Source organism: Cetorhinus maximus, chromosome X, assembly GCF_964194155.1.
Source record: "Cetorhinus maximus chromosome X, sCetMax3.hap1.1, whole genome shotgun sequence".
NCBI classification, from domain to species: Eukaryota; Metazoa; Chordata; class Chondrichthyes; order Lamniformes; family Cetorhinidae; genus Cetorhinus; species Cetorhinus maximus.
Window position 1 is genome coordinate 45,273 of NC_135917.1, and position 71,372 is coordinate 116,644.

Below are 71,372 nucleotides of genomic sequence, written 5' to 3' on the forward strand. Positions count from 1 at the left end.
CGGTGGACAAAGTATTGGAATCAATTCGGAGAGACAGGATAAACTGTCACTGGGAAAGGCACAGATCGATCAGGGATAATCGGCATGGTTTTGTTAGGGGAAGATCGTGTCTTACTAACTTAATCAGATTTTTTGAGGCACTAACAGGGAGGATTGATGAGGGTAGTGCATGGATTTTAGTCTACAGGGATTTCAGTAAGGCATTTGACAAGGTCCCACATGGCAGACTGGTCAGAGAAGTAAAAGCCCATGGGATACAGGGGAATGTGGCGAGTTGGATCCAAAATTGGCTCAGTGACAGGAAACACAGGGTAATGGTCGATGGATGTCTTTGCGAGTGGAAAACTGTTTCCATTGGTGTTCCACAGGGCTCAGCGTTGGGGCCCTTGCTGTTTGTTGTATTTATTAATGATTTGGATTTAAATGTGGGAGACATGATTGGGAAATTTGCAGATGACACAAAAATTGGCCCAGTAGTTGATAGTGAAGCTGTTGTCTCCAGAATGATATCAATGGTTGGGTTGAGCAGGCGGAGAAGTGGCAGATGGAATTCAATCCAGAGAAATGTGAGGTCATGCATGTGGGGAGGGCAAACAAAGGGAATATTCAATAAATGGGGGGATATTGAGAGGGGTTGAGGAAGTGAGAGACCTTGGAGTGCATGTCCACAGGCCCCTGAAGGTGACAGGTCAGGTGGATAAGGTGGCAAAGAAAGGAATGCTTTCCTTTATTGGATGAGGTATTGAATACAAAAGCAGGGGGTGTAATGATGGAACTGTATAAAACGCTGGTTAGGCCACAGCTGTAATTTTGCGTGCAGTCCTGGTCGCCACATTGCAGGAAGGATACAATTGTTCTGGAGAGGGTACAGAGGAGATTTACAAGAATGTTGCCAGGGCTGGAAAATTGCAGCTATGGGGAAAGATTGGATAGGTGGGGGTTGTTTTCCTTGGAACAGAGGAGGCTGAGGGGGTGACCTGATTGAGGTGTACGAGATTATGAGGGGCCTAGATAGGGTAGACAGAAAAGATTTGTTTCCCCTAGCTGAGGTTGATGAGGGCACCTGATAGAGGTTTATAAGATTGTGAGGGGCGTAGATAGGGTGGATAGGAAGGCACTTTTTCCATTAGTAGCGGGGTCAATAACCAGGGGGGCATAGATTTAAGGTAAGAGGTAGAAGACTAAGAGGGGAGTTGAGGAGAAATCTTTTTCACCCAGAGGTTGGTGGGAGTCTGGAACTCACTACCCGAAAGGGTGGTGGAGTCAGAAACTCTCATAACATTTAAGTATTTAGATATTCACTTGCATTGCCATAGCCTCCAGGGCTTACGGACCAAGCGCTGGAAAATGGGATTAGTATTGTCAAATCTTTGTTGGCCGGTGTAGACACGATGGGCCAAATGGTCTCCTTCTGTGCTGTAAACATCTATGAGTCTGAGGGGTCAAATGCCAGGGGGGCACAGATTTAAGGTGATTGGTGGAAGGATTGGAGGGACCCTTGAGGAAAAATCTTTTCACCCAGAGGGTGGTGGGTGTCTGGTATTCGCTGTCAGGTTTGGTGGTGGAGGCAGAAACCCTCAACTCATTTAAAAAGGTACCTGGATCTGCACCTGAAGTGCTGTAACCTGCAAGGCTACGGACCGGAAGGTGGGATTAGAATGGGCGGCCGGGTTTTTAAGAAAGTTTTTGTGTGTACTGGAGGTCCTCATGGCGCTGTGGGTAGTGACCCTACAGCTGAGCCAGGAGCTCTGGGTTCCAGCCCCATCCTTGTGATTAACGGTCAAAGATGGTGTGTGTTCATAACATAGCCAAGCAACTTGGAGCATCAACTTGTTAATCCTCCTAACAGGCCCCTCAATGGCGGGCGGTAAGAGTGGGAGAGATTCCTGGTCAGTCGTGTGATAGAACTTATTTTTTAAAAATATCCATTCATGTGATGTGGGCATCGCTGGCTCGGCCAGCATTTATTGCCCATCCCTAATTGCCCCTTGTTCAGGGGGCATTTCAGAGTCAACCACATAGCTGTGGGTCTGGAGTCACGTGTAGGGCCAGACCGGGATAAGGACGGCAGATTTCCCTCCCCTAAAGGGGACGTTAGTGAACCAGACGGGTTTTTACCACAATCGACAACGGTTTCATGGTCATCATCAGACTTTTAATTACAGATATTTATTGAATTCAAATTTCACCATCTGCTGTGGTCCCAGAGCATTGGACTGTTAAATAAACTCGAATCTTTGGCCTGCAGGATTGCGGCCAATCTGAGTGACTGGCATAACACATGACCTCCTGATCGATAAACAAATTGGCACCCAGAGACTTCCGGTTTTATAAGGTCTTTCGCAATGCCTTACAGGTCAGTGAAATGCTTTAGAAATGTCGTTGGTTTTGTAATGTAGGGAATAGGTGTTGCCGACCCTGATTCAATGTATTCCTGGAGGCTTCATCGCAGGACTTGCCCCCAGGCTTGGGCCATTAGTCGGCCAGCTCACCCATCGCTGTGCTCACTGCCTTTTCCTACGCCAATTGGAAAGCGAAAAAGACCCATTACCCGATTGGATGAATCTTGACTGTCAGCCAAACAGCCTTTGTTCTGAGATAAAAGCAAAAGTACAGCAAGATGCTGGAAGTCGGAGATAAAAACAAAACGCTGAAAAAGTTCAGCAGGTCTGGCAGTGCCAGTGGAGAGAGAGAGAGAGAGACAGGGTTAATGTTTCCAATCCGTGTGACTCTTTGTCAGAGCTCTGAAGAAGAGTCACAGAGACTCGAAACGTTAAACTCTCCCTCTCTCCACAAAACCCTGCCAAAGCCACCGAGTTTTTCCAGCATTTTCTGTTTTTATTTCGACCTATTTTCTCCGCCCCACCCCACAAATTTTCAACATGTTTGTATCTGGTAAAGGGAAACGTTCAAACTTTTTTTTTTAAATAAAAAAACTTTCTATCTTTTTTTAATGTCCCGGTGATTTATTTTCTCCGGGGTTGCACACCTGGAGATTGATCTTCAATTCCTGGGTCGGTCCTGGAGGGTTGGTGGCCCTGCGAGGCGGCCGATCTTTACGCACAGCAGGATCCCGCTGCCTCAGTGGATGTGCGCCTCCGACACCCAGAAAAGGCCGACACCGACTTTTAAGCGTCTCTGTAAAACTCCCGCCCCGCGCACCCCACCCCCCAACTGCTTTCAACCCTCGGCAATTATGTTAACACTTGAAATACGAAGGTGACAATGTGGTGTTTTACTCCTGATTTAATTTATTTTGAACTGATGTGTCAGAAACCCGTCACTCCTTTCAATAGTCCACGATGCGGCGGAATGACCCGACCATGGGAGAGATGGCAGCCCAGTCGCTGTACCTCCTGTACTCCCTCAGCTCCAGCAGGTACTGCCTCCCTCTGTAGTTGGGCAGCTCGTAGAAGACCCAGGCTCCGTCCAGCACGTTGCAGGAGTAGATCTCACGGTGCCGGAAGCGATCGTAGACGTTGGGGCAGTCGTCGGTGAATTCCATCATCTGACCCCCAAACTCTGGTCTCTCGTAGACCCTTATCCTGTAGAAGCCCCCGGTTGGCTGTGGGTTGGATAGAATACAAGTAGAGAGTACAGGAGAGCGTGGGCAGAAGGCAGTGTCGCACTAGTCGGCCGAGCAGAGAGGGCAAGCGTTGGGGAGGGAGAGCTATTCAGCTGATGAAGAGGGTCGAGACACAGCAGACGTCCTGGGGTGCAGGTGGGTAGCCACTCAGCCCCTGAGCCAGGAACTCCGGTGTTCGAGTCCTGCCCCCAGCGCTTAATGGTCAAGGAAGGCGTGTCCATGACGTGGCCAAACAGCTGTAAATCCTTCCAACGCTCGCCGATAGCAGGCGGTAAGAGTGGGAGAGATTCCCGGCCAGCTGTGTGACACACGGAGAAGGGGAGCTTCCCCCATCACTGCCTGCAGCATATGCGAAAGTGTACATTGCCACAGCCCCTTGGACTGCTTGGTGGGGAGCGGGCTGGGGTTGAATGGACGGCTGGTGTGGATCGGAGTGGTGCCAACAGCACAGGACGGGCACAGAACTCAAGACAATCACACAACTTAGGGGCACCTAAGGGACATGGACGGTGAAAGTCTGAGGTTCACCCTCTACCATCCTAGTAGTCACCTGGCGCAATGATATTGCTGTTATTGCATAATCTTAGTGACCAATCTCCATCAATGGTGCTACAGTGAAATATTATCCATGTTCAGTAGGCAAGGTTCTTAAAGATTCTTATCTTTATAGATAAGGTATATTTATCTTTATAAATATTTATAGTTATAGGCTTCTTTATAGATTCTTAGCACACGGGACAATCTCATTGTGCACTCTTGTATGAACAGGAAATCTCAGAAATACCAATCGATCTTTACTGGCATGACACACAAGGAGTCAAGATCTTTTCGGGTGAAAGGGACTGGAGGATGGGAGAAAATTGGGGTAATTATTGTACACAGACAAACCCCTCTTAAAGTCAAACATTGCCTTTTCCATTTTAATACACTTTGATTGATATTCTTTATGGTCAGATAGCAAAGGCTGATGGCACTTTGGGTGGTGGAGCTGTATCACCGGACATGGGCTGCAGCACCACCACTGGCAGGAGGGTGGAACTGCAGCGTGACACGTTTACATAAGCAGTCCCCATTCTGAACGCGCGCAATGGAAACGGTTGACACAAAAGCAGGGCAAAAGCAGGAGAAGAAGAAATGAGGGTTTGTCGGCAGGGGGCGGGTGCAAACATAAGATTTTTGATACATTACTGAGACTGACCTGGCGGACCATGCGACAAGACCTGACGTTGTCGTTGAAGCCCATCCAACGGTGGTAATCTGGGTACTCCCCCCTCCTTAAGACGTACATGTATCCCAGGTAGTTGGGGCGCTCGTAGATCACCCAGACGCCACTCTCCACGCGGATGGAGCGGCAGCAGCTGAAGTAAGTCTGCAAGTCCGGGGTGTCACTGGTACATTCAAAGTGACGACCTTGGAAGTCTCTGTCCTCGTAGAAAATGATCTGTAATGGAAGATAAGCAACATTCCAACGAGGAACTCTTTCCAAATGACCTGCTTCCCATTATTTTCCCTCCCTGCGCACCTGCGTATATTCCCCCAATGTTTCTCCCTCTCAAGGGGCAATTAGGGATGGACAATAAATGCTGGCCTGGCCAGCGACGCCCATTAGTTTGTCTAGGATACAGGAATGAGCTTGACCATTAGTGCTTCAAACCAGCACCTTAATCTCATCTGAATCTTAAATGCTGCAGGCGCTAGACACCTGGTAAAAAGAGAAAATGCTGGATATGTTCAGCTGGTCAGGCAGCCTCTCTAGAAACAGGGTTAGCATTTCAGGTTCGTGACATACTGTCAGAAACGGAAAAGTGAAGAGACGTAACGGGCTTTAGGCAAGTTCAGAGATAGGGATAAAAGCAAAACTACTGCAGATGCTGGAAATCGGAAACAAAAACAGAAAATGCTGGAAAAACTCAGTAGCTCTGGCAGTATCTGCAGAGAGAGAAAAAGTTAATGTTTCGAGTCCATGTGACTCTTCTTCGGCGCAAAGATAGGGATATAGGGGTTAGGTGGCGGGGGGAAAGAGCTGGAAAAGAAGATCTAATAGGCTATGTGGAAGGTAGCAGTGATCTAAATGACAAAAGGGATGATTGTGCAGGGATGAGTGCGGCTCCCACAGCAGTTAAGAAGCTCGACACCATCCAGGACAAAGCAGCCCCGCTCGATGGGGCACCCCATCCACCAACATTCACTCCCTCCACCACCACCGACGCACAGGGGCAGCAGTGTGTGTACCATCTACAAGATGCACTGCAGCAACTCACTAGGGCTCCTTCGACAGCGCCGCCCAAACCCACAACCTCTACCATCTAGAAGGACGAGGGCAGCAGACCCATGGGGAACACCACCACCTGCAAGTTCCCCTCCCGAGCCACTCACCATCCCGACTTGGGAATATATCGGCCGTTCCTTCACTGTCGGTGGGTCAAAATCCTGGAACTCCCTCCCTAACAGCGCCGTGGGTGTACCTACACCACACGGACAAAATGCTGGAACTCCCTCCCTAACAGCGCCGTGGGTGTACCTACACCACACGGACAAAATCCTGGAACTCCCTCCCTAACAGCGCCGTGGGTGTACCTACACCACACGGACAAAATCCTGGAACTCCCTCCCTAACAGCGCCGTGGGTGTACCTACACCACACGGACAAAATCCTGGAACTCCCTCCCTAACAGCGCCGTGGGTGTACCTACACCACACGGGGACTGCAACGGTTCAAGAAGGCGGCTCACCCCCCCCCCCCACCTTCTCAAGGGGCAATTAGGGATGGGCAACGGACGCTGGCTCTGCTGGAGACACTTGTATATTCAGAATGATTGTTTTTTTACAGGAAGGGGGTTACTCTGCGCAGTATGGACCCCTCCCGCCTTCAATTCGAACAGGTTACCTCGAGCCCGATGAGGAACAAGTACCAACACAGAAGGAACTTGCATTTCTACAGAGCCAGTGAAATATTTTTGAAGTGCGTAATGTGGGGGGTCGGGGGGGGGGAAACGCAGCTGCCGGTCCACGCACTGCAAGATCCCACAAGCCGCAGCCGGATCACGAACGGGCGATCTGCTTTTAGTGATGTTGATTTGAGGGGCCCTAGGACATTGGGGATAACTCCGCTGGTGTTCCTTCAACCTCGAGCTGTGGACCTTTCCCAATCACCTGAGAGGGTGGACGGTGGTGGGGTGGGGGTTGATGGGGGTGGGGGGGTGTTGGGGGGCCTCACCCCAGAGCCAGCACCTCTGACAGTGCTACACTCTCTCAGCGCTGCACTGGGAGTGTCACACCCTCCTGAAACAGAGGTGAGAAAGCTACCCACTTACCTTCCCCATCTTCCTTGTGACCAGGCGACACTTGCACTGCTACCTGCTCGTTGGCTGTGGTTTGATCTGAATATTGCTGCTGTATTTATACCCAGTATGATGAATTACGCAGAGAAGGCTTTATTGTCTGCAATTAAACACATCAGCAGAACACGCTGTTGTTCTGTTTTGTTGAGCTATTTGATTTCTATATAGATCTTTTGTTTTGCCTTTTTTTTTTAATCCCCGTCATCGAACGTCCATCGCTTCTAGAGTCATCACTTTTTAAAAATCATTTGTATGCAGTTATATTTCAACCTTATAGCTGGGCTGGCATCGCTGAAGGTTCGTTGCTTGCCTTTCACATTTCAGAGAACTGTCCATTAGAGGCCATTCGGCCCATCGTGTCCGTGCTAGCTCTTATGAATGAGCTGTCCCCACTTTCCCCTCTGGCTTTTACCCCTTCCCCCCCCCCACCTCTCGCTGTGCAAAGTATTTCTCAAGGCCATTTTGTGCATTAATTATACTGACTGTGTTTTGAAACAGTTTGCACCAGAGATGACCACATCAGCCCACGTTATTTTATTTAAAATTCGTTTAACGGGATGTGGGTGTCGCTGTCTGGGCCAGTGTTTATTGTCCATCCCTAATTGCCCCTTGACAAGGTGGGGGGTGAGCCGCCTTCTTGAACCGCTGCAGTCCCCGGGTGGTGTAGGTACACCCACGGCGCTGTTAGGGAGGGAGTTCCAGGATTTTGTCCATGTGGTGTAAGTACACCCACAGCGCTGTTAGGGAGGGAGTTCCAGGATTTTGTCCGTGTGGTGTAAGTACACCCACAGCGCTGTTAGGGAGAGAGTTCCAGGATTTTGACCCGGCGACAGTGAAGGAACGGCCGATATATTCCCAAGTCGGGATGGTGAGTGGCTCGGGAGGGGAACTTGCAGGTGGTGGTGTTCCCCATGTGTCTGCTGCCCTTGTCCTTCTAGATGGTAGAGGTCGTGGGTTTGGAAGGTGCTGTAGAAGGAGCCTTGGTGAGTTCCAATCTTGCCATTGGTACTTAGACACCTTTTTCCTTCATGGGATGTGGGCATCGCTGGCTGGGCTGGCATTTGTTGCCTATCCCTAACTGCCCCCATGGTCATTTCAGAGGGGCAGGTAAGAGTCAACCACGTCACTGTGTGTGGGTGTGGGTCTGGAGTTAGACCGGGTAAGGACAGCAGATTTCCCTTCCCTAAAGGGGCATTAGTGAACCAGACAGGTGATGCTTTATATTCCAGACTTGTTAATGTTGATTTGAAATTCCACCAACTGCTGTGTAGCTCAGTGACAGTACCATGATTTAGCTCAGTGACAGTACCATGATTTAGCTCAATGACAGTACCATAATTTAGCTCAGTGTAGCTCAGTGACAGTACCATGATTTATTCGTTCATGGGATGTGGATGTCACTGCCTAGGCCAGCTATTTATTGCCCATCCCAAACTGCCCCTTGTTCAGAGGGCATTTAAGAGTCAACCACATCATTGTTGTGAGTCTGGAGTCATGTGTAGGCCAGACTGGGTAAAGACGGCAGATTTCCTTCCCTAAAGGGGACATTAGTGAACCAGATGGGTTTTTACAACAATCGACAATGGTTTCACAAGTCATCATCAGATTTTTATGGTGGGATTCGAACCCAGGTCCCCAGAGCATTACCCCGGATCTCTGGAATACTAGTCCAGTGATAATACCGCTACCCATCACCTCCCCACTGATGCCAGTATTTCCCCTTTACAATGTAGGGAAGGGTAGCAGCTAATTTTAACACAGTGAGATCCCACCAACAGCAATGAGATAGAAATGAACATGCCATAACAAATCTGAGCGTATTTATTTTGAAAGCACATATTCACATTTTACATCAGAAAATGGCCAATCACATTGAACAGAGAGTGGAATGATGACGATGGGGCCTTTGAAGATTACAGCAAGCCAACCAAACAAAAGGACCCCTCACAAGGTGTCACTGGATGAGGATCTGAAGATCGGCCCCTGTGTGATTTCGCTGCTCACCTTCCTGCCTCCAACACGACGGGGTGTGAAGACCGATCCTACATGAGGAGGAATTTCTTCTCCCCAAGGGTGGGTCAGTCTGTGGAATTCTCTGCCCCTCCCCCAGAGAGCAGTGGAGGCCGGGTCAGTGAATATATCCGAGGCTGAGTTAGACAGATTTCTGATCAGCAAAGGGAGTCGAGGGTTATTGGGTGGGGGGGCGGGGAACAGGCAGGAAAGTGGAGGTGGGATCACAACTAGATCAGCCACAATCCTGATGAATGGGGGAGCAGGCTCGAGGGGCTGAATGGCCTACCGCTGCTCCCGAGTTCGATGTTCCGATGACCTACTGAAACCCCAACTCAGGCCAGTTGACACAGCAGGATCAGCTCAGTGACATATCGGGCAGTGCAATGATTACAGCCACCAGAGAGAGCTCCAAAGCACTTTTAAGAACTGGTAAAAATATGTATTTTTAAGAAAGAACCAAGGTCAAACCTTCAAGGACATGTTTAGCCTGAGAAAAAAGCACTCAAACGGCAGTCCTTGTCCATTTGATTTGCTCAGTTTGTGCTACAATATGAAGGATTCTTTAATATGCCTGAATGTGGGTTTTAATTCGCCGTTTTTGGCGTGGGAAATTGAAAGGCACAAACAAATAAAATCGAACCAATGAATGTGTTGGCTGAGACCGAAGGGTTTTTTTTCCCCCCCCCACCCCTCCCATCTTGATTGTTACGAAGAGGGATTTGTTATGAAAGATCGGTGGGCTGATTTCTCCATCTCTACATGGTCATCGCGTCAAGTGTTACCCGGCCCTCAACCAGCACTAGTCTTCAGTGTGTTGTGATGGCAAAACTAACAAGGTCCGGTGATCTTTAGCTCGATCCATCTCGCCATCTGGTCCCCATTCATCACAACACTCAAGATTAGATACTCAGTGGGAGGAGGTATGCCCTAGGATTGTGAGGGGAAGGAGATGAAGGTAAAGTAACTCCACATTGTTCGTAAACTTGCCCAAACATCTGGAGTCAAGGTCACACCAGCAGCTCCCATCTGGGATGGCGGTTAAAACCCTTCAAATCGAAGGGGGGAAGTGAAAGCAGCAAAGGGGGTTATATAGTGAGCTACAACCACTGAAAGGACACATAGAGCTGGAGCTGTCTGTCATCCAAAGATAGCCTCACAATATTTTACAGCAATGATGAATAAAAATCAATCAAACGCATTAGAATTGAAAGCGATGCTAAAGTAGGTTGGGCAGAGCTTATAAATGCAGCAATTAGGTGTGAAATTAAACTACGGTGCTGTTAAATGGCAATGCTATGGAGGCTACATCAGAGCACTGGACATTACATAAAGAGATTGAATAATAAAGTTTCTGCATCATAGTACACGTCTTCTACACAAGAGTGTTACAGGGAGGGGTGTGGGGTATATCAGAGTGTTACAGTGTGGGGTGTATCAGAGTGTTACAGTGAGGGGTGTGGGATATATCAGAGTGTTACAGTGAGGGGTGTGGGATATATCAGAGTGTTACAGTGAGGGGTGTGGGGTATATCAGACTGTTACAGTGAGGGGTGTATCAGAGTGTTCAGTGAGGGGTGTGGGATATATCAGAGTGTTACAGTGAGGGGTGTGGGGTATATCAGACTGTTACAGTGTGGGGTGTATCAGAGTGTTCAGTGAGGGGTGTGGGATATATCAGAGTGTTACAGTGAGGGGTGTGGGGTATATCAGAGTGTTACAGTGAGGGGTGTGGGGTTTATCAGAGTGTTACAGTGAGGGGTGTGGGGTGTATCAGAGTGTTACAGTGATGGGTGTATCAGAGTGTTACAGTGAGGGGTGTGGGGTTTATCAGAGTGTTACAGTGAGGGGTGTGGGGTATATCAGAGTGTTACAGTGAGGGGTGTGGGGTTTATCAGAGTGTTACAGTGAGGGGTGTGGGGTATATCAGAGTGTTACAGTGAGGGGTGTGGGGTTTATCAGAGTGTTACAGTGAGGGGTGTGGGGTATATCAGAGTGTTACAGTGAGGGGTGTAGCAGAGTGTTACAGTGAGGGGTGTGGTATATATCAGGTGTTACAGTGAGGGGTGTGGGGTTTATCAGAGTGTTACAGTGAGGGGTGTGGGGTATATCAGAGTGTTACAGTGAGGGGTGTGGTATATATCAGATTGTTACAGTGAGGGGTGTATCAGAGTGTTCAGTGAGGGGTGTGGGATATATCAGAGTGTTACAGTGAGGGGTGTGGGATATATCAGAGTGTTACAGTGAGGGGTGTGGGTTATATCAGAGTGTTACAGTGAGGGGTGTGGGTTATATCAGAGTGTTACAGTAAGGGGTGTGGGATATATCAGAGTGTTACAGTGAGGGGTGTGAGTTATGTCAGAGTGTTACAGTGAGGGGTGTGGGTTATATCAGAGTGTTACAGTGAGGGGTGTATCAGAGTGTTCAGTGAGGGGTGTGGGATATATCAGAGTGTTACAGTGAGGGGTGTGGGGTATATCAGATTGTTACAGTGAGGGGTGTATCAGAGTGTTACAGTGAGGGGTGTGGGATATATCAGAGTGTTCAGTGAGGGGTGTGGGATATATCAGAGTGTTCAGTGAGGGGTGTGGGATATATCAGAGTGTTACAGTGAGGGGTGTATCAGAGTGTTACAGTGAGGGGTGTATCAGAGTGTTACAGTGAGGGGTGTATCAGAGTGTTACAGTGAGGGGTGTGGGGTATATCAGAGTGTTACAGTGTGGGGTGTATCAGAGTGTTACAGTGAGGGGTGTATCAGAGTGTTACAGTGAGGGGTGTATCAGAGTGTTACAGTGAGGGGTGTATCAGAGTGTTACAGTGATGGGTGTGGGATATATCAGAGTGTTACAGTGAGGGGTTTGGGATATATCAGAGTGTTACAGTGAGGGGTGTGGGATATATCAGAGTGTTACAGTGAGGGGTGTGGGATATATCAGAGTGTTACAGTGAGGGGTGTATCAGAGTGTTACAGTGAGGGGTGTGGGATATATCAGAGTGTTACAGTGAGGGGTGTGGGATATATCAGAGTGTTACAGTGAGGGGTGTGTCAGAGTGTTACAGTGAGGGGTGTGGGGTGTATCAGAGTGTTACAGTGAGGGGTGTGTCAGAGTGTTACAGTGAGGGGTGTATCAGAGTGTTACAGTGAGGGGTGTGGGGTGTATCAGAGTGTTACAGTGTGGGGTGTATCAGAGTGTTACAGTGAGGGGTGTATCAGAGTGTTACAGTGAGGGGTGTATCAGAGTGTTACAGTGAGGGGTGTATCAGAGTGTTACAGTGAGGGGTGTATCAGAGTGTTACAGTGAGGGGTGTATCAGAGTGTTACAGTGAGGGGTGTGTCAGAGTGTTACAGTGAGGGGTGTGTCAGAGTGTTACAGTGAGGGGTGTGTCAGAGTGTTACAGTGAGGGGTGTATCAGAGTGTTACAGTGAGGGGTGTGGGATATATCAGAGTGTTACAGTGAGGGGTGTGGGGTGTATCAGAGTGTTACAGTGAGGGGTGTGGGGTGTATCAGAGTGTTACAGTGTGGGATATATCAGAGTGTTATAGTGAGGGGTGTGGGGTGTATCAGAGTGTTACAGTGAGGGGTGAGGGGTATATCAGAGTGTTACAGTGTGGGGTGTATCAGAGTGTTACAGTGAGGGGTGTGGGGTGTATCAGAGTGTTACAGTGAGGGGTGTGGGGTATATCAGAGTGTTACAGTGAGGGGTGTGGGATATATCAGAGTGTTACAGTGAGGGGTGTGGGGTGTATCAGAGTGTTACAGTGAGGGGTGAGGGGTATATCAGAGTGTTACAGTGTGGGGTGTATCAGAGTGTTACAGTGAGGGGTGTGGGGTGTATCAGAGTGTTACAGTGTGGGATATATCAGTGTGTTATAGTGAGGGGTGTGGGGTGTATCAGAGTGTTACAGTGAGGGGTGAGGGGTATATCAGAGTGTTACAGTGAGGGGTTTGGGATATATCAGAGTGTTACAGTGAGGGGTGTGGGATATATCAGAGTGTTACAGTGAGGGGTGTGGGATATATCAGAGTGTTACAGTGAGGGGTGTATCAGAGTGTTACAGTGAGGGGTGTGGGATATATCAGAGTGTTACAGTGAGGGGTGTGGGATATATCAGAGTGTTACAGTGAGGGGTGTGTCAGAGTGTTACAGTGAGGGGTGTGGGGTGTATCAGAGTGTTACAGTGAGGGGTGTGTCAGAGTGTTACAGTGAGGGGTGTATCAGAGTGTTACAGTGAGGGGTGTGGGGTGTATCAGAGTGTTACAGTGTGGGGTGTATCAGAGTGTTACAGTGAGGGGTGTATCAGAGTGTTACAGTGAGGGGTGTATCAGAGTGTTACAGTGAGGGGTGTATCAGAGTGTTACAGTGAGGGGTGTATCAGAGTGTTACAGTGAGGGGTGTATCAGAGTGTTACAGTGAGGGGTGTGTCAGAGTGTTACAGTGAGGGGTGTGTCAGAGTGTTACAGTGAGGGGTGTGTCAGAGTGTTACAGTGAGGGGTGTATCAGAGTGTTACAGTGAGGGGTGTGGGATATATCAGAGTGTTACAGTGAGGGGTGTGGGGTGTATCAGAGTGTTACAGTGAGGGGTGTGGGGTGTATCAGAGTGTTACAGTGTGGGATATATCAGAGTGTTATAGTGAGGGGTGTGGGGTGTATCAGAGTGTTACAGTGAGGGGTGAGGGGTATATCAGAGTGTTACAGTGTGGGGTGTATCAGAGTGTTACAGTGAGGGGTGTGGGGTGTATCAGAGTGTTACAGTGAGGGGTGTGGGGTATATCAGAGTGTTACAGTGAGGGGTGTGGGATATATCAGAGTGTTACAGTGAGGGGTGTGGGGTGTATCAGAGTGTTACAGTGAGGGGTGAGGGGTATATCAGAGTGTTACAGTGTGGGGTGTATCAGAGTGTTACAGTGAGGGGTGTGGGGTGTATCAGAGTGTTACAGTGTGGGATATATCAGTGTGTTATAGTGAGGGGTGTGGGGTGTATCAGAGTGTTACAGTGAGGGGTGAGGGGTATATCAGAGTGTTACAGTGTGGGGTGTATCAGAGTGTTACAGTGAGGGGTGTGGGGTGTATCAGAGTGTTACAGTGAGGGGTGTGGGGTATATCAGAGTGTTACAGTGAGGGGTGTATCAGAGTGTTACAGTGAGGGGTGTGTCAGAGTGTTACAGTGAGGGGTGTAATAGAGTGTTACAGTGAGGGGTGTATCAGAGTGTTACAGTGAGGGGTGTATCAGAGTGTTACAGTGAGGGTTGTATCAGAGTGTTACAGTGAGGGGTGTGGGGTATATCAGAGTGTTACAGTGAGGGATGTATCAGAGTGTTACAGTGAGGGGTGTATCAGAGTGTTACAGTGAGGGGTGTATCAGAGTGTTACAGTGAGGGGTGTATCAGAGTGTTACAGTGAGGGGTGTATCAGAGTGTTACAGTGAGGGGTGTATCAGAGTGTTACAGTGAGGGGTGTGGGATATATCAGAGTGTTACAGTGAGGGGTGTATCAGAGTGTTACAGTGAGGGGTGTGGGGTATATCAGAGTGTTACAGTGAGGGGTGTGGGGTATATCAGAGTGTTACAGTGAGGGGTGTGGGGTATATCAGAGTGTTACAGTGAGGGGTGTGGGGTATATCAGAGTGTTACAGTGAGGGGTGTGGGGTATATCAGAGTGTTACAGTGAGGGGTGTGTCAGAGTGTTACAGTGAGGGATGTGGGATGTATCAGAGCAGTTGTTTGGCAGTAAAAATTTGAGTATTGCTGTAAAAAGAGACATGTCGAAGCTTTTCATCTTGCACTCAACTGGACACTTGGCAAGAATACCAATAGAAGGGGAAAATAACAGTTTATACTGCATGTGAAGAGAGTGCTGATTGGTTGCCAATTGGACCCTGATCGATAGAGGCATTGCCATGGAGAATGTATCAGTGATGTTGTCTGACAGTTAACTGCCAGGCAGCTTGACGCTGATTGGTCATTGCCCTGAGGAATGAATCAGCGAATGGCTGAAACTGTTGTTCCAGGCAGTAGGTGCAGTGCAGGGGAAAGGGAACCAAACTGACACCCAGTTGAAGGAAGCTGAACTGGGAGGAGTGGACAGATTCGAATATCCTGAAAAATGTCCCGGGGAGAGATTATTGAAACATTGAACCCCAATGACCGGTATATGGTACAGCCACAGAAGCGGCAGAGATGACCTGAAGCCTGAAGTGGGATGGAGAACAGGGAGTTTAAGAAGGTGATGAATGTCTGGAACACTTTGTCCAGGGTGTGGGAGCATTAAGGGGAGAGTTGGAAGGCATTTGAGGGATTGGGTGGTTGAGGGTTATTTGTATTTTTGGCTTGGCGATGGAAGGCAGCTTTTTGCAGTCCTGTATGTTGATGCAGTGACGTGCTGTCACCCTGAGTCAGGTGTTGGATGGGATCTGAGCAGAGGAGTGAATCTGGGGAGCCCCTTTTAACTCAAATACAGTCCCAAATCGCAGGGAAACGCGTGGAAATGTGTTTAAAAATATAAACCTGTAATCAGCTCCCTTTGTGAGAGGTGATTTAAGATCATTCTGTTGACCAGATGAAAGAACCCCTGTACAATGTTAGCTGTTAAAAACTGATGTCAATTTGAATTTGATCCTCAAAGAGGGAGATACACAGCATGGTTCCAACACCGAGTAGAAAGCCCAGGTTTTGACCCATCAAGTGTCCGAGATTGCCCCCGTGCTTGGTATCCGATTGGCCGTGTAACATTTCAGGGAGCTGCAAAAAGACGGAGAGATTATGATGTATTTGACACAAGAGACCTGTGATTATTACATTAGGAACAGCAAGAGGCCATTCAGCCTCCCTCCCTCCTCCTCGAGCCTGTTACACAGGAACAGCAAGAGGCCATTCAGCCCCCCTCCTCGAGCCTGTTACACAGGAACAGCAAGAGGCCATTCAGCCCCCCTCCTCGAGCCTGTTACACAGGAACAGCAAGAGGCCATTCAGCCCCCCTCCTCGAGCCTGTTACACAGGAACAGGAGGAGGCCATTCAGCCCCTCTCCTCCTCGAGCCTGTTACACAGGAACAGCAAGAGGCCATTAAGCCCCCCTCCCTCCTCCTCGAGCCCGTTACATAGGAACAGCAAGAGGCCATTAAGCCCCCCTCCCTCCTCCTCGAGCCCGTTACACAGGAACAGGAGGAGGCCATTCAGCCCCCTCCTCCTCCTCGAGCCTGTTACACAGGAACAGGAGGAGGCCATTCAGCCCCTCTCCTCCTCGAGCCTGTTACACAGGAACAGGAGGAGGCCATTCAGCCCCTTCTCCTCAAGCCTGTTACACAGGAACAGGAGGAGGCCATTCAGCCCCTTCTCCTCAAGCCTGTCTGCAGTGGACAGAACTGGGACTGTATGTCTGATGTTAAAAAGATGCGGCTGATGGAGCAGCCCAACCCCCCCTCCCAGCTGAGGCCTGAACAGGGTTACTTTTTGGGCTTCCCCACTGCACTGGAACTCCTCCTGCCAGCCTGAAAATTGAGGCTGGGGGGGCATGGGGGGGGTGCAAATGGCCCTTAAGTGGTCAATAATTGGCCACTTAAGGGCCTCAGCTGGGGCAAGGGCAGGTGGGCAGGTTGGCTAGGCCTCACCCATGCCAGAATAAAATTGCAGAGAGCTCGGGGCTTGAGGATGGACAATAAATGCTGGCCCAGCTCAGCGATACCCACATTCCGCGAATGAATAGATAGAGAAAAAAGATCCACTCACCATGTCAACCAAAGCAATGTAGAGGAACATGCCAGCAGTGCCTGCGAAGATCCATGGGGTTATATTGTTTGTGTATTGTCCGACGGCAATCCCAATCACCATGCCTAAGTAACTGATCAGTGCAGACACCAGGTTAAATGTTACAGCCTGTCTCACTCTCATCCCTGCCTGCAACAGCACGGCAAAATCACCTGAAATGCAGAGACGGGTTAAACTGTAGAGGGAGGCGAACTTCCAGACTTGGAATAACGCCTGATGCAGCAAAAGCTGGAGATGAGCAAACACCTAGATCTAGTTCTGGACAGAGTAGATAGGGGCAAAACTGTTCCCACTCGTGAAAGAATCGAGAACGAGGTGGACACAGGTTTAATGTGATTGGCAAAAGAAGCAAAAAAGAAGCAGAAGCAAAATTGACGTGAGGAAAAATTTTCTCACGCAGCGAGTGGTTAGGATCTGGAATGCCTGAGAGTGTGGTGGAGACAGGTTCAATCGAGGCATTAGGGTCTGGAATGAGCTGCCTGAGAGTGTGGTGGAGACAGGGTCAATCGAGGCGTTAGGGTCTGGAATGTGCTGCCTGAGAGTGTGGGGGAGACAGGGTCAATCGAGGCGTTAGGGTCTGGAATGCGCTGCCTGAGAGTGTGGTGGAGACAGGTTCAATCGAGGCATTAGGGTCTGGAATGAGCTGCCTGAGAGTGTGGTGGAGACAGGGTCAATCGAGGCGTTAGAGTCTGGAATGCGCTGCCTGAGTGTGTGGTGGAGACAGGGTCAATCGAGGCGTTAGGGTCTGGAATGTGCTGCCTGAGAGTGTGGGGGAGACAGGGTCAATCGAGGCGTTAGGATCTGGAATGCGCTGCCTGAGAGTGTGGTGGAGACAGGTTCAATTGAGGCGTTAGGATCTGGAATGAGCTGCCTGAGAGTGTGGTGGAGACAGGTTCAATCGAGGCGTTAGGATCTGGAATGAGCTGCCTGAGAGTGTGGTGGAGACAGGTTCAATCGAGGCGTTAGGATCTGGAATGCGCTGCCTGAGAGTGTGGTGGAGACAGGTTCAATCGAGGCGTTAGGATCTGGAATGAGCTGCCTGAGAGTGTGGGGGAGACAGGGTCAATCGAGGCGTTAGAGTCTAGAATGCGCTGCCTGAGTGTGTGGTGGAGACAGGGTCAATCGAGGCGTTAGGGTCTGGAATGTGCTGCCTGAGAGTGTGGGGGAGACAGGGTCAATCGAGGCGTTAGGATCTGGAATGTGCTGCCTGAGAGTGTGGTGGAGACAGGGTCAATCGAGGCGTTAGGATCTGGAATGCGCTGCCTGAGAGTGTGGGGGAGACAGGGTCAATCGAGGCGTTAGAGTCTGGAATGAGCTGCCTGAGAGTGTGATGGTGGCAGGGTCAATTGAAGCATTCAACAGAGAATTAGACTGCTATCTCTAAAGGAAGAATGTGCGCGATTACAGGGAGGAGGCCGGGGAAATGGCGCAAAGGGAATTGCTCATTTGTAGAGTTGGTGCAGACACAATGGGCTGAATGGTCTCATTCAGCACTGTAAAAAATTCTATGATTCTGTGCAGAGTGTCAGGAGAGAGGCAGAGACAGGAAGAGAGAGAGGGAAAGAGAGAGAGGCAGATGGAGAAGCAGACAGAGAGAGAAAGGGAGAGACTGAGACAAAGAGAGGGAGAGAAAGAGAAAAAGCAAGGCACACAGACAGACAAAGACACAGAAGACAGATTATTATATAATCTCTCTCCGTGCTGTACTTACCAAGCTCATGGGGAAGCTCGTGACAGAACACAGCGATGGTGGTGCTCAATCCTCCTGAGATCCCTGTCGAAAATGCAGCTCCTGTCGGTGAGAATGAATACAAGTGACAAGTGCGGCCCTGACAGTCAGCCCTGATGGTCAGCCCTGACTGCGGTCAGTCTTGATGGTCAGCCCTGATGGTCAGCCCTGACTGCGGTCAGTCTTGATGGTCAGCCCTGATGGTCAGCCCTGACTGTGGTCAGTCTTGATGGTCAGCCCTGATGGTCAGCCCTGACTGCGGTCAGTCTTGATGGTCAGCCCTGATAGTCAGCCCTGACTGCGGTCAGTCTTGATGGTCAGCCCTGATGGTCAGCCCTGACTGTGGTCAGTCTTGATGGTCAGCCCTGATGGTCAGCCCTGACGGCGGTCAGCCCTGGCTGCGGTCTGTCCTGGCTGCATTCAGTTCAGGTTGTGGGTCCCAGTCCCACCCACCCCAGCGACCCGAGCACAAAATTCCCGACTGGCTCTCCCAGTGCAGCACTATGGGAGCGTTGGACTGTTGGAGTCTTTGTGACAGTCCTGCCTGCACTCTCGGCTGAATGTCGTAGATCCTGTAGTCACTCTTGTAATGTGGGCTGGATCGATAGTGAGCAAAACAAGAACAAAAAAAACCCCACAAAAATCGGGCCAGAGAAGGTTGCGATTATAATGGGCGGATTTGGGAGTTGCTGAACAATAAATTGAGTAAAAAGTAAAGATACCGATACTCTGTGGTGTGTTCCCGCCACAACTTGTCTTTGTGGGCAGAGCTTTGGAAAAGCACATGAAAGCGGCTATAGCGACACTCATCCCACGTACTCCAGGAGAAGGGAGGTCAAAGGGAAATTGTCAGAATGCCCACAAAATTCCCCAGTTTGAATTGGGATGCAGCTGACCTACTATCTGAAATTCAAAATATTTAAACAGCGCACGGAGCTATGGTTTCTTGATTCAGGTATGCTTGAACCAAACAAGCAAGCCATAAAAATTCACCAAACAATTGGGAATGAGGGTCTACACAGGCACATCAGGGTTAACAGCAGAAGAGCTAAAAGATCCCTAAAAAAATATTGATTACCTTGGAAGACCAGTTCAGAATCAGGCTAAACTTTCGTATTCACCGACTAGAGTTCATGTCATATTGACAACAGCCTACAAAATACATAGACCACTTCATCAGCAGATGCAGAGATTAACATGGAGCAAATGCCAACATACTACCTCTGCGAATTCTAAAAGACATGTGCCTACAGATGTGCAAGGCCATTGCGAAAGCTACTGCTGTGAAACTTCCAGTGTACAACGGTTCACTAATTCCATGTGCAGGATCCATAGTCCTGGAGTGCAAGTATAATCAATCCTCCTGGGAACCACAGACATTTTACATCGTGGAGACTAAAGGCCCGGCGATTGCAGGTCTACAAGCATGTTGGGACCTCGCACTAGTAACAATCCATGGAATCAGTCAGGTATCACAAGGCAGATCAACCTCAGAAACTACTTCTATCACCTCAGTTCATGACCTGACATTGAAATATCCAGAATGTTTTGACAAAATTTATAGTTTCAAGGTAGCTGCAACCTTACACTTGCAGGAGAATGCAAGTCCATCCATTGATCCACCACATAAATGCAGCACCCACATACAAAAAAAATTGAAGGTCAAACTAGACAAAATGGAGAAAGACAGAAAAATTAGAAGAGTATAAGAGCACACAGATTGGTGCATCTCGATCACATGTGTTATAAAGAAGGATGGACCATTGAGAGTATGCCTCAATCTACAACATTTAAGCGCAGCTTTGAAATATCATCCTTACAAAATTCCCACATTAAAAGAGTTAAATCCAAGATTTGCAGTGGCAAAGTTCTTCTTGAAGCTTGATGCCAAGCATGGTTACTGGTCAGTACATCTCGCAGAGAAGTCCCAAAGGCTTACTATGTTTGGAATCCCATTCAGATGATACTGTTTTCAACGACTTCCTTTGGGCTATCTGTTAGCCAGGATCTCTTTCAAGCTCACATGGATTGCATTACATGCACTGTGTTGAGATCTTTCTGTATCACTGATGGTTTAGCTGTTGTGGGAAGAACAAAGCAAGAACATGACCATAATCTGCACTTATTGATCTGGCGGCACATAATGAAGGATTGGTGTTCAACAGTCTGAAATGTGACATCAACATGCAGCAGATCAATTTCTTCAGTTCTATTTATTCCAGTGCTGGCGTATGTCCCAGTCTCAGTAAAATAGAGGATATTAAGGCCATGCCAACTCCTCAAGATAAGGACGATCTTCGAAGATGTCTCGGTCTCTTTCATTTCTTGTCTCCGTACATTCCCAATTTTGCTCTAAAATCTCCATCACTAAGGGAATTGTTGGGAAAGGATGTGCTGTTCTGGTGGCATGAAAACCACCAACACCTCTTCGAAGCACTTGAAACAGTCATTTTCAGAAGCATCGACATTGCAACTTTACAATCCCAGGGAGACAAGTACCCTGGCGAAGGATGCTTCATAGAAAGTTCTGGGAGCATGCATACTACAAAAAGGCAAGCTGATTGCATTTGCTTCAAAATCTCTGTCTGTAACATAATCCAACTACTCCAACGTCGAGTGGGAAATATTAGCTTTAGTGTTTGGAATCATACGTTTTCATACCTATCTCTTTGGCAAAAGATTTGTCATACAGACCAACCTGGAGATGATTTGGTGAAAACCATTGACCAGTGCACCGCCAAGATTCAAAGTCTCTTGATAAAGATTCAAGGTTACAACTGTGAGATTGGGTACAAGCTAGGTCACTTGCTGGTCACATCAGACACACTTAGCAAATTGCCTAACCCAGCGCAAACAGAAGATATATCCTTATATCTACAAGTTGACTTAATTGCCATTGAACTTGAAGATGTTCCCCAAATTGAGCTGGTACATTTTGCGTAATGCAAATGCTAACAACTATAAGAAGAAACGGCGAAAGATTCCACGCTACAGAAACTGTGGAAAACACTCATTCAAGGATGGCCTGATTCAATTCAGCGTGTCCACGAACACGTGAGACCATTTTGGCTTGACCAGGACGAGCTGGGCATCTCCCGGGGGGGGGGGGGGGGGGGGGGGGTGTGGTTGGGGGGGGGGTCACGTTTAAGGGCAGGCAAGTCATCATACCGGAATCTTTGCAACCTGATTTTCTTCAACAACTTCATCACTCACACATGGGCATAGATCAGACGAGAAGACTCGCAAGGGAGACAGTCTGTTGGCTGAGTGTGAACAATGACATTGAAGTCTTTGTCAAGAAGTGTGAGGCATGTCAAGAGCATATGCCAAGTCAGCACAAAGAACCACTGATTCTACATGAAGTTCCTACCCATCCTTGGTCCAAATTCACATCCGACCTCTTTCATGTCCATGTCACTGACTTCATCATCATCATCGACTACTTTACTAAGTACCTCATTATTCAACAATTGCATAATATGTCAAGCACAACTGTTGCCCACACTGTAAGTGCTATTTTCAGTTTATTTGATATGCCTAGAGAGATCATTACAGATAATGGTCAGCAATTTATTGGTAAGCCATTTCAGGATATGTGTGAGAAGTGGAATATCGATCACACTACTTCTTCTCCTCATTACCCTAGATCTAACGGCCTAGCTGAATTAATGATTTGCACAGCGAAATCCTTCATTCTCAAATCTAGGCCAAGCAAGATCTACATATTGTAATGTTACATCTGAGAGCGACACCTTTAAGTGTAACTATTCCATCACCAGCAGAGCTCATGTTTGGCAGACCAGTGTGTACCAATTTACCTACTCTTGCACATTCAACTCTCTCAGAAACTAGACAGCAACTTTTAAACCTACAAGAGAAGATGACCAATGTGCCCGATAAAAATGCAGGTATGGAGTTTCCAGATTTACAGTTGGGACAAGAAGTTCACATCCAGGATCCCACAGAAGTAACCAGCCGAGGTGATAAGGATCTGTTCAGAACCAAGGTTCTATAAAGTCATTACACACAAAGGTGTAATGGTGAGGTGTAATTGAGGACAAATCAGATCTACTCCAGCTTCTCAACCACCATAAAGTTCTACTGCATCTGGGACAAGATCCCAAATGCAACCAGGAACAACATCCAAGAATGACAATCCCACAGATCATTAAAGAAACCTCCAGACAAGGTAACCATTACAAGATCTGGGTGTACCAGCAAATTACCTCTATGCTTTAGAGACTCACAGATCCATCAGTTCTATGCACTTATGTAATGGTAACTAAACATGAACATGTATTGTAAATAGTTATACTTCTTTGGAAGGGGGGGAAAGTAGATTTAAAAAGAAAGGGGGGTGTTGTAATATGCCTTTAAGGGATATCAGCATGACATCACTAGAAAGGAAATGTGTCATGTGATCAAGTCTTAGTTTCACTTTTGCTTTGAGCAGAGCACAGATGCAGCTCTGATGTCTTCAAGCTTTATACCCATGTATAACCGTTCTCATGTGCCTAGTCTGATTAAATGCACACACACACAATGTGTTTACCAAACCCCTTATGAGTATTTGGTGCCTTGTGTCTTGTATATTAAATAAGCCCAAGGTATTATATCATTATAATAACACGACAATCATTACTTCGAAGAAGAGCAGGGAGGTCCTGCCTGGGGCCAATATTTATCCCTCAACCAACATCACTAAAACAGATTATCTGGTCATTTATCCCATTGCTGTTTGTGGGAGCTTGCTGTGCACAAATTGGCTGCTGCGTTTCCTACATTGCAACAGCGACTACACTTCAAAAAGTACTTCAGTGGCTGTAAAAGGCATTGTGATGTCTTGAGGTCATGGAAGGTGCTATAGAAATGTAAGCCTTTTCTTTCTTTGTAACTCTGGGCTTGGGGACACAACTTTGACCGCTCAGAAAAGGAATGGAGCAAAGGCTCTCTCAGCCCTCACCAGTCACAAGTGTTCAACACAAAGCTTCTTACCAATTGCTAGGCCATCGGTGAAGTTATGCACGCCATCGCCCATGATAACCATCCAGGCAATATTTGCAATCCCAGCGTTCTTTATGTCTTCCGCTGCATGGGAATGTCCATGGGAATGGGAATGGGAATACCTCTTCTCCGCTGACAGCTGCTTCCCAGAATGAGAATCCTTGGAGTGGTCACCCTTTGGGCCCTTATCAGTTTTAGTGGTAGCTTGTTGAGTACAAGATGCCCAAGATGTCACTGTTGCCTCCTCTGGATCCTGCTCGCGTGCACTGGAAGACTCAAAGCCACTAACTGTGACCTCCCATTTGTCCTCCCCGTGAGTGTGATCATCTGAATCTAATGCAGGGTGTCCAGGTAAGGATGACAATGACAAGAAAGACATTTAGAGTTCAGGTAGGCTATGCATTCAACTTAAAACACAAGAAACTTTTTTAACGTAAATTAAATTTACACCCCCACCCACAATCCCCACTACCTTTGGCCAAAAGAGACAGGGGGCAACCACCTCTTCAGGATTGATCAGATATTCCATCAATTGTTAAATCTAAACATGGGATCGATAGATTTTTGTTAAACAAAGCTATTAAAAAGGATATGGGTCAAAGGTGGGTAGATGGAGTTAGGGCACAGATCAGCCACGGTCTCATTAAATGGTGGAACAGTCTAAAGGGGCTGAATGGCCTCCCCCTGTTCCTATGCCATTTTTTTTTTAATGTTCCTCAGCCGACCAGAATGGTTCTCTCCCAAGAGGTGCCCCTACTCCCGTCTTCCTGTCTCCTTGTGCAGAAGTGTCTGGCTTCCACTTGGCTGAGATTGGGAACTCGCCACAGGCAGCCTTGCAGTCTCCAAACTGCACCCAATGGATTCCCAGAAACGGTGGCCCTCTCCTCAGTCCCCTTAACCCACACTGCTCGAACTCGCTGAACGATCTTCATTTTCTCTTGTGATGAGAGTAGGGGTGGTGGTGGGGGGGCGGGGGGTGACAGACACTGTTTGCCCTCCCCAAAACTCTGCCCTCAGCTGCAACTAACGTTTGTCAATCATGTTACCTTGGGCAGGTTTTAAATGGCTAAGTTCAACGTTATCTTTGTCGTCCAGCTGGGCACTGGCCATGTCTTTCTCCTTACGAAGGTGTTGGCGTCTTCTGCCTGTTGACTAGAGAATAGAACAGTCTCGTTGATAAAAGGTGGGAAGAAACCAGCTGTCTACTTATATCTGAATGCCATCTCTTTTCTTTCATTCATTCATGGGATGTGGGCTTCACTGGCTGGGCCAGCATTTATTGCCCATCCCTAATTGCCCTTGAGAAGGTGGGTGGTGAGCTGCCTTCTTGAACCGCTGTGGTCCGTGTGGTGTAGGTACACCCACAGTGCTGTTAGGGAGGGAGTTCCAGGATTTTGACCCAGCGACAGTGAAGTTTCTATCAACCTGAAAGCAATTGCATTCAGCTTCACAATCATACGAACATACAAATTAGGAGCAGGAATAGGCCACTCGGCCCCTCGAGCCTGCTCCACCATCCAATAAGATCGTGGCTGATTGGATTGTAACCTCAACCCCACATTCCTGCCTGCTCCCAATAACCTTTCACCCCCTTGTTCATCAAGACTCTATCTAGCTTTGCCTTAAGAATATTCAAAGACTCTGCTTCCACTGCTTTTTGAGGAAGAGAATTCCAAAGTCTCACAACGCTCTGAGTGAAAATATTTCTCCTCATCTCTGTTTAAATTGGGCGACCCCTTATTTTTAAACAGTGATCCCTAGTTCTAGATTTTCCCACAAGGGGAAACATTCTCTCCACATCCACCCTGTCAAGACCCCTCAGGATCTTATATGTTTCAGCAATGTCACCTCTCACTCTTCTAAACTCCAGCAGATATAGGCCCAGCCTGTCCAACCTTTCCTCATAATACAACCCGCCCATTCCAGGCGTTAGTCTAGTAAACCTTCTCTGAACTGCTTCCAACACATTTACATCCTTCCTTAAATAAGGAGACCAATACAGCACACAATATTCCAGATGTGGTCTCACCAATGCCCTGTACAACTGAAGCATAACCTCCCTACTTTTGTAATCAATTCCCCTCACAATAAATGATAACATGCTATTAGCTTTGCTGTAATTACTTGCTGTACCTGCACACCAACCTTTTGCGATTCATGTACTAGGACACCCAGATCCCTCTGCATCTCAGAGCTCTGCATCTCTCACCATTTAGATAATATGCCTCTTTTTTATTCGTCCTGCCAAAATGGGCAATCTCACATTTTCCCAAATTATACTCCAATTGCCAGATCTTTGCCCACTCACTTAACCTATCTATATCCCTTTGTAGCCTCCATATGTCCTCTTCACAGCTTATTTTGTTACCTATCTTTGAGTCATCAGCAAATTTAGCACTTTAGTCCCAAGTCATTTATATAAATTGTAAACAGTTGAGGCCCCAGCACTGATCCCTGTGGCACAGCACTCATTACATCTTGCTAACCAGAAAATGACCCACTTATGCCTACTCTCTGTTTCCTGTTAGCTAGCCAATCTTCTATCCATGCCCATATGTTACCCCCTACACCAATTTTCCGCAATAACCTTTGATGTGGTACCTTATCAAATGCCTTCTGGAAATCTAAGTGCAGTACATCTACTGGTTCCCCTTTATCCACAGCACATGTGACTTCTCCAAAGAACTCCAATAAATTAATTAAACATGAGTTCCCTTTCACAAAACCATGTTTGTTTTATTCATTCATGGGATGTGGCTTCCCTGACTAGGCCAGCATTTATTGCCCATCCCTAATTGCCCTTGAGAAGGTGATGGTGAGCTGCCTTCTTGAACCGCTGCAGTCCATGTGGTGCAGGTACACCCACCGTGCTGTTAGGGAGGGAATTCTAGGATTTTGACCCAGCGACAGTGAAGGAACGGCCGATGTATTTTCAAGTCAGGATGGTGAGTGGCTTGGAGAGGAACTTCCAGGTGGTGGCGTTCCGATGCATCTGCTGCCTTTGTCCTTCTAGATGGTAGTGGTTGTGGGTTTGGAAGGTGCTATTTAAGAAGCCTTGTTGAGTTGCTGCAGTGCATCTTGTAGATGGTACACACACTGCTGCTACTACTATGTGTTGGTGGTGGAGGGAGTGAATACTTGTGGATGGGGTGCCACTCAAGCGGGGCTGCTTTGTCCTGGATAGTGTCAAGCTTCTTGAGTGTTGTGGGAGCTGCACTCATTCAGGCAAGTGGGGAGTATTCCATCACACTCCTGGCTTGTGCCTTGTAAATGGCGGACAGGCTTTGGGGAGTCAGGAGGTGAGTTACTTGCCACAGGATTCCTAGCCTCTGACCTGCTCTTGTAGCCACAGTATTTATATGGCTAGTCCAGTTCAGTGTCTGGTCAATGGTAACCCCCAGGATGTTGATAGTGGGGGATTCAGCGATGGTAATGCCATTGAATGCCAAGGGGCAATGTTTAGGTTCTCTCTTGTTGGAGATGGTCATTGCCTGGCACTTGTGTGGTGCGAATGTTACTTTTCACTTGTCAGCCCAAGCCTGGATATTGCCAGGTCTTGCTGCATTTGGACATGGACTGCTTCAGTATTTGTGAAGTCATGAATGGTGCTGAACATTGTGCAATCATCAGCGAACACCCCCACTTCTGACCTTATGATGGAAGGAAGGTCATTGATGAAGCAGCTAAGATATTGAGGCCCACTGTGATCTTCAGAGCCACTGGCAAGGGGTGTCCACCCACACAGTCGGAGCTGATCTCAGGCCCAATCATCTGGCAAATGGAGATCACTGTTTCCTTTGAGACGCGGAGCCTCCTTCAGCATTGCACCTCAGACATATTGAGGTAGCTGCATCACCGCCTGTAAACCCTGGCAGCAGGATAGTGGTGTCTTCTGCGGCCCCTAACGCCATGGACTACCTGCTGGCCCTGCGGCCCTTGTGCCTGCACCTCTCCTCCCACAAGTCCCTCCCATGAAAGCTGCACGGGGACACCTGGCCTCCTCTCCCTTCTGGCCTTCTCTTCCTCCTCAGAGGAGGTGTCCCCAGCAGAGACCACAATCCCCATTACCAGGGTAAGGGAAGGCTGTCTGATACTTGGAAGGGAATATTTGAAAGCTCATGGTCAGAGCCTCTACTGTTTGCTCGCTGACAGTCCTCCAGCATTCTAGAATGCAGCACCAGAGCCCAGCAACCGAAGAGTCGGCAAATACCGCTTTAAGTTAAGCAAATACTGGGTGTGCTCGTTCATAGCTTAATGGCTGTTTGTCAAACCCTTTGCTTGGAGCAAGGTGAATGGAGGACCCACAGACGTTGCGGTTCTGGTATTGTGTATTCCTCAAAGAGTTTTTCTATACATTTAATTTATGCCTTTTTTAAAAAATAAGTGACATTAATACCTGCAGTGTGACAGATAGTGTAGATGTTAAAAGTCTTTATAATGTGCTAGCAGACATTGCTATGGCAGTTCTCACATTATTATTCTGTTGGGCAGCTGCAGCTGTATCCATCTGAGACCTAATTGTTAAGTAAATAGAGACTTGGGTCATTCAGGGATGAATTGCTGTTTAGTCAAAGCACTTTGCAATGGAAGATGCTGGTCAGTTTCAAGCTCCAGCTAAGGACACAGCATTTTAATATCATACATTAAGACATCTCCATGTAGGGACAGGGCCATGATTTGTAATCTATTCGAGAAAGGCTCTACCATTATTCACAGTAGATGGGAAAGGAAGGTTTTAAGAGCAGGGTGCAAATTTGAATCAATTTTAAATGCACAATGTTGAAATATACGGAGAAGGCTACTTCAGCTTATTTGAGTGTCACCTTATATGAGTCTAGAAATACCCAGTAAACACAGGCATGTTTCTCAATGGCCCCTTACACAAGGCATCATTTTATTACACCAAAAGCAACTGTATTTTCAGAGTAGTCAGGATGTCCTACACAAGCAAAGAATTACTTTTGAAATGTAGTCACTGTTACATACAGATCTGCAGGAGCCACATTATTCACAATAAGACCCTAAAGAAATGAATGACTGGGTCATCCATTTTTTGGTGACCGTTGTCGAGAGAGGAACATTTGCGCAACCCAAACACCCCTTTAGGGCACACTAAATTTTGGCTTCTGGGATGATTAAGGATGAACCGTCTTCTTTGTTAATGGCTATCACATCTTGGTCAACGTAAGAGACGGCCCACTTTAAATGTGGACGTTTTAAATGGTGGGGACCGCATCAAAAATCTTGTGCATGCCTACACTTCCCGGGAGAGGGGAGTGGGGGCGGACGGTTGAAAGAGAGGCACCTGTTGAGCCACTTCCAAACACTTTCCACAGAGCCTGCCAGGGAGCCAATTCCACAAAACAAAATGACCGTCAGAGGGAAGAATCGCAAACAACAACAGGTGGCGTGTTGGCGAGATATCGGAGTTAAGGTGTTAATGTTTCCCTGCTGATTCAGAGAATTGCATCATCCAATCTCCCCCCCTCCCCCATCAGCAGGGAAAACAAACAGAACTGGCAGCCTTCCCACCTGCCTCCCTATTTTGAAGATAAAATAAGATGGGAGAAGGCTCCTGTGGAGCCTAAACACCAACACAATCCCGTTGGGCCGAATGGCCTGTTTCTGTGCTGTACGTTCTGTGAATTTTCTGCCCTCTTCTTCTGAAGGTGCCAACTCCTCACCAGGGTACAGTTCCAAAGCTACAGACCACCCTCCAAGTGGGCCATTCTTCATGTTAGCCGAGAGAGAGCGAATGTTGGTAAGCTATTCCACCATGGCAGGCACCCCAGTGGAGACCAATTCTCATCCTCATGTAACAATCGCACACACTTTCCGGTGGAGAAGGCTCGCTGAGCCCTAGCTAACTCCCCCCACTCCCCAAGGCACATTGACCAACTGTGATGTCCCATCCACAGCTGCCCCAGTGGACATTATCTAAATGAACAAAGACCACGCATTGAATCTAAAACCTCACCAGCCTGTGTCTCAGGGACAGCAAACATTCGAACCTTTGACTAAAGCGATGAGCATCCTTTGATCAGCTTTACTGCCATTTTACTGTGTGGCGCTATATGCCTTTTCTTTAAACACACGCTCATGAACAAGCATTCTTGATTTCTCAGCCTTTAAACATCTTCTGATCTAGAATTGGTTGCTCTTTATATCTGCACTTACCTTGCCTCCTCTGTAGTTCCTGAACAAACCGAGGAGATTCTCGATTAGGAAAAGTAAGTAGATGCCTCCCAACACAGTCAGGCCTTTCCAGATAGAATCCTTTGCGGCTGCATTCTCCGGGCTCTTGTGTCTGTGATCTTGATTGCTCTGAGACTGAATCAAAAGACAGGTAGGTCAAGTCTTCACTTTCAGATCACATAGTTCATTGTAAGGTCTACCCCGCATGCTAAAGGTAGATGTTCCACTCCTACCCAGTATCGTACGGCTTAGGTGTGTCTCGGTGTCAGCTCCTGTGCATTTACATTGCTTTTCTCGACTTTAAAGAATAATGCTAGAATTCTGCTCCTCTTTAAGTGTCTGTAGACTATGCAACGTTCCCCAGTAAAGGGCAGGGGATTCAGTTTCTGGTCAATGGTAACCCCCAGGATGTTGATAGTGGGGGATTCAGTAATGGTGATGCCATTGAACATCAAGGGGTGATGATTAGATTCTCTCTTGTTGGAGATGGTCATTGCCTGGCACTTTTGTGGCGCGAATGTTACTTGCCATTTGTCAGCCCAAGCCTGGATATTGTCCAGGTCTTGCTGCATTTGGACATGGACTGCGGAATGCGGACATTCTGAGGAATCGCGAATGGTGCTGAACATTGTGCAATCATCAGCGAACATCCCCACTTCTGACCTCATGATGGAAGGAAGGTCATTGATGAAGCAGCTGAAGATGTTTGGGCCTAGGACACAACCCTGAGGAACTCCTGCAGTGATGGCCTGGAGCTGAGATGATTGACCTCAAACAACCACAACCATCTTCCTTTGTGCTAGAGTCAAGTAGCATTTAAGGCGTTAAGCTGGGTTAAGACGGGTCGGCCCCCTGTACTTACGTGAGGGATGAGGTGAAGCAGGGCATCTGCGGACAGAGTGCCAATCGCCAGCGCCACTAGGAAGGTGAGGAGGACCTTGGAAAAGGAGTGGCTGAGGAGGGGAATGATGGCCACGGCCATGAGTGACGTCAGGCTGATCAGAGTAATGGCAACAAAACCATAGGCCCACACTGAAAGGAAGAAGAAACAGCAGGTGAAAGGAAGCCATGCTTTTCAGAGACAGCATCCAGTTTAAGTTAGAAATTCTTCCAGGCAACCGCCATTATTGACCTCCTTCATGTAGTGTGGAATTTCATTCACACACACAGCAAGATATATTGTCGGGACATTGTCCTGTTGGCTGTCCTGAAGGGGCTGACTCAATTATGTCGGATGTCATTCCTCAGGTTTTGGAAACTCTACTTGGCATCATCCAACTGACCGTTTGAAGTTTATCCAGTGAGTTTTAGTCAGCCGTTTAACACAGCTAAACTCAATTCTGTACTCGTCAAACATGCACACATGCCAGGAAAGGCCACAGGATTCTGTAAGTGTTTAAAACATAGATCCAGGTATTAGCACTCATTGAAAAGTATAAAATTCTAAGAGGGTTTCGTAAATGTTCAGAGGCTGCTTCCCCTCTGCTGGCTGGGGGGTCTGGCACAGGGCACTTAGATAAATTCAAGGTAATCCGGCAGAGTCAACATGGTGTTGTGAAAGGGAAATCATGTTTAACCAATTTATTGGAGTTCTTTGAGGAAGTAACATGTGTTGTGGAAACAGGGGAACTGGTGGATGTACTGTACTTGGATTTCCAGATGACATTTGGTAAGGTACCACTTCAAAGGTTATTGCAAAAAATAAATGATATAATATTGGCATGGATGGAAGATTGGCTAACAAACAGGGAACAGAGAGGAGGCATAAATGGGTCTTTTTCTGGTTGGCGGGATGTAACGAGTGGTGTGCCACATGGATCAGTGCTGGGAATGTTATCGGGGGTAGGCGGGAATGTGGGGTTGAGGTTAAAATTAGATCAGTTGTGACCTTATTGAATGGTGGAGCAGGCTCGAAAGGCCAAGTGGCCCACTCCTGCTCCTAATTCATATGTTTGTATGTGACTAGGGGTGAGTTAGGGGGGGCGGGGGTCACAGTCTCAGGATAAGGCATTGACCATTTTGGACTGAGATGAGGAGAAATTTCTTCACTCAGAGGGTTGTGAATCTTTGGCATTTTCTACCTCAGACGGCTGTGGATGCTCTGTCATTGAGTATATTGAAGACTGATGGATTTTTGAACACTAAAGGGAATTAGGGGATATTGGGAGTGGACAGGAATAAAGTGGAGTTGAGGTAGAAGATCAGCTACGATCATATTAAATAGTGAAGCAGGCTCGAGGGGTTGTGTGGCCTACTCCTGCTCCTAGTTCTTATGTTGTCACTTATTCCACAATGGTTCTTACAAGCATCAGCCTGCAGCAGTGAAGACATGATCTCATTAACTATCCATGAGATGAGATTAAGAAATATAGCAGGCTTATAGTAATCAATCAAAACAGACTGTAGGGAGGTCATCTTTTGCATTAGAACTGTACTAGGGAGAGATAAGAGGAAGCCATAACTGATTCCTACGGTTTATCATTAGTTAGAGAGATTATTATGCAGCCTCGCTGAATGGAATTTAACCAGATGTAGTCAAACACTTTGATAATTATGTTAGGAGGACATAATTAAACATAAAAAAGAAGTGGGGTCCCTTGAGGACTTTTTAAATCTAGTCTTGCTGAGGCTAGTTTAAGCAGTTAATGATGACATGCTTTCGATCTCCTGATAGTGTTACCGGTATGTGATTTCTAATTAGTACCTACAACTGAATTTTACATCTCATTGACGTGATGTAATAAAGAGCATTAACCAGAGGCTTTCAATGTCTCCTGGTCTTCAAACTTTTATTAGAGGGTTCAGGATATATCATAATATCCAAAATATCAATTTAATACCTACATTACCCCACATCAGGGTAAAGGATATATGACAATATCATATAATACCCCACATCAGGGTAGTAGGGATATATGACAATATCCTATAATACCCCACATCAGGGCAGTAGAGATATATGACAATATCCTATAATACCCCACATCAGGGCAGTAGAGATATATGACAATATCCTATAATACCCCACATCAGGGTAGTAGGGATATATGACAGTATCCTATAATACCCCACATCAGGGCAGTAGGGATATATGACAATATCCTATAATACCCCACATCAGGGCAGTAGAGATATATGACAATATCCTATAATACCCCACATCAGGGCAGTAGAGATATATGACAATATCCTATAATACCCCACATCAGGGCAGTAGAGATATATGACAATATCCTATAATACCCCACATCAGGGCAGTAGAGAAATATGACAATATCATATATCACCCACAACAGGGTAGATATGACAATATCCTAGCTAAACCCAACTACCTAACAGAAGCATTGGAAGAGGAGTTGGCCATTTAGCTCCTCCAGCCTAGTCCTCAAAACACAAATGCTGTCCCATTCTTCTCCTGTCTAATCCAGGGACACAATTGTATTGCCTCAGATGAAGTACCTCTGGGCAGCTATTGCACACTCAAGTGTGACCCATCATACAGTTGGCAGATGCCCTGGAGCTGGTATCTTGCCCGTCTTATTGGTGAGAATGACACAAGTGGTGCAGAGAGAATGGAAAGAGAAAGTATTCGGAATTAAAAACCACATGGTGTGCTCACCTGATTTAGAGATTACATCTTCCTGCAGAACCTCCAGCCAGTCGAGGTGCTGGATGCAGACTCTGCTGTCAATCTGGTATAGCAGAGCCGGGCAGATGTAAGTGAACTGCTTTGGGGTGATCTCATGCATGTTACTCATACCAAAGTTGACCAGGAGCTGGGTCACATTCAAACACTGTCAATGTTAAAACAAAAATGAGTCACTATCAGTAACCCACTCATAACATCCTCCTGGTAAAGTTCCATATTCAAATTTCTTTTCTTTCATTTAAGCAGTTTTTTTTTCTCCTGCACATTGTTCTCTTCCTACTGTAACATAAATTTGGCTATCACATAGCAATAATACTTTGTAACAATTTCAAACTTTCTTCATTTGGCATGTGTAAAAAAAGCACAAGACTGACTTTTGCTAATGGTATATTAATTATATTGTAAGGATACACAGAGGTGAAGGGCATTGTTTAGTTAAGAACTTCAAGCACATATAAATAGGGGACTGGTCACCCGGTGCGGAGAGGGGTGGGAAGGGCGGAGGACCTCCTTGTGAACCTGCTCCTGGGCCTGGCCAACCTGGCCATCAACAGGTCCAGGCAGCAGGTGATCGAGGGAGTCATCCGGCCCGACTGTCTGCCCCTCTTCCGCGGCCGTGTGTCCATGGAGAGGGAGCACATGGTGTCCGCTGGCACGCTAGAGGCCTTCCATGACTGGTGGGCGCCATGGGGACCGGGGTGCATTGTTGACCCCAAAAATCACATCTTGGTTTAACCTTTGTTAGTTTCCTTCATGGTTTTGTCTTTTGTTGCAGTTCCCCTTTAAGGGGCTGCCCCTTTAATTTGTTCATTTGCTCTTTTGTTAATTTGTCCCCTTTAATTGTTTATTTGATTACTCAAAAGAGCATAAATAGGGAACTGGTCACCTAATGCGGAGGGGAGCGGGGAGAGAGGAGGACCTCCTCATAAGCTTGCTCCTGGGCCTGGCAAAGTGGCCATCAACAGGTCCAGGCAGCGGGCAGTCGAGGGGGTCGTCTGGCCTGACTGTCTGCCCCTCTTCTGCAACTACGCTCACAGCTGGGTAGCCCTAGAGAGTGAACATGTGGTGTCTGCCAGTATGCTTGAGGCTTTCTGCGTCTGGTGGGCAGAACGGGGGCTGGAGTGCATCATCAGCCCTGGAAACAATATTTTAGTTTGATTCGTTAAGTTTCCTTTTGAAATTTGATTTTTGTTACAGTGCCCCACTAGAGGCTGTCACCCTGTCTATTAGTTCATTTGTTTTGACGATTTGTTTTATTAAAAGAGAATACAAATAGGGGGCAGCTGGGAGACTGGGTGTAGCAGGAGGGCTATGAGACTGAACAAATAAACTCTCTCCGTATAGAAACGCTCTGTGTAATGGTTTTGCGTTCACCAACTGGCTTAAATTCTATTAACACCTGTAATGTTCTGTGGGAATCATTTCAAAGAGTCATTCTGAAAAGCCAGCTAGCTGCCAGAGAAGACCTATGCAGGGATGGATTTACAGCAGAATGTCTCGAATGCTCTGCACTAATTTGACTTTCTCCTATTCACTGTTTACTTGCTGCTACATGGAACTGTGGCCCTGAACAGGAGAGACAGGAATGAGGAAGGGGTAAAACCTGAAAGAGGGAAAAATGCCCACATTTGCACCTATTTCAAAATATTGAGAAACATCCCTTGTTACTGAAATGTCACCTGCAACATCCATGGCAATAATATTCAAGAATTGTTTTTAGTTATTCTGACTCCACTTCCTAAAGAAGACATGAGGAGGCTGCGGGGGGGGGTGGTGGGGGGGGTGCTTCATATCTAAACCGCTTGTGAGAAACGAGATCTGACTGGTCACATCTTTTATACCTGCAATTGGAAAACAAATGCAGGGGAGTTGTAAAACAGCCGGTTGAACCCATCAGTCAGTTTTAGAATTGGACAGGTTCAATGCAGTGGATGGGGGGAAATAGATGGTGGTGTAGTGGTAATGTCACTAAACTAGTAATCCAAAGGCCCAGGCTAATGCTGTGGGAATACAGGTTCAAATCCCACCACAGCAGCTGGTGGAATTTATATTCAGTTAATAAATCTGGATTATAAAGTTAGACCATCATCAATTGTTGTAAAAACCCATCTGGTTCACTAATGCCCTTTAGGGAAGGAAATCTACTGTCCTTACCTGGTCTGGCCTACATGTGACTCCAGACCCACAGCAATGTGGTTGACTCTTAGCTGCCCTCTGAAATGACCTAGCAAACCACTCCGTTCCAGGTTAACAGATGGGCAACAAATGCTGGCCTAGCCGGTGATGACCACATCCCATCTAAGAGTAATTAGAATTAACACCCGCTCCCCCCACCACCTCCTGTCCATAGTTACATTGAGAACAGTAAGAATTTAAAAATCGAAAGCTGATGCTCTTGATCTTCCGAAGACTCACATTCTCATGCAGGTGGTTGTACTGTGAATGGTTCAGGATCTTGTCCTCGGCAGCGGTGCTGTGGGGTTTTGCCAAGTCTTGGCCTTTGGGCGATTCCTCGTGGTGCTTGGCTGCGCTGCGCCGCTGAAGCCTCTCCCCTCCTTGGCCGCCTGCCTGCCAGTCTCTCGGCACATCGCGTCTGCCTGAGGTGGACGGTGTGGTTTTCCCTCCTGTGTATTTTGGGGACCTGCAGACGAAGAGTTTCAATCAGAGAGAAAGAGAGTGTCACTAAAAATGCGTGGGCTGCTGCTGTTTTACTTTATTTATGCATTCACAGGATGTGGGCATCGCTGGGCTGGGCCAACATTTATTGCCCATCCCTATTCGCCCCTGAGAAGGTGGTGGTGAGCTCCCTTCTTGAACCGCTGCAGTATCATGTGGTGTAGGTACACCCACGGCGCTGTCAGGGAGGGAGTTCCAGGATTTTGACCCAGCGACAGTGAAGGAACGGCCGATATATTCCCAAGTCGGGATGGTGAGTGGCTGGGAGGGGAACTTCCAGGCGGTGATGTTCCCCATGTGTCTGCTGCCCTTGTCCTTCTGGATGGTAGAGGTCATGGGTTTGGGCGGCGCTGTCGAAGGAGCCCTTGGCGAGTTGCTGCAGTGCATCTTGTAGATGGTACATACGCTGCTGCCCCTGTGCGTCGGTGGTGGTGGGAGTGAATGTTTGTGGATGGGGTGCCCCATCAAGCGGGGGCTGCTTTGTCCTGGACGGTGCCAAGCCTCTTGAGTGTTGTAGGAGCCACACTCATCCAGGCAAGTGGGGAGTGTCCCATCACACTCCTGACTTGTGCCTTGTCGATGGTGGACAGGCTTCGGGGAGTCAGGGTCACACTAAGTCAGTGGCTCCGTTCAGGTGGACCATCCTCATCACATTCTGGTTCAGCTGCATTAACCAAAAGCACCTGGTATATCAAACTCCCAGTAGCCGGTGGTCTCAGGATTCCACCCCCACTGCTCTGTGCAAGCTAACCTCAGCTAGGCCAATGGTGCTGATTTTACAGTTTGGCCACAACATTCCCTGACTCTGGAAAGAAAACATCAGCCAGGATTCCAGCTGTTGGCCATCAGCCAAGGGCCCCCCACTGGTCAGTACACTTCTGTCAATGGGGGGGTGGGGGTGGAGGATGGGATGAAAGTCATTTTGAGGATCCCTTGGTGAAATAGTCCAACAAAGCGTCTTGTCCAGGGTCATGTATGGAGAATGGGCACTTGGGGTGAGGTAGTGCAAGGCAGGCAGCATTCATGGAATTGTACCCTGTATAAGAGGGTGGTTATCATAACCATAATGGCTTATTGTACCGGACTAGCAAGAGGTTTGCCGAAGAAAGAAATAATTTGCATTTTGCATCTTGCATGACCTCACGACAGCTTAAAGCACCTCACAGCCACTGGAGTACTTTTTGGAAGCATGGTCACTGTTGTAATGTAGGAAATGCGGCAGTCAATTTGCGCACAGCAGGATCCCACAGACAGCAATGTCATAATGACCATATTCAATGTCTTTTTTTAAATAATCACGGTTGTATTGTTCCAGGACAGCAGGAAGAACGCACCTGCTTTTCATTCAAATAGCGACCGTGGGATCTTTTATATCCACCTGAGAGGGCCTCATTTTAACATCATATCTAAAAGACGGCACCTCAGACAGTGCAGTGCACCCTCAGTACTGCCCATTAGACAGTGTAGCATTCCCTTATTACTGACCCTCTGACAGTGAGGCGTTCCCTCAGTATTGTCCCCCAATAGTACGGCACTCCCTCAGTACTGACCCTTCAACAGTGTAGCATTCCCTCAGTATTACCTTCCAATAATGCAGCATTCCCTCAGTACTGACCCTCAGATAGTGTGGCACACCCTCAGCACTGACCCTCCTACAGTGCGGCGCTCCCTCAGCACTGACCCTCCGACAGTGCGGCACTCCCTCAGCACTGACCCTCCGACAGTGCGGCGCTCCCTCAGCGCTGACCCTCCGACAGTGCGGCACTCCTTCAGCACTGACCCTCCGACAGTGCGGCGCTCCCCCAGCGCTGACCCTCCGACAGTGCGGCACTCCTTCAGCACTGACCCTCCGACAGTGCGGCGCTCCCCCAGCACTGACCCTCCGACAGTGCGGCACTCCCTCAACGCTGACCCTCCGACAGTGCGGCACTCCCTCAGCGCTGACCCTCCGACAGTGCGACACTTCCTCAGTACTGGCACTGGCATTGTCGGCCTAGATTTTGTTTTCATCTCTGGAGTGAGAATCGTGACCCACAACCTTTTGACTCAGAGGCAGGAGAGCTACTCACTGATGCCTCAAATCCAAGTTCAAATGCACCAGGGCAAGTTGCAAATTCAACTTCAACAAACCTGATCATTTGTGGGATGGCACCAGAGAAATAGAAGGGAAAATCCCTTTGAACTTACTTACCGCAGAACATTCTATTGGAGCTGGTGATGTAGTGGTAAGCTCACAGGCTAATTTCCAGGGGTCAAATCCCACCATGGCTGCTGGTGGAATTTAAATTCAATTGATAAAATCTGAAATCAAGAGCGAGTCTCAGTCACGGTGACCGTGACAACGATCATCGATTGTCGTCAAAACCCGTCTGGTTCACTAACGTCCCCTTTAGGGGGGGGAAATCTGCCGTCCTTATCCCGGTCTGGCCCTACACGTGACTCCAGACCCACACAACGGTGTGGCTGACTTTTAACTGTCCCTCTGAAATGGCCAAGCAAGACACTCCGTTCAAGGGCAATTGTGGATGGGCAACAAATGTTGGCCTTGCCAGTGACGCCCACATCCCATGTAAGAATAAAAAAAAAGCACAAAGTCTACATCATTGTACTAAAATCTTGTAAACAAAATGAGCCTCTTGGCCCCACCTAGCAACAGACTAGTTTTACTTACCTCAAGCTGGAGGCCATGGTTGTTCTCGCATTGGGGAAGTCTGGCTGGTGGGGCACTAGACTGGTCGCCTCGCCGTCCTTAGTCAACATGGAGATATGATCCATTGTGGTGTGGCTATGCACATGCTTGTTTTCCTGCAGGTCCAGAACATCCAGGTGGGAGACGTGGTCGTGGCCCAGCTCCTCGTGCTCAATCTCCACCACCTGTAGTTCCCCCAGGCCCAGGTTCATGAGCAGCTTGTGGAGCCCATCGAAGGACAACTTCCCATTCTCTCCATAATGCCGGAAGAGCTGCAGCAGGTAGTAGCGCTGCTCTGTCAGAGCATCGCGAGAGAGAAACCTGTTCTTGCCTGGGGCCCTGCTGATGGGGTCGGCATCGGATTCTGCTTCTGGCAATTCGTCCTGCTTGTGGTCAGGCCCCGCTCCAGCCCTTGGGGCCTGCCCGTGGACTTCACAGTAATAACCATGGTCCATCCAAACAGCCAGACACCCAGTGAGAAAAACAGTCCAGATCCCACACTTCATACTTCTGCCGTCACCTGCATGTGAATACAAAAGCAAAGAGAAAGGACTTTGCGTTTCTATAGTGCCTTCCGTCATCTTAAGACACTCCAAAGCATTTTACAGCCAATGAAGTAACTTCGACGTGTAGTCTCTGTTGCGGTGTAGGAAATGCAGCAGCCAATTTGCGCATAGCAAGCTCCCACAAACAGCAATGAGATAATGAGCAGATAGTATGGTTTAGTGATGTTGATTGAGGGGTAAATATTGGGCAGGACCCCGGGGAGAACTTCCCCCCCACCCCTCCCCCCCAGCTCTTCTTCCAATGGTGGCCTTGGGACCTTTAATGTCCATCTGAGAGGGCAAAATGGGCCTGAGTTTAATGTTTCATCTGAAAGACGGCATCTCTGACAGTACCGCACTCCCTCAGGATTGAACCAAGTGTCAGCCCATGCGCTCAAGTCTCTGGAGATGGGTTTGACTCAGAGGCGAGTGAGGTATGTCAAAAAGTGTGTAAATCTGTGATGTTTTTAAACCAGCACAAGGGACTCTCACTCCAAATAGGTCAGATATAATTGGCTCACATGTGAAAAATGACCAGGTGAGTGAGGTGCCTGGAGGGCCGATGGCCTCCATGAAGTGTATCCCAGTACAGAGTCACTGCCCTTCAAGATAGAGAAGGAATTGGAGAGAGCCTCGCTTCAGTTTAGAAGAATGAAAGGTGATCTCACTGAAATATATAAAATTCTTAGCATGTTTTTCAGGGTAGATGCTGAGAGGCTGCCCCCGCCTCCCTCAGTTAGAGAGTCTAGAACTAGCGGAGGGGGTCACAGTCTCAGGATAAGGGGTCGGCCATTTTGGACTGAGATGAGGAGAAATTTCTTCACTGGAGGGTTGGTGAATCTTTGGAATTCTCAAGCCCAAAGGGCTGTGGTTCCTCCGTTGTTGAGTATATCAGAGACGGTGAGATTGATAGATTTTCGGGCACTAAGGAAATCAAGGGATAGGGCGGGGAAAGTGGAGTCGAGGCAGGAGATCAGCCGTGATCTTATTAGATGGGGGAGCAGGCTCGAGGGGCCGAACGGCCGACTCCTGCTCCTGTTTATTATGTTCTGAACGTTGAAATAGAGACAGACCGGGTGTGTGAGGTGAAACGATAAGGTAATTGTGAAGTCAAACGATTAAATTAATGTGTTTACAAACAAGGCAGGAAGCTGATAGATTTGCGACGAGGGGGGTTTGGCGCTGGGGATTTGTCACTTTGTTGTGGGTAGCAATGTGCCAGCTATGTCATTTTGACAAGGCTGCCTCTTGAGGTAATGTGTGCAGCACAAACATGGAAAAACACCATCTGGCAAGGTGCAATGTCTCTTTAATTGTTAAATAGATTGCTTGCAATGAGTGACCTTTGGTGTTTATAGCCTGTAATTGAGAATTGAGTCCCAGTCTTGTGCAAAGCCTATTGTTTACAGCAGGGAGCTTCACCCAGTCAATGCTGAACAAAGTGTTTTTTTTATATAAAGGAGTTATAAACTCTTCTGAAGCAAAAAAAAACAAGCTGACACTGCAGCCCTTTGTCACTGCCTCAATCTTGCCTGTATTTTCAATTCTGTAACCATTAGCCACTTAAAAGGCACATTGTGAAAATTCTGCATTGTATCACCAAGTTTGGATCAATCAGGTCAAACGCCTGGAGCACTGTGAGCTGCTGGGTCCCCTTATCCAGAGGAGTTCCAGCAAATTGTTTCCCACCACCAGAAACTGGTGATAAAGCCTTCTCTCCTTCCAGACAGTAACTACCCCACCCTCATAGACCCTTTTCACTCCAGGGCCAATATGTCCTTCCGAAGGCGTAGTGCCCAGACTGAACACGATACTCCAGGTGTCTGCACATCAGGCAGTGACATGATCCAGAGATAAAAGCAAAGTACTGCGGATGCTGGAAATCCAAAACAAAAACAGAAACAGAAATACCTGGAAAAGCTCAGCAGGTTTGGCAGCATCTGCGGAGAAGAGCACAGTTGACGTTTTGAGTCCTCATGACCCTTCAACAGTTTTGTTGAAGGGTCATGAAGACTCGAAACGTCAACTGTGCTCTTCTCCGCTGATGCTGCCAGACCTGCTGAGCTTTTCCAGGTATTTCTGTTGGTGACATGATCCATCTCCTTTGTCAAGCCCACCATGCTAAAACTTGCTGTCAAAAGCTCACAAAAGAATAATGACTGTTTTTTTGACTTGCATTTATACAGCAGTTTTCATGTCCTCAGAACATCTCAAAGTGCTTCACAGCCAATGAAGTACCATTTGAAGTGTACGCATTATCGTAATGTTGGCAGTTGGAGTATAATGTGAGAAAATGTGAACTTGTCCACTTTGGCAGGGGGAATAAAAAAGCGATATATTATTTAAGTGGAGAGAGATCTAGGTATCCTGGTAAACAAATCACAAAATGTTATTATGCAGCTACAGCAAGTGATTAGGAAGGCAAATGGAATGTTGGTGTTTATTGCAAGGGGACTGGAATATAAAAGTAGGGAAATTTTACTGCAGCTGTACAGGACCTTGGTAAGACCGCATCTGGAGTACAGTGTGCAGTTTTGGTCTTCTGATTTGAAAAAAAGATATAATTGCATTAGAAGCAGTTCAGAGAAGGCTCACTTGACTCATTCCTGGGATGAAGAGCTTATTTTATGAAGAAGAGTTGAACACGTAGAGCCTATATCCATTGGAGTTTAGAAGAATGAGAGGTGATCTCATTGAAATATATAAGATCCTGAGGGAATTTGATAGGGTGGATACTGGGAGGAGGTTTCCTCTTGTGGGAGAGACTAGAACCAGGGGACACAGTTTAAGAATAAGAGGTTTACCGTTTAAGATGGCGATGAGGAGAATTCTTTTTCTCTCAAAGGGTCATTAGCATATAGAATTCGCTTCCCCAGAAAGTAGTGGCGGCTGGGTTATTGAAGGGAAAGGGGATGGTGGTGAATAAATTTCTTCTCTGTTATTAAGAACTGAATCAACAATGAATCTTTGCAGAGACCTTCAGCATGTGATGACCCACACAATACGAGCCAGTTGAAAAGTAGGATTCTTGCTGCCATTTTTTTTAGGCACTTATTCTTCAGTCATGTGTTCCCCATCTGACCAGGAGAATTTCTGATTCAGTGAACTTTTCTCACATATATCCAACACATGTCCCATACTTTTTGAATCATGCTCAGTCCACATTATACAATCAAATTGCTCCATGAATTCATCACACTCTAACCCCTGTGCTCTCCACAGCCATGTAACCCTCTGCCACCAGATTAACCTTCGACACTCACTGGTTGCCATTCTTTCACTATGTCCCTGTCCACCTGCACCCCTTCCCCATATCCCTTAACCTCAGCACCTTCCTTTCCTGCATCCAAAAGCTTCATAAGCCCTTCCCTTTAACAGGGCATTTGCATTTCTCTAACCTCTGCTTTCCTCATTATATCCCCAGGGCTAAAACAGTTAAATTACAAGGACAGACTGGGCTTGTATTCCCTCGAGTATAGAAGATTAAGGGGTGATCTGATCGAAGGGTTTAAGATGATTAAAGGATTCAATGGGGTAGATAGAGAGAAACTATTTCTTCTGCTGGGGTGGGGTGAGCTGAGGGGAGTCCAGAACAAGGGAGCAGAACCTTAAAATAGGAGCCAGGCCGTTCAGGGGTGATGTCAGGAAGCGCTTCCTCACACAGAGGGGAGTGGGAATCTGGAACCCTCTCGCAGCTGATGAGGCTGGGGGTCAAATGGAAATTTCAAAATTGAAATGTAATAAATTTTTGTTAGTCAGGGTAGTAAGGATTACAGAATCAAGGTGGGTAGCTCAAGTTAAGATACAGATCAGCCATCTAGTTGAATAGAGGAATAGGCTTGAGGGGCTGAATGTCCTCCCCCTGTTCTTGTGTAACAGGCTCGAGGAGCTGAATGGCTTCCTCTTGTTCCTGTGTAACAGCCTCGAGGGGGGAACATAGGACTTAGGAGCAGGAGTAGACCATTTGGACCTTCGAGCCCGCTCCACCATTCAATATGATCATGGCTGATCTGGTTGTGGTCTCAGTTCCACCTTCCTATCTACCCCCCATAACCCTCAACTCTCTGGTTTATAAAAATCTGTCTAACTCAGCCTTGAATATATTCAATGACTCAGCCTCCACTGCTCCCTGGGGAGGAGAATTCCACAGACTAATGACCGTCTCAGAGAAAAACAAATCTTTTCACCCCTGTCTTAAAAGGTAGACTTTTTATTCTTAAACTATGTCCCCTAGTTCCAGTCTCTCCCACAAGGGAAACATCCTCTCCATAGAACCATAGAAAAGTTACAGCACAGAAGGAGGCCATTCGGCCCATCTTGTCCATGCCAGCCCGAGGACACCCAGGTGCCCTTTCTAATCCCACTTTCCTGCACCCGGCCCATAGCCCTGCAGTTTACAGCACTTAAGGTGCAGATCCAGGTACTTTTTAAAAGAGTTTAGAGTTTCTGCCTCTACCACCAACTTGGGCAGCGAACTCTCAGCCTGTCAAGTCCCCTAAGAATCTTACATGTCTCAATAAGACCGCCTCTCATTCTTCTAAACTCCAGTGGGTACAGACACAACTTGATCAACCTTTCCTCATCCCAGGAATGAGTCCAGGGGACTTCCTCTGAACTGCTTCAAAAGCAATTATATCTTTTTTCAAATATGGAGACCAAAACTGCACATAGTGCTCCAGATGTGGTCTCACCAAGGCCCTGTACAGCTGCAGTAAAAATTCCCTATTTTTATATTCCATTCCCTTTGCAATAAATGACAACTTTCCTAATCACTCACTGTACCTGCATATTCACTTTTTGTGATTCATGTACTGGGACACCCAGATCCCTCTGTACCTCAGAGTTCTGCAATCTCTCTCCATTTAAATAATATGCTGAATGGCCTCCTCCTGTTCCTGTGTTCCTTCCTTTTTTAAAATTTATTCATGGGATGTGGGTGTTGCTGGCTGGGCCAGCATTTATTGCCCATTCCTAATTGCCCCTTGAGAACTGAGTGGTTTGCTAGGCCATTTCAGAGGGCATTTAACAGTCAACCACATTGCTGTGGGTCTGGAGTCACATGTAGGCCAGACCAGGTGAGGACGGCAGATTTCATTCCCTAAAGGACATTAGTGAACCAGATGGGTTTTATGTTCTCCCCATTATCTTTCAAAGTACTCAGACACTATTCTTTACTTGGGCAACACTACAGAGACACACAAGTTTTTGAATCCAATTAAGTTTCCACTTGCACATTTTGTCAACGTTTGCCAGTCTGAAATAAAATCGTAAAAAAAAAAGCTATCATTCGTTTCTCAATCTAAAACCACAGAGAGTTCATCTGTGCTCTCATGGTGATTCCCAGTAAGGGAGCTCTGAGAGGCTATGTTGTGGATAAGGGCAAAGAAAGGCTGAACTCCCCTCCCGACTCCCAATTCACAATCACATTCTCAAACTTGTGATTTAAGAGAAAGAGGTGATTGTATCTGTCGCCAAACTGGTGCAACCCTCAGTGGGGAGAAAAGCTTCAAGAGCACCCGGTGGGGGAGGTTGAGGGGGCGGGGGAGGTTGAGGGGGTCGAGGGGGGGGAGATAATGGAGGGAAAAAACTGGCAAGAAAGAAAAGGAGGGCAGCTGGACATTGCTTTCCAACGCCCTTGCACAAGGCTATTAAGGAACATTAGTTATACTAGGCACCTAGCTAGGAGATAAATACACACCGAGTTCCCAGGATCATGTTATAATGAGGATGGAGCCATTTAAAAATATATAGATTTTATTTTTATGGTTTCCCCTTTTTGATTTCCCAGGGCCTGGCTGAAAGGATCGAACAGGTAGCCTAAGCCTTGGCTTAGTGTTGTCTAAAATTGGCTGCTGTGAGCTGTCCAAGAGCCTTTTCAGGTTATTCTTTGCTTCCCAGCACTCACTCAGTGCCTCACCACCACTCCATAGCCAAGATCAAAATTCAACCCACTGCAAAGGTACATCACAACACACTTAGAGAATCTTAAAATGACACAGCACAGAAGGCCATTTGACCCATGGTGCCAGTGATGGCTCTCCGAAAGAGCTTTCCAGTTAATCCCATTCCCCTGCTCCTTCCCCATAGCCCTGCAAATTCCTCCTTTCAAACAACCCCTTTGGAAAGTTCCTATTGAATCTGCTTCCACCGCCCTTTCAGGCAGCGCCTTCCAGATCACAACAACTCCCTGTCTGAAAACATTTTTCTTCATCATTAAGAAAGGATATACTTGCATTGGAAGCAGTACAGCGAAGGTTCACTAGATTGGTCCCTGGGAAGAGGGGAGTGTCCTATGATGAGAGGCTGAGTTACGTTGGGGTAACTGAGTAACTATCTGGAGTCTAGAAGAATGAGAGGTGATCGCATTGAAACCTATAAGATTCTGAAGGGGTTTGACAGGGTGGACGCCGAGAAATTGTTTCCACTGGTCGGGGGAATCCAAAACACAGAGTTGGGGGGTTGCAGGAGGGCACAGTCTCAGGATAAGAGGCCGGTCATTTAGGATCGGGATGAGGAGAAATTACTTCACTCAAAGGGATTGTGAATCTTTGGAATTCTCTACCCCAGAGGGTTGTGGATGCTCTGCTGTTGAATGCAATTAAAGCTGGGGTAGACAGAGTCTCAGGGAAGCAAGGATTATGGCAAGTATGTGGGAAAGTGGAGTTGAAGCCAATGTTCAGCCATGATTGTATTAAGTGGCGGAGCAGACTCAATGGGCCAAATGGTCTACTCCTGCTATTATTTCTTATGCTCTCTCCCCTCTGGTTCTTTTGTCAATTATCTTCAATCTGTGACCTCTGCTTCTCATCTTTGAAATAACTTTTCTTCTCCTCAGTTTTAAAATCAATGTGCATTGGCTAACTGTGTACATCGGGAGAAGCTCGTGCACATTGTTATCGGCTGCAAACTGAGAGATGAACCCTCAGATCGCAGCTGGATAAACAGTCAATGGCGCTAGAAGCACTCACGTCCTGCGACCTGAGATGATTCTCAGCTCCTTCAGGACTCTCATTTAGATCATAGCAAAGTTAGCGCAGCAGTGGTGGTGCTGTAATAGAGCGGAGTCACAAGACTGACACTGTTGGAACCTAACCAAAGATATGCAGCCTGCTTAAAGCTTTGCGGGTTGTACTGTATGTGGTGGTCATTGGCTGTCCCTCGATTCGAGGGTGACATCTACTGAGGTTCGTGCATTTCTGCCATGGGTCTTCGTGTGACTGAACAGGTCGATACTCCCCTCGCAGATCTTTGGGTACATGGGGTGGGACGTCCCAGGAGGTAATGGGATCCAGAGTGCAGGATTTGCTTCTTTTTCTTCCCTTCTCTGCCACCGCGCTGCCTCATCATTAAGGCATTTAGGCTCAAAGCGTGATGCAGCTTGATGGACAAGTTGTCACCATTTTGAACAATTGGTAGCAAGTCATTAATATCAATGCTGCTGTGTTTCAAGGAGAGCTTCAGAGTGTCTTTGTAGTGTTTTCTTTGTCCTCCCCTGGAACGCTGGCCATTTGAGAGTTGAGAAAACAGGACCTGGCAGAGGAGGTCTTTGTGGTCATCCTGACAGCAATGAAGTTGATTTTGCCGGAGTTTTGCCTGAATGCTTATGGAGCTGGATTCAAGAAGGACACTAGCATTTGTTCGACTGCCCTCCCATTGAATCCAGAGGATGCAGCAGAGGCATTGCTGGTGGAATTTCTCTAGTGCTCTTACGTGTTGCTGATACACAGTCCTGGTCTTGCTGCAGTACAGATAACTGCTCTGTACATTAGGACCTTTGTGACTTGCGGAGATCTTTGTTATCAAACACTCGCTGCTGTAGTTTGTAGAAGGCTGAGCTGGTGCAGCTGATCCAACATTGGATCTCCACATCAATGGTTACCTTTTGAGAGAAGTGGCTGCAAAGGTATGAGAAGCACTCAACGTATTCCAGGGACTCTCTTTCAACATATATGGGAGGTGGAATATTTGACTGAACAGGTCTGGGTTGATATGAGTTTTGTTTTAGAAACAATCAAGGACAGGCTGAGCTTTTTGTATATAGAATTGAAGAGGTTGAGGGTGGCTTGCAAATCAGGTACAGTGTGAGCAACAACACTGCAGTCATCTGTAAACCATAGATCATGTATGTCTTTGGTGGTCAGTATAGTTTTGACACGGAAGCAACTGAGGTTAAAGAGTTTCCCATCTAGATAGTATTAATAGTCACACCAGAGGCCAGTTGATCTTTGATGTCAGGTAAATTGTCAAAAGTATGGGGGCTATCATGCAGTCTTGCTTGACCCCAGTCTGGACTTTGAAAGTGTCTGTTTCAGATCACCCACTCAAGACAGTTGTGTATATGGTGGCATTGCTCAAAAGGGAGAGACCGAGAACATTCTGTCATTCCTGTGCTTTCTGATTGCTGAAGCAAACTGTGATAGAAGCTCTATTACGGCATGAGTATTGCCAATTAAAACGCACAAATCTTTTATCTCCATTCATGCATTTAGGAACCTAACGGTTCTTTCCGTTGGGGGAGGGGAGACTAAATTTTACAACTGTACCAGTCCCACTGTGAGAACTCACGCTCTCAGTGGCCTGTCTTTCTCCTCCAATTTTCTGCTCATTTTTTCCCCTCAGCCCTGAACTCGATGACTCTTGGCAGTGTTTGTTTCTACAGAGAGTGGTAGCCCTCTGGTACTTTGCCCAAGTGGCTGTCTCTCATGTCTGTGCTTGGATGCTGATTGTCAGTGGAAGGGGCACTCAGCTAAGCCTGGCTGATGTCCCTACAACCTCCCCTGCTCCATAGCCCAGAGACCCCCATGCCAATTTTAGTGTCTCCGCTGCATGCCAGTACAGATCAGGGATCACGCCTGGGATCATGTCCAATACCACTGGGCAATATTACTTACTGAGCAGATGTAAGATTTTTCAAAAACAAAGTAATCTCAAAGCTCCTCTCCCCAAGTGGATATGGTACACTGAGCACACACACCATGCTGGATCCTTGGTCTGAGTTGGGTCGATTTGGCATCAGCGACCCTGGCACTGGGTGGAGATGTAGAAAAGCAATCAGAGTTTCAGCTCCCGCTGCTTTGCAAAGACTACTTTAGGAAAACGGAGGTTGAATGGCTTCCCGACACTCACTGCCTTGGCTGAATCAGGAGTTCGGACCATGCGCAAGGTGCACCAGAGGTGATGCCCAGGAATTCTCAGTTCAAGTCAGCAGATTAAGGAGCAGGGGGTGGAACAAACATACGAATTAGGAGCAGGAGCAGGCCATTCAGCCCCTCGAGCCTGCTCTGCCATTCAATAAGATCGTGGCTGATCTGATCATGACCTTATCTCCCCATTCTGGCCTACCCCGGATATCCTTTGACTCCTTCATTAGTGAACAGCCTATCTACCCCTGCCTTAAAAATACTCAATGACCCTGCCCCCACCCACTCTCTGGGGAAGAGAGTTCCAAAGACACACTGACCCCCTGAGAGAGAAAAAAATGTCCTCACCTCCATCTTAAATGGGAGACCCCTTATTTTTAAACTCTGTCCCCTAGTTCCAGTCTCCCCCACATGAGTATAACTCCTTTCAGCATTTTGGAATAAAATTGCATGCTTAGATTTAAGGCAGAACTAGGCTTTATTTTGTAACACAGGCATTTTGCACAAATCCCCCCAAATTTCGGGGACGACCTCTGCAACGAAGGGAAACTTGCATTTGTGTAGCGCCTTTCACCACCCCAGGGGGGTCCCAATGGGCTTCACAGCCGCTGAGGTGCTTTCTTTTGAAGTTGTAAGGTAGAAAATCTGGTGAAATACTTACCTCGCCATAAAAAGGAACACGAAGGCACCAAAAAAAAACATGATTTAATCATTTACAAACAGGAACCCCGCCCTCTTTCCCTCTTTCCCGAAACTCAGTGCCCAGGTGCAGTAGAATTTCAGCGTCCCAGCTTCTGTGCTGGGAGGGGGAAGTTTCCCAGAGGGGCTGAGAAAGTTTATGGCAAAATGTATTCGCCCCGACTGGGGAATGAAGAGCAGGACTGATCGCTGGCTGTCATTTCCCCCGTGGTACTAGTACCCTCACCCTGCCAACATTCCCCACACCCCCCAACACAATTGCAGAGCACAGGCTTAAAGCACCAGGAGAGGAGCAGTTGTAGAGGTGGGGGGGGCGGGGGGGGGGGAGTTAACTCGTTGCAAAAAGGAGATTTACCTGCGTCTTTCTCCCGTAATCCGTAATCCTGAATCCCTGGGGCTCTCTGGAAGGCAGTAGGCTGCCAGGCCAGGTCATCAATCCCCCTTTAAATGCAGTGGTCAGCTGAGAGCAACCCCTTCAAAAAGGCGCAAAAGTCCAGTAGAACAGCCTCTACTCCTCTTGTTCAACCTTAACCCTCCAGCCAGGTCTGAGGGCTGAAGAAACATGTATAGGATTAACTACTGCCTTGCGTCCAGTGCAGCCCAGCAAGTGACGTGCAAAAAGCAATGCAACTGAACATCCTTTAGGCAGTAAAGTGATTCGCATTGTACTTTGCACCCTATACCATTGACACTGAACAGTAGTGCTGTGTCTAGCAGTAAGACTAACACAGCATTGACTGTACAATACACTTCAGCACTTAAATTTAAGATAAGGAAACAGGGCAAGATTTCTTAAGCAAACACTGATTGTTTGACACTGTTCTATGTATTTCACAGTGAGAAGCTTGGAATCTGCCAGTAGGAAAGTGGTCTTCAGCACTGGTTGGTCTTGGTCACACAGATAGTACTGGGTATTTTAACTCTGCTCCCCACCCCCCTGCCCCCTGTTTTCTCCCCATCCCTCCTGAAGACACTAACTCTGGGTGTAGCTTCACAGGAACAGGAGGAGGCCATTCAGCCCCCTTTCTAAGCCTGTTACACAGGGACAGGAGGAGCCCATTCAGCCCCTCCTCCTTGAGCCTGTTACACAGGAACAGGAGGAGGCCATTCAGCCCCTCCTCCTCGAGCCTGTTACACAGGAACAGGAGGAGGTCATTCAGCCCCTCCTCCTCCTCGAGACTGTTACATAGGAACAGGAGGAAGCCATTCAGCCCCCCATGCTCCTCGAGACTGTTACATAGGAACAGGAGGAGGCCATTCAGCCCCCTTTCTAAGCCTGTTACACAGGAACAGGATGAGGCCATTCAGTCCCCTCTCTAAGCCTGTTACACAGGAACAGGAGGAGGCCATTCAGCCCCTCCTCCTTGAGCCCATTACACAGGGACAGGAGGAGGCCATTCAGCCCCCCTCCTTGAGCCTGTTACACAGGAACAGGAGGAGGCCATTCAGCCCCTCCTCCCTCCTCGAGCCTGTTACACAGGAACAGGAGGAGGCCATTCTGCCCATTGAGCCTGTTCCGCCATTCAGTTAGTTCATAGTTGATCTGTATCTTAACCCCATTTACCTTCCTAAGCACTATATGCTACCCTTACCTAACAAAAAAAAATCTCTCAATCTCAGCTTTGAAATTTCCCATTGACCCCCAGCCTCAACAGCTTTTTTTTGGAGGAAGAGAGTTGCAGGTTTTTTGTGGGGGAGAGGGTTCCAGAAAAGTACATGTGCCAACTGATATCTGGTTAGTTTTTCTTTAAAATCATATATCGCATCAAGTCCTTTATTTTACGAAAACACCAGCTGTTTGTAATTGAGACTAATAGGTTATGGCTGCCAAAAACAACATGTAAACATTGCCCACTTTTATCATCAAGTTTCACAATCAGAAATGAAGCCTTATGACACAACTTAAAAAAAGGACAAACTTCCACATGCAGTGCTGAGCTACAGAGTCCAGGAAGGTTGCAGCTTCAACCAGGTTCTGTGCAGGCTCAGCTGAACTCAGCTGGGGAACTGGGTCCAAATGGTACAATTGTCCTCATTTGGCCCACGGGTTACAGAAGGAAAAGATCAATCAAGGTGTCAGCCATGGCCCAGTGGGTAGCACTCTCACCTCTGAGTCACAAGGTTGTGAGTTTCACTCCAGGGACTTGAGCACAAAAGTCTAGGTTGGCACTCCCAATGCAGTACTGAGGGAGTGCAACACTGTCGCACGGTCAGTACTGAGGGAGCGCAACACTGTCGCACGGTCAGTACTGAGGGAGTGCAACACCATCGCACGGTCAGTACTGAGGGAGTGCAACACCATTGCACAGTCAGTACTGAGGGAGCGCAACACTGTGGTAGGGAAACTATTGGAGAAATTTCTGAAGGAGAGTATCTATCTCCACTTGGAGAGGCAAGGTTTGATCAGGGATAGTCAGCATGGCTTTGTCAGAGGGAGGTCATGCCTAACAAATTTGATTGAATTTTTTGAGGAGGTGACCAGGTGTGTAGATGAGGGTAGTGTAGTTGATGTAGTTTATATGGATTCCAGCAAAGTCTTTGACAAGGTCCCACATAGGAGACTTATAAAGAAGGCGAATGCACATGGGATACAGGATAATTTGATAAGGTGGATTCAAAATTGACTTAGTTGTAGGAGACAGAGGGCGATGACAGAAGGATGCTTTAGTGACTGGAAGCCAGTGTCCAGTGGCGTACCACAGGGATCTGTGCTGGATCCCCTATTATTTGTCATTTATATAAACGACATAGATGACTATGTGGGGGGTAGGATTAGTAAGTTTATGGATGACACAAAGATTGGCCAGGTGGTTAACAGTGAGGTTGAGTGTCTTGGGCTACAGAAAGATATAGACGGGATGGTCAAATGGGCAGATAAGTGGCAGATGGAATTTAACCCTGAAAAGTGTGAGGTGATACACTTTGGAAGGAGTAATTTGACAAGTATTCAATGAACGGCATGGCACTAGGAAGTTCTGAGGAACAATGGGACCTTGGCATGTGTGTCCATAGATCTCTGAAGGCGGAGGGGCATGTTAGTGGGGTGGTGAAAAAGGCATATGGGACACTTGCCTTTATCAATCGAGGAATAGATTTCAAAAGTAGGGAGGTCATGTTGGAGTTGTATAGAACCTTGGTGAGGCCACAGCTGGAGTACTGTGTGCAGTTCTGGTCGCCACATTATAGGAAGGATGTGATTGCACTGGAGGGGGTGCAGAGGAGATTCACCAGGATGTTGCCTGGGATGAAACATTTAAGTTATGAAGAGAGGTTGGATAGATATGGGTTGTTTTTGTTGGAGCAGAGAAGACTGAGGGGCAACCTGATCGAGGTGTACAAGATTATGAGGGGCATGGACAGGGTGGATAGGGAGCAGCTGTTCCCCTTAGTTGAAGGGTCAGTCACAAGGGGGCATAAGTTCAAGGTGAGGGGAAGGAGGTTTAGGGGGGATGTGAGGGAAAACTTTTTTACCCAGAGGGTGATGAGGGTCTGGAATGCACTGCCTGGGAGGGTGGTGGAGGCGGGTTGCCTCACATCCTTTAAAAAGTACCTGGATGAGCACTTGGCACATCATAACATTCAAGGCTATGGGCCAAGTGCTGGTAAATGGGATTAGGTAGGTAGGTCAGGTGTTTCTCATGTGTCGGTGCAGACTTGATGGGCCGAAGGGCCTCTTCTGCACTGTGTGAGTCTGTGATTCTGTGAACACAGTTGCATAGTCAGTACTGAGGGGGTGCAACACTGTCGCACGGTCAGTACCAAGGGGGTGCAACACTGTTGCACGGTCAGTACTGAGGGAGTGCAACACTGTCACACGGTCAGTACTGAGGGAGTGCAACACTGTCACACGGTCAGTACCGAGGGGGTGCAATACTGTCGCACAGTCAGTACCGAGGGGGTGCAACACTGTCACACGGTCAGTACCGAGGGGGTGCAACACTGTCGCACAGTCAGTACTGAGGGAGTGCTGCACTGTCAGAGGATCAGTACTGAGGGAATACCGCACTGTCAGAGGGTCAGTACTGAGGGAACACCACACTGTCAGAGGGTCAGTGCTGAGGGAACACCGCACTGTCGGAGGGTCAGTACTGAGGGAACACCGCACTGTCGGAGGGTCAGTACTGAGGGCGCGCCGCACTGTCGGAGGGTCAGTACTGAGGGCGCGCCGCACTGTCAGAGGGTCATTACTGAGGGGGTGCTGCACTGTCGGAGGGTCAGTGCTAAGGGAGTGCCGCACTGTCGAAGGGGCAGTACTGAGCGAGCGCCACACTGTCGGAGGGTCAGTACTGAGGGAGCGCTGCACCGTAAGAGGGATAGTGCTGTGGGAATGCTGAACTGTCATTTGGATGAGACATTAAACTGAGGCCTCATTTGCCCTCTCAGGTGGACATAAAAGATCCAAAGAACACTATTTTGAAGAAGAGGACTGGAGTTATCCTTCATGTGCTGGGGCAGTATTTATCCCTCAACCAACATCAGAAAAATAGATTATCTGGTCGTTATCACATTGCTGTGAACAACAACTTGTATTTACATAGCATCTTTAACATAGATCGCTATCTACTAGCCATTGGTGAAAAGAAATCATCTGTGATGATGCCAAGCGAAGACAAAGATTTGTCTGGACCAGATCATACTCTCCCCAGGTTTGAATAGCCAGTCACTGTTTCAGGTCGATGACCTTTCATCACAACTGATGGAACTGATGAAAGGTCACAGACCTGAAGCACGAACTTTGTTTCTCTCTCCATTGATGTTGCCTGACTTGCTGAACATTTCCAGCATTTTCTGTTTTTATTTCAGATTTCCAACATCTGCAGTATTTTGCTTTTTGAAAGCCAGTTCACTGGCTGGTCTCATTCATGAACAATGGTTCCTTATGTCAATGGCGTCCGTGGCACAACACTTGAGAGTCAGTCCCTACAGCAGCAACAAAGAAATCCCCCACGAGTTCAGACAGAAGTTCCGTAGGCTTCACTGTACTGAAAATGGTTTTGGTCACATTCAGACTGCCATTGAGCAGATGCTTCCAAATATTGGATCTTTGCATTGCAACAGGGAAGCTGACTGTGTACTTCCACATCAGACCCTCCCTGCACACTCGGAGTCTCACCATCCCCACGTGCTGCATTCGAGGTGGCTGTGGTGGGGAAGAGACTGTCATCCATCTCCTTTCTGGGATTGTGCCTTTGCAAAGAAGGTCTGGAGAGAGATGCAGTGGTTTCTGTCGAGGTTCATCCCGAGCAGTTCTGTGACGCAGGGCTCTGTGCTCTACGGGCTGTTCCCAGGGACACACACCGAGACAAACATCAACTGCAGCTGGAGGATCATCAACTCGGTGAAAGACGCTCTATGGTCTGCCTGAAACCTATTGGTCTTCCTGTGCAAAGAGTTGTCCCCGACCGAGTGTTGCAGACTGGCACATTCCAAGGCCCAGGACTACGTGCTGAGGGACGCACTAAAGCTTGGGGCAGTCGCTGCAAAGGCGCAATGGGGAAAGGTCACTGTCTAAGGTCCTTCCACCATAGTACATGAGGGGCTGGAGGCCATGTAAAACCCTCAGACTGTATGTTTGACATGAAATGAATATTGTAAATATATGCAGTAATTGTAAGTGTAGTGAGGCACCTCAGTGCTACATACTGTACTGAAAGAAACTGATCTATTTTGGACTTTATGTAATGTCAGCTTTGAACTGTTAAGTAAAATACTTCCACAAATTCTATGAACAAAGTATATTTTTGGAAAAAAGTGTGCTTAGCTAAGCAGGTTGACTCCCATCAGTCTGTACTTAACTACTCTGCCATCTACTGCCTTTCTTTGTGAAGATCAGGGATGTTGCTAATCAGACCTACCTTTAGCTTTCTGACAGACCACATGCTGGGATGTGATAGAGGTGCCATTTCTTTCAGAGACCGTGAGCCTTTGGACGATTTCTGTTTCCATCTCTCCTCCCAATGCCGTACTTTAGGTTGCACTTTCTTGAAAGGTAATCAGTAGTAAAGCTATAAATATCCATTATGTGCTATTTTTAATTCCATGCTGTTTAAATTAGGTATACAGATTCAGCATGGTCACTGGCATTTAGTTTAATTCAGTATCTAAACCATTAAAAAAAACATTTGAAATGAATGAAAATCCAAAAGGTTGTGGGTTCAAGTCCCACTCTGGAGACTCAAGCATAGAATCCAGTCTGACACCCCAAGCATTGTACTCCGCTGTCCGAGGTTCTGTCTTTCCGATGAGAGGTTAAAATGAGGGCCCATCTGCCCTCTCAGGTAGACATAAAACATCCCATGGTATTATTGGAAGAGCAGGGGGTTTCTCCCTGGTGTCCTGGGCCAATATTCAGCCCTCAACCAACATCACTGAAACAGATTATCTGGGTTGTCTTCACATTGGTGTCTGTGGGAGCTTGCTGTGTGAAAATTGGCTGCTGTGTTTCCTACATTACAACACTGACTACACTTCAAAATAATCTCAGAGTAAGGGGTTGTCCATTTAAGACATAAATGAGGAGCAATTTCATCTCTCAGAGGGTAGTGAATCTGTGGAATTCTTTACTGCAGAGGTTGGGTCGTTAAGTATATTCAAGGCTGAGATAGACAGATTTTTAATCAGGAAAGGAATCCATGGTTATGGGGAAAAGGCAGGAAAGTGGAGTTGAGGATTATCAGATAAGCAATGATGTCATTGAATGGCAGAGCAGACTCGATGGGCTGAATGGCCTACTTCTGCTCCTATGTCTTACGGTCTTATGAGGTGTCCTGAGGTAATGAAAGGTGCTATAGAAATTGAAGTCTTTGTTTACAAAACATAACTAACTTTAATGTATGTAACTGAAAAATTAAACAAAGCCCACGCGCTGATCTCAAGCATGACAGCACCAGCTTCAGCATCTTTTAGGAAAAAGGGGAAAATAGCAGCTTGGGCTGCTGCTCCTGGTTGCTACCTAGTGAATTCTGCTAGATACTGTCTGGGTGCGGACATTAGTTGATGACACTGTTGGCCTTGGCCAAAAAAGTTCTAAATCAGACATTTTGAAATTTAAAGGTAACAGCACAGCTGATGGGAATCAGGGAGAAAACTCTCCACTGGTTGGAGTCATACCGAGCACAAAGGAAGATGATTGTTGGATGTCAGTCATCTCAGTCTCAGGACATCACTGGAGTTCCTCAGGGTAGTGTCCTAGGCCCAACCATCCTCAGCTGCTTCATCAATGACCTTCCTTCCATCTTAAGGTCAGAAGTGGAGATGTTTGCTGACGTTTGCAGTTTTCAGTACCATTTGTTCATGGGATGTGGGCATCGCTGGCTAGGCCAGCATTTGTTGGCCATCCCTAATTGTCCATGAGAACTGAATGGCTTACTAGGCCATTTAATAGTCAACCACATTGTTGTGAGTCTGGAATCACATGTAGATTTCCTTCCCGAAAGGATATAAGTGAACCAGATGGGTTTTTATGACAATCGCCAATGGTTTTGAGGTCATCTTCAGACTTTTATTTCATCTGCCATGGTGGGATTTGAACTCAGATTCCCAGAGCATTACCCTGGGTCTCAGGAATACTACAGTGACAATACCACTACCTCCCCAAGAGTCTGTGCCCACATCCAGCATGACCTGGAGGGAGGGGTGGCTGGAAGTCTCAAAAAGACACTACTTTTTAAAAAGTGCATATCTTCTGATTACAATTGCTTCTTGTGATGGGCGAGGTCTTCATTATTCAGCTTCCAATTAAATTTCATCAGCACAAAACTAATGAACTTGAGATATAGTATTCGATCCACTCCACTCCATCCCAGCCTTGTCTGCTTTGGGACTTGGCAACAGTTTGCGACTATCACTCCTACCAGCCCTCATTCTGTAACCATCTGAGTGTAGCCTCAGGCCGTTGTCTCATACGTTCTCTTATTGGACAGCACACAGAATCTTCTACTTAGCATCTGCCCAATGAGATAGAGATCTTAATGTAAAGAATCATTGACTCCTACTTGCCTTCTTTCTGTGCACCTTTCTATTAGAGAGAAAGATGTGCATTTATATAGTGCCTTTCATAATGTCAGGCTATCCCAAAGCACTTTACAGCTAATGAAGTACTTCATGAAAGGTAGGCACACTTGTAATGTAGGAAACATTTCACTGTGAATTTAACTCCCCCTTACTGTCTCTCTGGATAGAATACAGAAAACAAGCACTAGACTGCTCTCTCACCTCCTTGCAGGCAGTTCAAAATGCATTCACAGAAGCTTATAGTAGTACTTAGTTAGTATGGAACCTGCAGGGATTGAGGTGTGGAGGAAGGAGAGAGCTCAGCGGGCTTGCACTCTCCCAATCCCCAAAGCCTTGCACTTTTCTTCCCTTGCTAGTCTACATAGCCTTATATCTGACCTCCATGCATGGCAAGCACTGTGTGTCCCAGAAATTGCCACAGATATACATTGGGAGTCAAATGCTGACATTTTTTTTTTTAAAATGAGAAATTTGATGAAATGAAACAAAATACAAGTGTTCAAAAGAAGCTTTTATTAACACAACACAAAAGCAAAATACTGCGGATGCTGGAAATCTGAAATAAAAACAGAAAATGCCACATTGACTCTGTTTTCTCTACACAAATACTGCCTGACCTGAGTATTTCCAGCATTCTGTTTTTATTTATTAACAGTATTTATGGAAAATTGGTATAATGCAACAGGGTGAGATGTAGGCAGTACACACAGACAATCGATCTTCCTTCAATAATTACATAGTGCACATCTATGCCCACTTGTTAATGCACATTAACAACTGACATTATTGCTGATTGGCAACAATAATTTAAGAAAAATTAAGAAACTTTTAAAAGTAACTCACATTATTCATGTCGAGGGTATATGTTAGTTGTCAACCAATAGAGGTCACAAATTGCACTGTTTTGACCAGCTGAAAGACCTCCTTTGAATTGAAGTTTACAGTGAAACATTACACTAGAGCAGTGTCAGATTGTCACCACTGTGTGGCACCCATGAGTCACATGTGCATTGGTTGCTGGCATACTGCATGTTCTGATATTTCTGAGATCTCACTAATCTGGCACTTTGTAAACAAACAAATCCAACCAAAAAGAGAATGCTGGTAGCTCAGTAGGTAAATTCACAGTCTGGTTTGGCACTGAGGCAGTGGAATTAGGAAGATCCCAGCTTCAGATTGTTGGTCTGTGCTATGTTAACTAATCTTAACTGATGTGACAGTAAGGCAAGGCTGCAATTATCCTCAGGACTCAGGCAGCAAAGAAAAGTCGGCCAGTGACCATACTGCTGGGAATTGTGTGCATGCATGTGGATGTGATGCGAGGATAGCACTGGACTTGACTGTGTTGCTCCAATGTCAGAGGTTATCTAAGGGAGAAAACGAGGATTTTTTTCTGTGTTAAAAAAAAAACTTTCCATTTAGATTTCACCATCTAAAAAAAGATGGTCTTGAAGTGGTTGCTTCTGGTGGAACTGGCATTGATGCTATATGCCCAGATTCTTTCAAGTGTAACCACTGCCAGCAGAACATTGCTTTGTCAGCAATAGATAACATCCTTACCCAGCAGTGGAACAAGGAAAGACTTGCATTTCTATAGCGCTTTCACGACTTCGGGATGTCCCAAAGTGCTTTCCAGCTAAGAGAGCACTTTACGTGTAGTCACTGTTATGATATAGGAAATGCAGCAGGCAGTTTGCGCACAGCAAGATCCCACAAGCAGCAGTTAATCTCTTAGTGATATTGGCTGAGGGATGAATATTGGCCTAGGACAATCCATTAAAATCCACAAATCCATTAAAATTATAGATTGTACAACATGCTACTTGTATAGTTACTACAAAAGATGGTACTCTATGATCAAGAACTGATTACATGTGACATATCGAGGCCAGCATTGTATATGGATGGTCCCTCACCCTGGCTGGTGTTAAAGGTGTGTCTGCTGTTGGCACTTAAAAATAAAATGGTGTATGAAAAGGACTTGTTCAGCTACAGAATGCAAATCGAAAATATATATGATGGCACACAGTTATGTACTGGGAGCTGGGCAGGAGGGAGACAGGGAGGCCTTGACAAGTTTAGTGAAAAACATTTACAGAGATAGGAAGCTTGGAAGATAGGACCTTGCCGGTAATTTGATTTACTTGGCTCCGAATAAAACCTGTTTATCATAGATATCAAAACTTGACGATAATTGCAACGGTGATAAGACACAATCCTGCCCCCAGTCTCCAGTACTCAAATTCCTTCTGTCACAAAGGAGGTGGGGGGGGGGGGGTGGATGGAGAGAAAGGGCTTGCATTTATATAGCGCCTTTCACATCCTCCAAAACCCTTTATAACCATACAAGTACTTTGAAGTATAGTTGCTGTTGAAAGGTAGGAAATGCAACAGCCAATTTGTACACAGCAAGCTCCCACAAGCAGCAATGGAACTAAATAATCTGTTTTATTTTAGTGATGTTGGTTGAGGGATAAACATTGGATGCAGGATACTGGGAGGACTCCACTGCTCCTCTATGAAATAGCACTTTGGCACCTTTCACATCCATCCAAGGGGGCAGACGTGGCCTCAGGTTAAGGTCTCATCCAAAAGATGGCCTCTCTGACAGTGCAGTGCTCCCTCAGGCCTGGATTTTGTGCTCAAGTCTCTGGAGTAGGGCTTGATCCAATGACCTTGTGACTCAGAGGCAAGAGTGGGAGCCACTGAGCCACAGCTGACACCATGAGGAAAAGTAACCCACAGAGACTTGTCAATTTTAACAAAAAGGATGACAGGGCCTTCATACGTTTATTTACAAGAAATGGGACAGATTGAATAGAGTGCCATTGTATAACTGTGCAACAGAAAGGCAGGAAGGTGAAGGGATGAGGAGCATTGCTCAACCTGGTTTCCTAGGCACCATGCTACCTTGCTAACGTGAAATAAAATAAGATTTAAAGAAGCGTGCAGAGGCTTCACCTCTCCCTCGCCAACCCCTCAAATAGTTTTCAAATATCCGTTTCAAACAATTCGAGGGAGGTGCACTGGGCTGACTCCAAAGCTTTGATGTAGGTTCAAACATTGATTTCACTTGAATCAGTGCTGGCTATAATTAGAAAATATAAAGTAAAACTGCCCACAGCAGTAGGGACAAAGTATTTTAAAGCCAAAATGGTTCTAAGTGCAGCCCACATCACAGAGACTCGGCTGGAAATGAGGTTCAAGGCAGCAATTCAACTTCGCTGTGCTTGCAATACCCTAAAGCACAAGAGTGGAACTTGTCCACAGGAAGGGAGAGAAAGAGGCTCCCTGGTGCCTCGAGCTGAGCCACACACACACACACCAGGCAGGTCCCAGTGTTGATCCTGGTCATGCTGAGGTGGCTGAGTCAAAGGCTAAAAATAGCTTCCACACCTAGGCTAGACAAAGGGAAAAGGTGAGGCTGTTTGGGAGGGCAGGGGCTGGGGAATTGCGCAGGGTGTCTGTTCCTGAGAGTGAACGAGAGTGTGGGCGTGAGACACAAATAGTGAATACGTATGTGTGTGTGTGGATTTACAGTGGGAGGGTTGAGCTCAGCTGTGAGGCACCCTGCAGTCAAATAGCCTGCTAAAATTCACCATTAAGACTCAAACGTGCATGATTAGCACTTGGTTGAGGTACTGAAGGGCCTTCTGGAACTGTACCCCAGTGAGGACACACCTTCAGGACAGAAAAACCAAAAGGAATCTTCTCACACACCAGTAACAGGATTTTCCAAAGTGCAAATACATTTCATTGGTGGGGAGGGCGGTGTGGAAGGGGAATTTGACATAAAGTGAGCCACCCCCAGTGATATTTGCAGTTTGGGGGTGGGGGGAAAATGGTGCACAAAATACAAATTGCCAAATAAACGAAAGAGGATTGAGATACCGTGAAAGGTACAGAGACCTCTCTTTTAAAGCCATTAACAGGCAGCAATTCAGCTGAACACACAAACCCTTTTTAATGATACAAGCAGCAGACATGGGCTGGTTGCACAGTTAAATGGCCAATGATGGTCTAATTACACTCGTGTGCTTCAGGGAGCTAGAAAACCCACTTTTAATCTGTGGGGTCCCAAAATGAACCTTGTAGCAGATTTGTGCACATTGGTACAAGATAGGATTTAAGAAGTGTAAGGGATGTCAGAGTCTCACCCCTGCCACACAATGCCCCTAGCCATTTAAGATCAGTTGTCTTCATCATCAATCTGCTATGAAAGCTGCATTCCTCTGATTTGGACCAAATGCATTTGTGTTGTCAGATCTGTTAGTCACTGTGAAGTGCTTCAAAGAACATAATTACTCAGATAGGCCCGGTCAAACAAGGCAATAAGGGGAGGGAGGGTAGGGAGGATTGAGTCATCTTGTCAACTGTCATGATTCCAAATGCCTTGAGGCGCAAATCTTAAGGAGCCCAGGAGGGAAGGATGGGATGCAGTTAAAAACAATACCACTTTGATACCGTTTCTGCAGGTTATCAAAGGGGAAATTAAAATGGCGAACAATTACAACTTCAGAAACTCATCGCTTCGGTACCCGCCGTGGATCCCTTCCATTGCTAAGGGTGGTGGTTGCCGGGGTGGAGCTGGATGTGGTCACTGCCTGGTTATTTCCTGGGCCCCGTCCATTACCTCTTCCACCCGCTGGTGGCGGCTGATGATTCGTGTTACCTGGGGAAGCTCCACCTGAGCCAGCAGCATTCAGACTGTCGTTACCTGGAGCGACGGGAACAAGGAACAAAACCAGATGACAACAACGTCCCAAGTGAGAAAGGTTTCCTTTTTTGGGTGATTTGGGCAACTTCCACCTCCCCCCCCACTCCCCCCACTGCACTTCTAACAACCTGCCACTGAGAGTGGTAGGCACTCAGTTTGTTCCCATGGCTGGTGCAGAGTTGGCAGCTATTGCCGACTGCCTGAGATCACCCAAATGCAGTGCTGCCCTCCTTCCTGCAGAGGGCCTTCTGTCCAGTGCTTCCCTCCTTGGCATAGGCCAGTTAAAGGACTGAGTGCAGCATAAGTCAGGAGCTACTTCCATTACCACTTTGTGCTCAGTAACATATGAACCCCAGTTAATACAGAAAGCTGAATTATAGAATCCGTTAGCATTGTTCTTTTGTTTTTAGTCAGCAATGTGAAGGATATCTTGTATCCTGTTTCACGAGTCTAGAGAAACTGTACATCTTTCTTCTTGGACTCAGCACAATGCATAGCCACTGGGCTGGAAGCCAGCTTACTCCACACCAGGGCCCATACTCTACATGACAGATGTGCCCAGGCTGCCAGCCCTCTGCCAGGGCAGCAGAAGCGTGGCTGGCTGGCTGGCAGCTTGATATTTATGCCAGGAACACAAAAGCTCTGGACTGTAAAGTTCTGCATTAATTCACAAAACATCCACACAAGGCATGAGTAGCACAGCTTCCTACATCACATTCACCACAGTGGAACCCTCTCTCATTGCCTGGCACTGACTCTCTTACACAAGAAATCAGTGTTATGCATCTGTCAACTGCTCGAGCACTTAGCAGCTATAGGGGTTTGCACACTGGCAGAGCACCACCCTACCCTCCACTTTGCTCAGGTGGGTCTTGCGCTCAGGTAAAGCATATTAGTGCAAGGAAGTGGAACACAAGTTAAATGTAGCACAGGCCGCTGCAGAGCCAAATAATCAAAAACATACCCAACTCCCAAGCCCTATGCACCTGGGTGACATTGTTCAGTTTTCCCACAACAGCTGATCTATGCCTGTCTGAGTGAGATTGCCAGTAGAATGCCCAGTAGGAACCAGACTGACTGTCCAAAAGATATTTCATATTGAAACCTTACACCTTTTACTTGTCATAGTGTCATCGTTTACAGCATGGAAAGAGGCCCTTCGGCCCATCATGTCTGTGCTGGTCATCAAGCCCCTATCTACTCTAGTCCCATTTTCCAGCACTTGGCCTGTAGCCCTGTATGCTATGGTGTTTCAAGTGTTCATCCAAATACTTCTTAAATGTTATGAGGGTTTCTGCCTCTACCACCCTTTCAGGCAGTGAGTTTCAGACTCCCCTCACCCTCTGGGTGAAAAAATTCTTCCTCACATCCCCTCTAAATCTCCTTCCCCTTACCTCAAATCTATGCCCCCTGGTTATTGATCCCTCCACTAAAGGCAAAAGTTTCTTCCTATCTACGCCCCTCAAAATTTTGTACACCTCAATCAGGTCCCCCCTCAGCCTTTTTTGCTCCACGGAAAACAACCCCAGTCTATCTAGTCTCTCTTCGTAGCTGAAACGCTCCAGCCCAGACCACATCCTGGTGAACCTCCTCTGCACCCTCTCCAGTGCAATCACATCCTTCCCATAGTGTGGCGACCAGAACAGCACACAGTACTCCAGATGTGGCCAAACTAACACTTTATACAGCTCCATCATAACCTCCCTGTTCTTGTATTCAATGCCTCAACTAATAAACACAAGTATCCCATATGCCTTCTTAACCACCTTATCTACCTGTGCTGCTGCCTTCAGGGATCTATGGACATGTACACCAAGGTCCCTCTGATCCCCTGTACTTCCTAGGATCCTACCATTCATTGTGTATTCCTGTGCCTTGTTAGTCCTCCCAAAATGCATCACCTCACACTTCTCAGGATTAAATTCCATTTGCCACTGTTCTTCCCATCTGACCAGCCCGTCTATATCATCCTGTAGTCTAAGGCTTTCCTCCTCACTATTTACCATCACCACCAATTTTAGCGTCATCTGCGAATTACTGATCATACCTCCTACACTCATGTCTAGGTCATTAACATACACTACAAACAGCAGGGGACCCAGCACTGAACCCTGCGGTACACCACTGGACACAGGCTTCCAGTCACAAAAACAGCCTTCGACCATCACCCTCTGCCTCTTGCCACTAAGCCAATTTTGGATCCAATTTGCCCTGGATCCCATGGATCATCATCATCAGTCCATCGATCCTGTCGTAATGTAGGAAACACAGCAGCCAATTTGCGCACAGCAAGCTCCCACTAACAGCGATATGACAGATGACCAGAGAATCTGTTTTTAGTGATGTTGGCTGAGGGAGCCAGGCTTGCAAGTAAACTAGCGAAGTTTACATTTGCTTTTTAGCAGAGTGGCTTTAAGTAGTCTCGAGCATCACAGACGAGTGTTCGATGAGCTGTGCCAACAATGGCGGAATCGACAGAAATGTTTTGATGCCTGTCGGGTTTGGTAGAAAGAAAGACTTGCAATTTCTATAGCGCCTTTTATTGCCTCAGGACATCCCAAAGTGCTTCACAGCCAATGAAGTGCAATCATTGTCGTAAGCAGGAAACGCAGCAACCAATTTGCGCACAGCAGGCTCCCGCAAAAAGCAATAACATAAATGACTAGATAATCTGTTTTGGGGATGTTGGTTGAGGGATCAATGTTGGCCCCAGGACAAGGGGGAGAACTCCCCCCTGCTCTTCTTCGAAATAGTGGCCATGGGATCTTTTACATCCACCCGAGGGGGCATACAGGGCCAAGACTTAATGTCTCATCCGAAAGGCGACACCTCTAACAGTACAAGCTCCCTTAGTGCTGCCCCTCCGACAGTGTGGAATACCGGGGTCCTTTAATGCAGGTACTTACCAGTAGTCACAGAGGATGTTGAGCTCACTGGGCTAGTTGTAGAAGTGCTACCTTGTTCAGCCGGGGTCTTAAAAAGAAGGAAACAGTGCTCAGGTTTAACTGGAATTCCCTTCACCGCTCCCTCATTACACAGATCCTCTCCTGCCACCCCACATCCTACCCACCCCCAATTATATACCTCACCATCCTGCCCTGTCCCCCTTACCAAAGACACAACTTACAAACATACAAAACTGACTGGCAGGAATAGGCTGGCTGATCTATCAATTCTGCCCCACATCATGATGGCTGGAGCATTGTGATTGAACACTCCCTTCAGTGTTCGCCCCCCACCCTCAACCCTCGCAGCCAGATAATCTCCTGGGAGAGGCAATAAAGCTCACCTCAGATGGCTACTGAAGACAGATTCAGTTGTTTTACACTGCAATGGCAGGTGGCTGGGAGGAATGTGCAGGAGTCACCCTGCTCAGTATCTGCCCCTGCAATTCAGAAGATTTCGCCACAGCTGCATTGAGCCCTGGTCAGACTGTGTGCCTGATAGCACTGGGATACAGCTGTACTGAAACGCTGATGTACACCCCAAGAAGAGCTCAGTTTCCACCACAGGTCTGTGCTGAGTTAGCTTACTGCAGCAGGAAGACAGGTTAGGAGCACTACAATTTGCCTTAGCATTCAGGGTTAGGGAAAGGTAGTCGGTCTGGGTTCCCAATCCTGGTCGTTCAACAGTGAACTCTGCTGGAACTTGGGTTGAATAGGCTGCCCATGTTTGTGGGTGAATGATGGCACTTGGATGAGGCACCAGGGCAGGGGAAGGAGGGCACTTGCAGACCCATAACTCAGCAAAACGTCAATATCTTCAGGAGAGGAGGCAAGGTGAGTAAACTGGCACGATAACAAAAAAAAAGGGAATCTCACCACCAACACCACCTGCAGAGGTGTAACCCCTAATAGCAGGGGAGGCACTGAATGAAAACAACAGCAACCTGGCCTGAAGGGGTCAGACTTACAGGTTTGTTCTGCGAAGACGCCTGGGACATGTACTCAGGATTGGGGTCACTGAAATTCGGCACTTCTGAATACTGCATACAAAACCTGAAAGGGAACACAGAAGTGATAGCAGGTCACTATAATCTCGCGCGCTTGGCACGGTGCATGCCCACTCTCACAGCCCGTCCAGCAATTTTCAGTCCACCGCAGTCCTTGGAAGTAAGAAACGGACCCCGGTAAAGAGTCAGGCGCAGCAAGTGTCGGCAAAACATCAGCTTGCAGCATGCAAACTGCGGAGGATGAAGATCTACGTTAACTTTAATCCAAACATTCGCCCAGCTGCTCCAGAAGGGGTGGGGAGGGTTTGGGCAATGCACCAACAAGTAGCTCCACACACAGTTGACTAGCATGCCGATATTCAAAACACACACACAGTTACAGTTGCACATATAGACAACCAGGACAAAAAAAAAACTTGCATTTCTATAGCACCTTTTACAAACTCAGGATGTCCCAAAGCGCTTTACAGCCAATGAAGTACTGTAGAAGTGTAGTCACTGTTGTGGTGTAGAAAATGCAGCAGCCAATTTGCACACAGCAAGCTCCCACAAACAGCAATGTGAGAATGGCCAGATGATCTGTTTTAATGGTGCTGGCTTGTTTTTATTCTTTCATGGGATGCGGACATCGCTGACAAGGCCAGCATTTGTTGGCCATCCCTAATTGCCCTTGAACTGAGTGGTTGCTGAGCTATTTCAGAGGGCAGTTAAGAGTCAACCATATTTCTGTGGGTCTGGAGTCACATGTTGGTCAGGTCGGTTAAGGACCTAAAGGACTCCCTCAGTGCTGCACCAAGATCATCAGCCTAGATTATGTGCTCAAGACCATAGAGAGGGACATCAGTGAACCAGATGGGTTTTTACGACAATTGATGGTAGTTTCACAGTCACCATTCCTAAGACTAGTTTTTAATTCTAGATTTTATTAATTGAATTTGAATTCCGCCAGCTGCCGTGGTGGGAGAATTAGCCTGGGCCTCTGAATTACTAGCTCAGTGACATTACCACTACGCCATTGTCCCCCCAGGGATAAACAGTGGCCTGGACGCCAGGGACAACTTTCCCGCTCTTCAAAATAGTACCATGGGACATTTTAGGTCCATTTGGGACAGCAGAGGCGGCCTTTGTTTAACATTTCATCTGAAAGATGGCACCTCCAACAGTGCAGCACTCCTTCAGTACTGTACCAGGATCATTGGCCTCGGTTATCACAGAGTTTTAAGGGCACAGAAGGAGGCCATTCGGCCCATTGTGTCTGCACCGGCTCTCCAAATGAGCATTATGACCTCGTGCCATTGCCCTGCCTTTTCTCCGTACCCTTGCACATTAATTCTAGTCAAATAATCACCCAAAGCCCTCTTAAATGCCTTGATTGTACCTGTCTCCGCCACACTTCCAGGCAGTGCATTCCAGACCCGAACCACTCGCTGTGTGAACAAGTTTTTTCTCACGTCACATTTGCTTCTTTTGCAAATCATTTTAAATCTGTGCCCTCTCGTTCTTGATCCTTTTACGAGTGGGAACAGCTGCTCCCTATCTACCAATCAGCCCCCTCATGATTTTGAGTATCTCTATCAAATCTCCTCTTAGCCTTCTTCTATCCAAGGAGAACAGTCCCAACCTCTCCAATCCATCCTCATAGCTGAAGTTTCTCATCCCTGGAATTATGTGCTCAAAACCCTAGGGTGGGACTTGAACCCATAATTTTCTGACTCAAAGGGGTGTCAGAACTGTCAAAATTATAGGCCCACCATCTAGCGCCTCTTGGTGAGCAAGCTAAAAATAGTATTGACTTCCGGGATTCCTGGTATCTGCTGAGTGAGCTGATAGGTCAGTTACTACATTCAGCCTCTGTGCCAGTAAAGTGAATTCTAACCTCCTCAGAATTGTTAAAGAGATTTGAAAGGGTGCTTGCCTATGAGTGTTAGCTTTTACTTTGTCTAAATGAAAACTCCTTCCCAGTGCTAAAAATTTCAGTGAAGCAGAGGGGCTCGATGATCATAGGATCACACAGCACAGGAGGAGGCTATTCAGCCCATCATGCCTGTGCTGGCTCTTTGAAAGATCCATCCAATTAGTCCCCACTCTCCCTCCGCTCTATCCACCCTGAAATCCCAGCAAATGTTTCCCCTTCCAGTATTTATCCAATTCCCTCCTTTTGAAAGTTCCTGTTGAACCTGCTTCCACCGCCCTTTCAGGCAGCGCCTTCCAGATCACAACAACTCGCTGTGTAAAAATAAAAATTCTCATCTCCAGATCAGTACTGGATCTCCCGAGTAAGCTTATTTTTGCAGCCTGACAGGGACCTTGTTGAGAGGAGTGGGCATCCATGCCGGTGAAATTGTATCAAAGACAGCTACAAGGGGTATCACAGGTCAAAGGATTGGAACAAAGTGACAACCTTTCTTCTGGAAGAGAGTTTGCCACCCCCTTGTCAAAGGAAAGGCACCTTTCTGTCACTTTTCCTTTGTCTGGGCCATGACCTAAGCCTGACACCATCTCTGCTCAAGTTCATTGCTGGAAGTGCACAAGTACAGCCTGACTATTAAACCACCCTCACCCATACCCTTTCCCCCTGCCACCCCCATAGCTCTTCCCCTTCCTGTGGGGCAATGCCACCTCCCTCCAATAACCCAATCGAAATCTGCAGCCAGGTGAGTGGATTACAGGTGGACACCAACCCACTTCTGACCTCTGTTGACTCCATATTGAAGTTCCAATATGTCTCAGCACTGCTGAAACTTCTCAAAGTGTGTCCAAATCATTAGGTTGGAGAGAGGAGCAAGGCGGGAACCCAGCTTACAAGCAACTCTCCCCTTTCCATTGTTAAGGTGGAGAACTTACTCTCCGACTTTCTGGAGATCTCCTCCTCTCCCCGTGTAGAGTGTCAGACATCCTTTCCAAATCGAGGCATACCTGCAAGATACAAAACAGATTTCCTTTAAAATACCACTCAACTTAAACTCTGAAACTCACTCCGTTCAAAAGCATTTATGTCACCAGTTTGCTGCTAAATCAAGCTGGTGGGATGGGACCACACTAGCTAACCCAGAGGCTTCCGAATGGCTCATGCCAATGGTGCATGGGAGGCGAGACCACTATTAAATCACGGCACAGTAGGTTGCACACTGTTCTTTCACCTTTGAGGTGAGAATGATAGGAGAAAATCCTTCTTCAGACAGAATGATCAATATGTGGAATATTCCCCCAGGTAGCATTGTGGAGGCAAAAACCCTGGAATCATTTCAGAAACAATTTGATGCTACAATAGAGGGGGAGGGAGCGTTAGGGGCTCTGTATTAATGAAGTAAGGTCGAATGGCCCTTCTCATCCGCAATTATTGGGATCTAGTGAAGTGTGCCATCATGTCTGCTGGACATTGTTGGATGTACTGCGCCATTTGCTTTGAGGAGTTAGCAAACCAACACCAATGGACAAATGTTCTCACCCTGCAGATTAGTCAATTTATCCCCCATTTCACAGGACAATCATGATTCAAATGCATTTTCAGAACGGTCCCAGGGATGAGTGGGTTTTAGCTCCAAGGTTAGGGTTGGAGAAGCTGGGGTTGTTCTCCTAGGAGTAAAGGAGGTTGAGGGGAGATCAGATAGAGGGGTACAAGATGAGGACAGGTTTGGATAAGGTATATAAAGGAAAGCTGATGGTACAAGGATTAGAGGGGGCGGGGGGGGGGACTGCAGATCCGGAAAGAGAGGGTCCCGGGCTGGACGGCATGTGGGAAAGATGTCAGCGGGAAGTGCCTGGCGTAGCCTCACAGCAACACAGAAGGCAATGCTGATGGTTGGGGTCCCAGCCAGTGCCGTTGCCGTGTATATATTGTACAGGAGGTACCGGGAGAAGCGAGGTAAGGATGAAGCGTGGGGCGCGCCCAGTGTGCCTCGATTTCTGCGTGCGTCCCTTTCCCAGTTTCCTGCCTCGGAGATGGACAGGCACCTCCAGCGGAGCAGCAGATGCAAATTCTTCGAGGCTTAGGGACCAAAGAAAGAAGCCATTCAGCCCATCCTACCTGTGCTGGCTCTTTGAAAGCTGTCCAATTAGTCCCTCCTCCCTTTCCCCCACCGCCCTGCAAATTTTTCCCCTTCAGGTATTTATCCGATTTCTCCCCCTTGTTGAAAGTTCCTATTGAATGTGCTTCCGCCGCCCTTTCAGGCAGCGCCTTCCAGATCACAGCACTGACTGCAAATTGCTTGTCTCTCTCCATTCACGTGCGGTATTTTGAGGGTAGCCTGTGCCCTGCCCTGACTGGGTCTTGTGTTTCTGATGTTAGATGAGCACTGTGTGCTGGTTGGCGATGATCAGATTGCCATGGACATGAAAGTCCCTCGAGATGCTGTGAAGATCATCATCAGGCGGCAGGGTTCCACCATTAATCAGGTGAGCATTGAATTCATGAGTTCCCCATTGGTGAGACGGCGGCCTAATGGTAACTAGTAATCCAGAGAGCCAGCGCTAATGCCCTGGGGGCGTGGGCTCAAATCCCACCATGGCAGCTGAGCTCCATTATTAAATCTGGCATCGAAAGCTGGTGACCATGAAACTGTCATCCAATTGTTGTAAAAACCCATCTGGTTCACTAATGCCCCTTTAGGGAAGGAAATCTGCTGTCCTTACCCGGTCTGGCCTACATGTGACTCCAGACCCACAGCCATGTGGTTGACTCTTAACTGTCCCTCTGAACAAGGGTAATTGGGGATGGGCAATAAATGCTGGCCTGGCCAGTGGTGCCCTCATCCTATGAACGAATTTAAAAGAAAAACACTTCAAAAAGCACTTGGTTGGCTGTAAAGTGCTTGGTGGCTGTGAAAGGTGCTGTCCATTTTGAATAAAAGAGAAGCATATTATCTATATGGTGAGAGATTGCAGCGCTCTGGGTATCCTAGTGCATGAACCACAAAAGGTTAGTATGCAGGTACAGCAAGTGATTAGGAAAGCTAATAGAATGTTATCGTTTATCGCAAGAGGAATTGAAAACAAAAGTAGGGAGGTTATGCTTCAGTTGTACAGGGCCACATCTGGAGTACTGTGTACAGCACTGGTCCCCTTATTTAAGGAAGGATGTAAATATGTTGGAAGCCGTTCAGAGAAGGTTGACCAGACTAACACCTGGAATGGGCGGGTTGTCTTATGAGGAGAGGTCGGACAGGCTGGGCTTGTATCCGCTGGAGTTTAGAAGAGTGAGAGGCGACTCGATCGAAACCTATAAGATCCTGAGGGGGTCTCGACAGGGTGGATGTGGAGAGGATGTTTCCTCTTGTGGGAGAATCTAGAACTAGGGGGGTCACTGTTTAAAAATAAGGGGTGGCCCATTTAGGGCAGAGATGAGAAGAAGTTTCTCTGAGGGTCATGAGTCTTTGGAACTCTCGTCCTGAAAAGGCAGTGGAAGCAGAGTCTTCGAACATTTTTAAGGCAAAGGTAGGTAGAGTCTTGATGAACAAGGGGGTGAAAGGTTATCGGGGGTAGGCAGGAATGTGGAGTTGAGGTTACAATCAGATCAGCCATGATCTTATGGAATGGTGGAGCAGGCTCGAGGGGCCGAGTGGCCTACTCCTAGTTTGTATGTATGACACAGATTTAAGGTCTTGGACAAGAGATGAAGGGGGAGGTGTGAGGAAGAATTTTTATTTATTTTTTTACACAGAGT

At 47.2% G+C, this 71,372-nt stretch overlaps 3 protein-coding genes across 3 annotated transcripts in view; all 3 read right to left on the reverse strand.

The window, feature by feature from the left end:
* Positions 1–3,219: 3,219 nt before the first annotated feature.
* Positions 3,220–6,983, reverse strand: LOC144672758 (gamma-crystallin M2-like). Its single transcript, XM_078534721.1, has 3 exons — positions 6,901–6,983; positions 4,785–5,027; positions 3,220–3,565 (listed from the first exon to the last, which is right to left on the reverse strand). Exons 1-3 carry the CDS (start codon positions 6,907–6,909, stop codon positions 3,290–3,292), a joined length of 528 nt encoding a protein of 175 aa, XP_078390847.1. The 5' UTR covers positions 6,910–6,983; the 3' UTR covers positions 3,220–3,289.
* An 8,215-nt stretch (positions 6,984–15,198) lies between these two features.
* LOC144672728 (zinc transporter ZIP10-like) lies at positions 15,199–49,616 on the reverse strand. Its single transcript, XM_078534678.1, has 11 exons — positions 49,384–49,616; positions 38,627–39,164; positions 35,695–35,920; positions 33,250–33,424; positions 30,493–30,662; positions 29,613–29,765; positions 24,482–24,587; positions 23,427–23,768; positions 18,414–18,494; positions 16,664–16,854; positions 15,199–15,678 (listed from the first exon to the last, which is right to left on the reverse strand). The coding sequence occupies exons 2-11, from the start codon at positions 39,148–39,150 to the stop codon at positions 15,526–15,528; spliced, it is 2,121 nt and encodes a 706-aa protein (XP_078390804.1). The 5' UTR covers positions 39,151–39,164; positions 49,384–49,616; the 3' UTR covers positions 15,199–15,525.
* An 11,243-nt stretch (positions 49,617–60,859) lies between these two features.
* Positions 60,860–71,372, reverse strand: part of nabp2 (nucleic acid binding protein 2) — a 12,557-nt gene continuing 2,044 nt past the window's right edge. Inside the window, exons 3-6 of the mRNA XM_078534722.1 lie at positions 68,555–68,626; positions 65,672–65,756; positions 64,665–64,731; positions 60,860–61,758 (exon numbers count right to left, since the gene is read on the reverse strand). Of these exons, the coding sequence (XP_078390848.1) occupies positions 61,565–61,758; positions 64,665–64,731; positions 65,672–65,756; positions 68,555–68,626 (418 nt within the window). The 3' untranslated portion in view covers positions 60,860–61,564. The remainder of the gene's footprint in view (positions 61,759–64,664; positions 64,732–65,671; positions 65,757–68,554; positions 68,627–71,372) is intronic.

Bases quoted from the DNA above. Each gene is read 5' to 3' on its own strand.
- LOC144672758 (XM_078534721.1), bottom strand. The intron at 3,566-4,784 runs GTCAGTCTCAGT...TCCAACCCACAG, and splicing joins CTTGTCGCATGGTCCGCCAG to CCAACCGGGGGCTTCTACAG.
- LOC144672728 (XM_078534678.1), bottom strand. From the start codon at position 39,150: ATGAAGTGTGGGATCTGGACTGTTTTTCTCACTGGGTGTCTGGCTGTT. The intron at 24,588-29,612 runs GTAAGTGCAGAT...TCTATTCTCTAG, and splicing joins GGAACTACAGAGGAGGCAAG to TCAACAGGCAGAAGACGCCA. The intron at 16,855-18,413 runs GTAAGTACAGCA...TCTGCATTTCAG, and splicing joins CGAGCTTCCCCATGAGCTTG to GTGATTTTGCCGTGCTGTTG.